Source organism: Mus caroli, unplaced genomic scaffold, assembly GCF_978045245.1.
Source record: "Mus caroli unplaced genomic scaffold, Mus_caroli_1 scaffold_17, whole genome shotgun sequence".
Lineage (NCBI taxonomy): Eukaryota > Metazoa > Chordata > Mammalia > Rodentia > Muridae > Mus > Mus caroli.
This window is the reverse complement of record NW_028227272.1, coordinates 17045218-17106689: the sequence shown is the minus strand read 5'-3', so window position 1 is coordinate 17106689 and position 61472 is coordinate 17045218. Positions and strand designations below refer to the sequence as shown.

The following is a 61472-nucleotide window of genomic DNA, read 5'->3' as shown; positions in this document are numbered from 1 at the left end:
CTGAGCATAAAAGGCAGAACAGACAGCAGAAAGGTGCCCGATTTGTTACTGGGAGCAAAGGGAAGAAGAGAAGGCACAGGACAGCAGGAATGTTCTCTCTGTTCAGTGGGATGGCTTTCCTGGCGGGCTCCTTCCTGCTCCTGAACCTTGCCACCTTGTGCTGGAGAAGGAGCCACCTTCCTCCTGGCCCATTCCCTTTCCCCCTCCTTGGGAATTTATGGCAACTAAACTTTCAGCTACACCCAAACATGCTGTTCCAGGTATGGAGCGGGGGGGTCTCAGCATGGTTCCCTAAAGGGATAGACAGAAGTCTATCCTCCCAGCCTAAGAAGCTTGGAAGTTGAAGCAAGAATTGGGCCCATAGGTTGGAACGGGGAGGTTCTGGCCTTGTCACTTGCCAGCTCAGAAGCTTTAAGCCTCAGTTACCGCACCTGCCAAATGCAGGGGCATATAGGGCTTGTAAAAATAGAGTATAACGACTGGGTGGGAAGTGGACTGGAAGAATGGGGGCAGGGGTTCAGGTAATACATAAGAATCCCATTCAAGAAACTGTGGCTGTTTATATCACACACCCGTAGAATATACCCGTTCCCAGGACTGATGGGGTGTGAATGCTCAGCCCCTATTTCCTGTAAATGCCCATGAACTCTGTACCCTGGGCTGGATTCAAGGAGTTGGTAGGTACTCTGAAGACGTATACCAAAAGTTGAGTGTTGGACTTGGGAAGGAAGGTATTCATACCCAGAGGGTGATCACAGCAGATGGGGATAAGGATCTATTCATGTAGAGCTATGGGATACCTGGTGTCTCCACAGCTGGCTCAGACTCACGGCAGTGTGTTTACCGTGTGGCTGGGCTCTACACCCATAGTGGTGCTGAGTGGATTCCGAGCAGTGAAGGAAGCCCTGGTCTCCAACTCAGAACAGTTCTCTGGGAGGCCGCTCACCCCATTCTTCCGAGACTTATTTGGAGAAAAAGGTGAGTCTGCTCTTGCTATGAGGGAGGGAAGGTGGCTGGCTGTACATCGGTATACTCAAGAGGTCAAGGATTGTTAAGAACTGTGAACAGACAGAGCTAAACCAGGAAGACATTCTCAAACCCCACGTGAGGGGAGATGTTAAAAAAGACCAGCATAAGCCAGGCATGGTGGCGCATGCCTTTAATCCTAGCACTTGGGAGGCAGAGGCAGAGGCAGAGGCAGGTGGATTTCTGAGTTCGAGGCCAGCCTGGTCTACAGAGTGAGTTCCAGGACAGCCAGGGCTACACAGAGAAACCCTGTCTCAAAAACCAAAAAAAAAAAAAAAAAACAAAAAACAAAAAACAAAAAACAACAACAACAAAAAAAAAACATCATAAAAGCCCAAATCAGCCCCTCCCTGGCATCCTGGCCTTGAATGAATCAGCTTCATATTCCAACTCCCAGTGCACTCATCCACTCATCGTTAGATGGAGAACTGCTTCACTTCCTGGGGCGTACCTCAGAGGGCCCATGTCTGTGCCAGCTCAGAAGGGCCTTGTCCTTCCTGTCCTTCTTTTAGGCCCCTTTGTCTCCTCCATTCCTGTGGGGACTTGATGCAGAATCAGACTGGAGTATAAGGACAGGCATCTGTGAGCCCACCCTAAGGACTCACTGACCACCACCCCACAATGGCCTCTTCTCTTAGGCAGAGCAGCAGTTCAGAGCAGGTGGGGAAGGTTATTGGGGGTCTGCTCTCTAGGTCTGGTGCAGTTACCCAAGGAGCGGGGGCAGGTGCTCATCCTCTCTATCCTTGGACTCAGGTGTTATCTGCAGCAATGGGCTTACGTGGCGACAACAGAGACGCTTCTGCCTGACCACTCTTCGAGAGCTGGGCCTTGGCAAGCAGGCGTTAGAGGTGCAGCTGCAGCACGAGGCAGCAGAGCTGGCTAAGGTGTTTCGCCAGGAAGAGGGTGAGAGGAAGTGGGCCAGGGCAAGCCTGCCTATCCCTGTGCTCCTCCACGCCCATGCACATCCCTTCAGAGAAGTATACATTGTGTGTGTGTGTGTGTGTGTGTGTGTGTGTACCACTGAAGCCTAGTAACAGTAGCAGTGGTTTTGGCTAGGAGTTTCCCCAAGGTGAGTAGATACAGACCTAAAAATGCCTAAGTAAGTGGAAGCCTCAAGGCCTCCTCTATAGTTCTGCATGTGTTCACAGTCAACACCTAGGGCTTTTTACATTTCTTGCCTCGTGCACAGGTTTCTTTCCCTTCTGGACTTGCATAGGCCCCAAGCCTTCCTTTCCCATGGGGAGCCAGTACTCATCCTTTTAGACCTAAAATTCCAGTCTTAAGGTGTTCTCCCCAATCCCAGGCTTCTTAGCTCTTCCCAGCAACGACATGCCTGCACCACATTGTGTCTAACCAGCCTTCCATGCTTCTCACAGCATCTTTCATAGAACATGGCTCACAGGAGGTGTTGGGAAGCACCTGATGGGGGCTTGACTGAGGAGTGGTGGTGTCTGAACCTGGATGAATCCTCATACTTGGCCCTCCCCTCTCCTCACAGGGAGAGCCTTCGATCCTCAGATCCCTATCATCCGATCCACAACGAGAGTTATTGGGACCCTGGTGTTTGGCCATCACTTCCTCTCTGAGGAGCCCATCTTCCTGGAACTAATTCAAGCCATCAACCTTGGCCTAGCTTTTGCCAGCACTATATGGCGCCGGGTAATTGGCTCTTGGGGAGGCTGGTGTGTAGGCCATGGGACTACCTGGATCCAACTCAGACAGGAGCCTCCATCAGGGTCTGGCTGGAATGGTAAAAAGGCAGGAGTTGTGGCTGGGTCTGACTCTGGATTTCTTAGGCTCACATTTCTGTCTATAATGGGCTCTCCACACAAAAGGCAGCCCTGAGTTTCCTAAATCAGATGCCCAGTCTATTTTGGAGCCCCTGGTACAGTGCTCAGCTGTCATGCTCAGGCCTGGTGCCGGAGTAAGCTCTGAGAGGGCCATTCTCTCCACAGCTGTATGACATGTTTCCCTGGGCCCTCCGCCACCTCTCAGGACCCCATCAGAAGATATTTCAGTACCATGAGGCTGTAAGGGGCTTCATCAGTCATGAAATCATCAGGCACAAGCTCAGAACAGCTGAGGCCCCCAAGGATTTCATCAACTGCTACCTGTCACAAATCACCAAGGTTAGTCTGGGGCACTCATTTCTCAGCCATGAGCCACTTCGCATGTTTGCCTCATTCTGCAAACTTTTGGGCACCTTGAAACCTGGACTAAGAAAGGGTCTTTCCAGGCCAGAGCTAGATGGTAGCCTACAGATGGTAGGCTAGAAGAGGGTATAGATGCAGAGGGTAGAGTTCCATAGCCATCCCCCTATTGACGCCAATCTATCCTGGGTCTCAGGCCCTCCTCTATGGGCCTCACACTCAAGAAAGCTCTGATCCTACAAGTCTTGAGACAAATCAGACCTTAGGAAGATACCAGGTCTGTGCTACAAGAAACCCATAGAGGGCTGGAGAGATGGCTCAGCGGTTAAGAGCACTGACTGCTCTTCTAGAGGTCCTAAGTTTGATTCCCAGCAACCACATGGTGGCTCACAACCCCTTGTAATGAGATATGGTGCCCTATTCTGGTGTGTCTGAAGACAATAAATATTAAAAAGAAGAAGAAAGAAACCGTTAGAGCCAGAGCTGTTCCTTCCCTCACCTTCACCAGGCCATCGATGACCCTGTCTCTACATTCAATGAGGAGAACCTGATCCAAGTGGTGATCGACCTCTTTCTGGGAGGCACAGATACCACGGCCACCACACTGCACTGGGCACTCATATACCTGGTCCATCACAGAGCCATCCAAGGTAGGGAATGCTCAGTTATACTTCTCCTATGCCTAACTTCTCTAGTCTGTTAGTCCCAAGTTCTATGGGCACGGGGGAGGACCTGTTGTCATCTCTGTGGCTCAGGGATCAGTGGCAGATTTGAGTCAGACAGGAGGGATTTCAGCTCCCAGCCTGTGACTTGCTACATGACCTTAGGAAATCATTCTACCTCTCAGAACTGGTGGCCGGGGAGGCGTGGCTTCACTCATTCACTAATGACTCCCCACCTACTAAGTGCCAGGCCCTGGGGTAATGATAAGATCACAGTTGTGGGGAACAAAAGTACCTGGAGTTCTCAAAGGAACAAACTGGCTGCAACCAGCTCTGTGAGGGCAAAAGTACCTTCTCTGTAGAGCCTTCATTTTCTCAGATGTCAGATGAAGACAGTAGACCCTAGGTTGTGAGGCTCACATCCAGGTCTTTTCCCTTCTCATAACGTCTCTCTCCAGGAGTGAACCTTACACAGAAGCAAATTTTCTCTCCTGTGATACTGTTGGTGGTGGGGTGGAGGTATGACCTAGGGCTGTGACTGTAGGGGCTGCAGTGAGGAGGGGTGGTGTGGGGAGGCGGGGCCACAGCTATCTCCCAGGGCCTCACTGAGCTGTCTGCAGAGCGTGTGCAGCAGGAGCTGGATGAGATGCTGGGAGCTGCACAGACCATCTGCTATGAGGACCGAGAGCGACTGCCCTACACCCGTGCTGTCCTCCACGAGGTGCAGCGCCTTAGCAGCGTTGTGGCTGTGGGTGCTGTACGCCAGTGTGTGACTTCCACTTGGATGCATGGTTATTATGTGCCCAAGGTAAGTCGTTTGAAATAGACCCAGGCAGACCCAGCACCTGCAGAAAGCACTCTTCCCAGCACAGGCACTTGCTACCGATTCTGTCAACCTGACAGCTGTCATTCATTCAGTCAGTCACCTGTGACATTTGGGGCAGTGGCTATGACAGAATACAGCCATTGATTGATAACCTTAAAGATTCCTGTGCTTGAGAGGTATTTTAAGAAACTTCTTATTGTCCACACATATTTCATGTAGTTCTACCATGTGCAGGGCCCTAGGTTTAATACCCAACAATACACAAGTAAACCAACAAATACAAGCTAGGCTAGTAGTACATCCCACAACTCAGAAAGTAGAGGCAGGAGCATCAGTTCAAGGTCATTTTCAGCCACATAGTCAAGGCCAGGCAAGATTATATGAGATCCTATCTCAAAAATCAAAACTAGGGGCTGGAGAGATGGTTCAGTAGTAAAGAGCACTTGATCTTCACTGAAGGAAAGTCAAGGCAGCAGGAGCTGGAGAGAACTGGTACATTTTATCTACAGTCAGGAGAGTGGTAGAGCACAAGTAATTGAAGCATGTAACCCGTTCATGCAGGTTAGTGCCCAGTCTGCTTTCTCTAGTCTTACCCAGGCCAAGGAAATGATGCTAACCTTATCTATCATAGGCCTTACCACCTCAATTAATATAATCAAAATAATCCCCACTGCCAAGCCCAAGGCCCATCTCCCAGGTGAGCCTAGATTTTGTTAAGTCAATACCATTTTAGCAACTGAGGGACAGTGACAGCAATGGACTCACCACAATGGATCCCCTTCAAGCTGTCTCTGCTCAGGTATTCTATGCGTTGGTGAAACTCAAGCTACCATTTCCTGAGGACAGGCTAGAATAGAGTCCCCAGGAGTCAGATGGTTCTGTAATCTGGGGCAAAGGCATGTTTAGCTTTTATGAATGAATATGGGGTGTCCTGAATCTGCACTGCAAACTAAAATCAGTCTGTGCTTCCTAAGGCACCAGATGTCATTGGAATGGGACGCATGAACAACTATAGCCTCTTTGCAAATGTCTCTTTATCTGAAGGGGATTATTAAGAATTATTGAGCTGGCTCAGAGAGAGAACTTAGTTGTTAAAGGATAAGGCTCACACTCAAAATAACAAGAATTGATTTGGCTGAGGTATGGCTTAGTGGTAGAATACAGCTTTCAACATGTAAGTGAAGCCCTGGGTTTATCCCCAACACCACAAAAAGTGGCAGGAGGAGCTGTCACAATTGCATGTGGCTATTAATCTCAGGCCAAGACCCAGGGAAATTCTCTGCACTGTCATGGGAAAATGTGTAGCTTGCTCAGGCACTAGAAGAAACATGGACTTTCCCAACACCTCTATGTAAAGCTCTGTGACCAGATCTGGGTGTCTTATGGGTCCAAGTGGCTGCAGCTTCAGCCCAGGTGGTGTAGCACCCTCAACAATGGCACACACCTACTAGAAGCCTTATCCCTAGCTGCTAACAGTGTTTCTCTTTAGCCCCGGGTCAACATGGAAAAGAGCAGTTTATTTGGGGTGAAGCCTTTGGCCCTTCCTGGTCCTATTTGCTCAGTGTGACTTTCTTTTCTGTCACTCATTCACTTCACTTGTGAGACAGAGTGGATGCTAGGGTTAGAACTATAGGGTAGGTAAGGGTTAGGAGTAGGGCTATGGTTACTGGGATGGTGAGGGCATAGTTCATGGTCTCTTTTCCCCACTATTAACCAGTCATGTGTCCATCTCTGGCTTTACATTTTCTGCCTTTCCAAAGCTTGATCTTTCTATCTCCATTCTTCCCTTCCCCCATCGTGGGCTGCCTTGATTCTAGAGGTATGAAACTCAACTCCTTAATGGGTGTGAGCGTGGAGGGAGGGCCTTTGAGGATCTCCCTGGGTCCTGGGCACTCCTGTCACTGCCACCCACATACTGGAGTTGCTTTAGCCCCAGGCCAAGGCTGGGTACTGGGCAGTCTGAGCCTCTTCAAACTACTTCAGCTCTTCTCTGCAGGGAACCATCATCTTGCCCAATCTGGCCTCCGTGCTGTATGACCCTGAGTGCTGGGAGACCCCTCATCAATTCAACCCTGGCCACTTCCTAGACAAGGATGGAAACTTTGTGGCCAATGAGGCCTTCCTGCCCTTCTCTGCAGGTATCAGGAACAGTGCTGGACCCTGGAATGGTATATGCAGGAGGATTATTGGGACAGACACAGTCCCCTGTTTTCCTTTGACCTTTCCCTCTGCTTCCAGGGCATCGGGTGTGTCCTGGGGAGCAGCTTGCCCGAATGGAGCTCTTCCTGATGTTTGCCACCCTCCTCAGGACCTTTCAGTTTCAACTACCAGAAGGGAGCCAGGGCCTCAGGCTGGAATATGTCTTTGGTGGTACACTGCAACCTCAGCCCCAGAAGATTTGCGCAGTGCTTCGCCAGAGCAGCCTCAGCCCTAGGGAGCCCTAGGCCTGCCACTGCAACACAGGAGGCTTCCATCTGTCAGCCCTCAAAATCAGGAACTAGGAAGAAGTAGATTTCTCCTAGCTCAGCTGCCCCAGTTCTCACACTAGCTCAGATGGTAATCCTGGAAAATGGACATAGCAAGATCTTGCAACAGTAACTAACTGGGTGTGAACAGGTTTTTTCTTAGAGTAGGACAATTATGCTTTGGCAGAGGAGGATTTTATAACATTTGATAAAGTTTGACTTTGAATCAGTTCACATGGTTCATTTGCGGGGAAATCAAATGTCACAATGTAGTAGCCAAGTAAATTAAAGGGAAGTGCTTTCCCATAATACTATAAACAGTAGTGCATGCAAATGCTGGGGACTGGTAACTGGTGGGGCTGGGGTGGGGGTGGGGTTGGAGGTGGGAGTGAGGGTGGGAGAAGGTGCACACCATTTTCTGTCCCCTCCCTGCCATCTTCAGACCAGAAGGAAGAAGTATCTAAATCTGTTATCTAGATAACTGTTGCCATAACATTTTCCATCAAGAACCCTGGCTCGACTTCCTCTAAAATAGTTGTAATGCTTTGAAATATTGTGTCTCCAAAAACATCTTATTAAAAAGAGAAATTTTTTGTATTAAGTGGAAATTAATATAAAAATGAGAAGCCACCACATACCTGCTAAATTCCTAAAAATCAAACTCTGGCACTCCTAAGAACTGGTTGCACAGAACCAAGAGCTTTCACACACCCCTGGTGACTGCTAGAGCATTCTCACATCATTGGTGACTGCTAGAGCGCTTACTTTTGCTGGTGACTATATCATCACCACAAATGGTAAAATGGTGGAAAAATTTTGGCCGTTTTTTGTAAAATTAGGTGTTGCACCACAACCCCAGCCATCTTAGCATTTTCTTCCAGAGAAACTGAATATATGCTTGGATGAATGTGAATTGTTTGATTCAGTTTTTATGCTACTTTTTGAAAGAGTAAAACAGATAAGTAATTTTTTTAAAATGAAAGATAAGTGGTTGCCAAGGTTTAGGAATAGGGCTATTAGAAAATTCATGAGTGGAGGCTGGAAAGATAAATCAGTGGTTAAAGACTTCTTACTGTGTGACAGGAAAGCCAGTGCAGCGTCTGCTCCATCTTGGTTTGTTTGTTTTGCTGAGGCCATTTGAGATTTAACTAGAATTTGGTCTCTTTGATAGAGAATTCCATGGAAAATTACCAAACTACATTCTAGGAACCTCGAGAACAAGATGCCCTAGCTTATCTTAGTTTCTGATAAAACTGCTTGCATGTGAAGAACCCTCTCCAGCTAACTGCTTATCTTAGCTTCTGTTAAACTGCTGTTTCTGCAAATTATCCTGATGTGGTTTTTGCCTTCAGACACTCATGCTGTGGACACTTGGAGCCACACCTGTCTGTGTCTCTGAGTACCCAAGTGTATTCCTAGCCAGCTGGAATAAAGATTTTCAATGGTCTCTCATCTGCGTCTGAGTGGTCACCTCTGGTCGACTCTCCGTAACAAATGCTTTTCCCAGAGAACTTAGGTTTAATTCCCAGAACTCACACCGTGGCTCAAAACCATCAGTAACTCTAGTTCCAGGGACTCTGATATCCTTTTCCCTTGGGCACCATGGTACACATGCACACATACAGGCAAAACAATACACATAAAATAAAAACATAAAAATAGTTTTTAAATGAGGGATCTTTCTAGGGCTATTGAAATTTCTTTCCTTTTTTGTTTTTTTTGTTTTGTTTGTTTTTTTAAGATTTATTTATTTATATATGTAAGTACACTGTAGCTGTCTTCAGACACTCCAGAAGAGGGCATCAGATTTCATTATGGATGGTTGTGAGCCACCATGTGACTGCTGGGATTTGAACTCGGGACCTTCGGAAGAGCGGTCGGCGCTCTTAACCGCTGAGGCAACTCGCCAGCCCCGTGATTGAAATTTCTTATTGACTGTGGTGATGGATGTATAACTGTATATATTTGACAAGACTCATACACACACACACACACACACACACACACACACACACACACACACAGAGTCTTCTCTCTCCCCATATATGTGATATATATACATACATACACACATACAATAAATAAGAAATAAAAGAGAAATAAGAAATCTAAAAGATTTCCATTGACATAAAGTGCTGTGTTTGGGCTAGAGAGATAGATGGCTCAGTGGTTAAGAGCACTGACTGCACTTCCAGAGGTCCTGAGTTCAATTCCCAGGAACCACATGGTTGCTCACAACCATCTGTAATGAGGTCCGATGCCCTCTTCTAGTTGTCTGAAGACAACTACATTGTACTCATATATATAAAATAAATCTTAAAAAAATAATAAAAAATAAAAATAAAGTGCTGTGGTCAGCACCACTATGATGCTGTGCCTACTTTTCAGAAACCATCAGGTTAGCGTTCTGGGCTATTGATCTGCTTTCCTAGGAGGGGCTGGGGGAGTCATAGGACCCTCCAGTCTCTGGACACTCCTCCCAGCAGTCTGGATTGGCAAGCCTTTTTGGCTTCTACAATTTCTCCTGAGAAACCTGTGATTTTGAAGGGGCTCCCTTTATCGGTGACTGTCACTTTCCCATCCTGTATATTTAGGGTTTTAGCTAAAGCATGGCCTGGGAGAGGCTTCACAGTCTCATGTTCACCGTCCACATGGATGGCTGTAACTCCCCTAGATTGGAAAAGCTTTCCGCTATGCTTTTTAAATATTTTCTATTCTTTTTAGTATGGAAATTTTCCCATTTTGTAGGTTTTGCCTCTTTGCAGCATCTCATCTCTCTGTGATGTTGTGTTCTTACGTTCTTACCTGTTTATCTTTGTTATTGAATGCTACCATCCCTTACCTTGCCTTCAAACCCTGATATTCTGCCCTTCTCTTGATATATTCTATTGGTGGAGTTTTGTGAAGAGTCTTTTATTTGATGTATTAAAATTTCCATTTCTAATAATTCAATCTGTTTTTCTTCAGTATTCCCTCTTTAAAAAGTTCTTTATTTATTGATAACTTCATACATGTGAACAGTGTATCTTAATTCTGCCCATCCCTAACTCCTACCTCCCACTCTCCCCAGAAGGCTCCTAAAACATCCCTTCTTACCCACCTGTCTTCTCCCTTTTTCCATGGTTTGGTTTGTTTTTGTAATCCACTGAGCCCACTTAGTGCTGCCTGTTGGAATGTTGGCCAATGTTGTGGATATAATCTGTGGCAGTAATCTTAGCTGAGGTTGAGATGTCACATCTTTTTAAATTCAGACTCCATTTAAGAGAACCTGACCTAAGTTTGAACTCAGGTAGACTAACAGGCTGGTACCTAGCATTAGTTTCCAGGTTGCCCCCCAACAGAACCTGAGCCTAGCTCTGGTCTCTAGGCTAATTAATCCCCAACACGAGCAGAGTTTCCAGATTACACCTCCAACAAGACCAGTGTCTCCAGGTTATTCCCCCAACAAACCTGCACCTCCCAGGTTACAAGCCCACCCTTCGCCTAACAACCACCAATGCAGAGGGAAACAGAAGTTAAGTCTGTGATGTGACTCCCAGCACCAGCCAATTATGTTAAAGGGCACAGCAGCTTTCCAGTTAGATGCTTGCACACATATTCCCTGTTTGCTGTTTACTGCAAAGCCTTGCCCCATAGACATTTGGGATTCCACACCACCAAAACCATCCTGTGTGACAGCAGTGCGTTGGGGGTGGGGAGTGGGGAGCAAGCTAGCTCGAAAAGAATAAAGACCCTGCTGTGAGTTGCATCAGATTGGCTCCTGTCTGTTTTGGGGGGATCACTAACATTTCCCTGGCACAACAAGGTGAATCCATGACTGTACCATCCATGACATGCTCAGGAGGCGGCATTTATGAGCATTCCTCTCCATCTCTGTCTCCTGTATTCCTCCCGTTCCCACCTTGTACAGTGTTCTCTGGGCTCTGGGTGGCAGACAAAGCTGTCCAAGCACCCAGCAGTCACTATGCTCAGGGCTTTGACTGTCCACTGCAGTAACAAGCTTCTCTGGCCAAGGCTGAGGGCTGTACCAATCTGTGGTTAGCAGTTTAATATTTAGAAGGCATGTCCATTTAGATAACTTGTCTATTTAGCAAGATGGCAGAAGTAGGTTCCCATCAGGGCCAATGACCTTGCAGCCACGACATTAGATCATGTTTGTGGTACAAGGCATGTATTTCCTCCAATAGAGCAGGCCTCAAATCTAATGTGAAAGTCATTGGCTTTCCTCATAAACTCCCTATCACTATCGGCCCAGTACTCATCCTGAGTAACAGCTTAGATGACCTTCCTTCCCCAGTGACCTGCATTGCATTTGCTGGCATTATGAAAGACAGCCAGCAGGAAAGAAGTCCCCAGGTCACTTCCAGCTTGATTTTTCTGTCCTGCAACCAAAATCTGTCTCCATCATAGAATCTTACTATATAGTTATGGTGGGAAACCAAGAACAATGGCAATAGGCTATACTGTTTGTGGTGCAGGGCTCCTACCCAATAACTCAAAGGATGTAAACACACACAGCACTGGGATGTTCACTTAATACCTTATGTCTTTTGGGGGTACCTGTGTTCAAGCTCTTTTTTAAATTATATTTTTTAAATTAGTTTCCAAAATAGTGGGTTTCTATAACGTTTTGAGCTGCTATTTTGTGGTGGTTTATTTATTTATTTATTTTTTGTGACAGTCTTATTATATAGACCATCTAGCTTCAAAGTTTCAGAGATCTGTTTGCCTCTATTTCTCAAGTATTGGGATTAAAAACATGCACTACCATGCCTGGTTTGGTGTGTGTGTGTGTGTGTGTGTGTGTGTGTGTTCAGGAACCAGAGGAGGGCGTGAGTCATTTGGAGCTAGAATTTCAGGAAGTTGTGAGTTACCCAACATGAGTGTTGGGAATTAAACTGGGGACTTCTGGAAATGAAATCTTCTTAATCCACAAGTTGTTTCTCCAGTCTCCATTAAAAACAAAACAAAACAAAGCAAAACAAAAAAAAAAACCCTTAATTAAGAAAAAAAGCCAAATAAATAAATAAATAAAAGAGAAAGAAAAAAGAAAGAAAGAAAGAAAGAAAGAAAGAAAGAAAGAAAGAAAGAAAGAAAGAAAAAAAGCCTTTACTCCCAGTACTTGGGAGGCAGAGGCAGGTTCTCTGTGAGATTAAGGCCAGCCTGCTCTATAGAGTGAGTTCTAGGACAGCCTGGGCTACACAAGCAAAGCCTTGTCTCAAGAAACAAACAAACAAACAAACAAACAAACCCCCAAACCTAAAAGAAAAAAACCACAAAACACTGGTAGCACTTCATGAATGAGAAGAAAAAGAAAGAAAGCAAGCAAGTGGCTGGACTAGGATGATAGAGCAAAACTAAAGGAGGGAAAGTAAATAGGAGGGCAACGGGGACAAGGTGGGTAGTGATGTCATGGCTAAAGGTAGAATGGAGGGAGGGAGGTGAAGCAATGCAGCCAATAGCCTAAAACAAGCCAAGTTCTGCAGACTCTGCACAGACCCTGAGAATCAGGCCGCCAGCCTGTGATGTCTGGCGAACCCATAAGATGAAAAATCAAAACAGAAAGAAGGGGTCGGAGGATGAGATAGAGACGCTACAAGAACGGAGCAGGTCGGAGTTGGCCTGCTAAAATAAAGGAGTGGGGAGTGAGAAGGGGGTGGAGATATATATGATGGACACAGGCTGGCCCAGGCTGGTTCTGGTTTCAGTTGGCTCAGTCCATCCATCTTTATGTTGACCCATTTGGCCTACACTGACTTTGAGAACATGGACAATAAGAAACAATTGTGTATTTAATCTGTGAATGAAAACATAGAGCCACACAAAGTGGGTATCCCTTAACAACCAAACTCCTCTGCATCCCATATCTAGAAGCTACAAACAAGAACTGGGGTCCCTTAAGCATCTCCACTGGTGCTGCTACCCACGGTTCTGCAGTGTGTTCTGACTCTTTTTGAATAAGGGTCGCTCCCCATGTTCTATATTCTGTACAGGCCGTTCTTCAGTCTCAAAGCCTGGAAACACTCAGCCCAGACCTTTACCACCAGTAACAGAAGAGTTTCTAAGGGACCCCCACCCCCACCCATCCTCCTTTTCCCTCTTGAAATAAATGAGATGATAGAGTAGTCCTGGAGGTGCTTCTGGTAGACTCCAATCTAATAATATAAACCAAGGGCCATAAAGTTGCAGAGGGAGTTAAAAAGTCTCTTTTACTATAAATGAGGCTTGTTGTGAGTTCTAGAAAATTGCGGATTTATAGTTAGGAAAGGAAACATGCCATGCTTAGGCATTACACATGATTCCCTGCTACTGTAACATTCTTATTTGAAACATCCCTGTAGAAAGGGAACATTGTTCTCAAAGCAAATGTTAATTGTGCTGGGATACTTGACTCTCAGTTGTCTAGAGATCAACCAGACTCAGGTGTAGGAGACCCTTCTCCCTTCCCTTGCTTCTTCAACTTTCTTGTGCGTGGTCTTTCTATCCTGGCTCCAGGTAACCAGCAGGAGAACTGAAACACTCGGGGCTCTATCTTTGGCTATCAAACTTCAGTAATGCATCCTAAGAACATGGAACTACCCCAGAAATCTCATGCTGGAAGAAAAAAGCCTGAATTTCTTGGGGCAGCCAGTAACTACAGAAAGATTTGCAACTTGTCAAGGGGGCAGACCTGGAGAAGGAAGCTGGATCAGGGGTCGGGGGTGACGGGTGAAGGGTGATTGGTGAGGGGACACAATTTCCTTATACTGCACACTTCTTGCCGTCTATTTAAACCTTATCTTTATGCTAGACCTGGAAGATGAACGTGGGGAGTCACTGAATCTCATCCTCCCAGTGTGGTCCCATTGAATATATCTTTTTTTTTTTTTAATTTATTTATTATATGTAAGTACACTGTAGCTGTCCTCAGACACTCCAGAAGAGAGAGTCAGATCTCGTTATGGATGGTTGTGAGCCTCCATGTGGTTGCTGGGATTTGAACTCCTGACCTTCGGAAGAGCAGTCGGGTGCTCTTACACAGTGAGCCATCTCACCAGCCCTTGAATATATCTTTTTCTGCCTTTCACAGACAGATGTCCAAGCCTAGCGAGTTAAGGTTGCCACTGTACAGGGCCATTTTCCTTTTCTGAGACTATGAAGCACAGTGAAACGGTGTCTTGTGGTTAAATGTGATAACCCGAGGGTGTCTGATAACTCAAAGCCTCAAGTTTTCCCCAGTCACTCTCACCAGAAACTTCCAAGCTGGCGCTGGTCTGAGAAGAGGAAGACCGGAACTGATTCGGCCTCCAGGTGGCGCTCTAGGCCGCTCCTCCGCGCTGTGTGGCTTTTTTTTTTTTTTTTTTTTTCCTTCTTCGCCCCGGAAGTGATTTCCAGGCCGGGGTTAGTGAGGTCGGGCCATGGTGGGGCAGAGGTTGGGAAGATGGCGTTGCAAGGTTGGGTACAGCGAGGCTGGCGCTGCGGTCCGGCGTGGGCGCCTCCCTTGGGTGGCGGCTACCGGGAGCTCTCTGCGACCCAGGCCCCGCGGCTGCTTGGACGCAGGTAATGGCCGCCGCTTCCAGCTTCCCGGGTTTCCCTTGAGCTGGGGTCGTGCGCATCCTAGGGGGGAGGTAGCCGTGTGGGGCTCCGGCTTTCCATTGTTTACGAGGTCTTTGCTAAAGCTGCCTCCTCCCCGCCGAGCTTTTCCTTGGTCCTCCTTTCCCTACTGGCTCTGGGTGCCGAGCCGCGAGAGGTGTCTGGCTGAGCCCGGCCCGGTTCTCCGGACCGGCGGTGTCCTTCCTAGTAGTTCCGAGGGACGTGATGGAAGGGGGAACTTCTGAGCGTTAATCGCATGTCCGGCTCATATTCTTGAAAGGGCTGTACTGCTGTAGGAAGCACGTGGCCTTTCCGGCCGGATCTTACATGAAGTGTAATAGAAGAGAAATTCCATTAACAGTTGAATTAATACTGACGTTGAAACTTAGTCCGAAGATGTCAACTTTGCAACTTCTACCTAATTGATGGTACCATACACAGCAAGGGGTCTGAGGGCTTTATAAACGTGTGAGCTAGCCAGAGATGATAAGATTGAACGTGGCGAAGGCACCACCTGATTTTAAAATTCACCCGAGGTGGGCACAGGTCTGTAATCTCATCTCTCAGTAGTCTGAGTCAGGAGGATGGCGAGTTGGAGCCAAGCTGGGAAAGACTGAATTATAAATAAATAAATAAATAGCACCTGGACTATATGTAGATTAATTTCCCAGGTGCCACCCAAAATCAGAATTTTGGAAAGTGGCAAAAGCGGAAAAACCTGCTTCCCAAGTGAAGCTTATTAACATCTGTGGAAAAGTTGCATACGGTATAGCTTACTGGCTAACGTTTAAAATCAGGCATTGATTTTAAACAGCTTGGTGTGGTCAGACTTGCTTGTAAGCAGGGTTAGGAGTTCAAGGCTAGTCTGGGCAGCAGAAGACTGAAAAAAGAAAGAAAGAAAGAAAAAAGTCTTAAACAGGTGGAACTGGAGAGGTTCCTTGGGGGTAACAAGATTTCTGTGATTCTGTTGATTTGCTGTAATAGTTTCGGGGAAAAGGCAGCAAAAGAAGTGGACACTTCATCTATGAGGAACCTCTGCGAACAGCTCGTTGGTAGGGTGCTTGTCTCTAGTAACAGCACAAAACTTGTCAACACAGTTTAGCCTACCTATCATGGTGACTCAGGCTAGAAATCCCAGCACTTGGGATCTGGATTAGGAGTAGGAGCCAGACTGTCAGGCCATCATGGATTACTTGAGGTCCTGTCTAACCCTCCCCTCAATACATGTGGTATTAAAGATTTATATGGAAACTTTGAAACGGACATTCTTAATCTTGTGGTTATGGGAGAAGATGGCATTAGATGAGAATGTGGGTGAGCCTGACGTGGCTTTGCTCTTGTCTCCACATGTATGAACTTAAGGGAATGGGAGTTACTTTCTTTGTAATCATTAGTCTGTTTTGAGCCGCTGTGGGTCTAAATTAGCATGAAGAATGAGCCAGGCCTTGTGGCTCTAAAGAGGTCCCAACATTTGCATTTTGTAAACACTTTATTTGGTGATACAAAGGCTTTTACAAACACAAAGTCCCAAGGCACCTGCCAGCCCAAACGCGTTTCTCCCTTTACAGGAGTTGTAAGATTTTATGATATGGTTAAGTTTAGGCCGCTGCACTCCTGTCCTTCAGGATTCTTGTCTAGCAAGAGAAATCATTAGTACTGGGTTACAAGTTTAGTTCTGTATAGTGAATGCCTTCTGATGGTGATCATTTGGTTTAGTTCAGTGTGAACTCATCACTTTATTTATTAGACCTACTTTGGCTACTTTAAACTCTTCCTGGGCTTCGTGAGCTCTTAGCTCAGCACTCAAGATTCTCTGCTCTTACAGAGGACCTGGGTTTGATGCCCAGTTTCCACATGGTTGCTTACAACTGTCTGGAACCCAGTTCCAGGGGCTAAAGCACTCTTAAGGCCTCTGCTAGCACCAGGCACACATGTAGTGCACAAACATACATATAGGCAAAACCTCCATATACACAAAATTAAACACTCTTGGGGCTGGAGACACGGCTCAGTGGTTAAGAGCACTTAGTATTCTTCTAGAGGACCTAGGTTCAATACCTAGCACTGAAATGATGGTTCACAATTGCCTGTAATTCCAGGCCTAGAAATCTGTTACCCTCTTTGGGCCTCCAAGGCATCAGACACATGAGTTGCACAGACATACATGTAGACAAAGCATCCATACATATAAGGAATTGAATTTAAAAAAAGAATAAAGCTTTAAAAAAGAAAAAAATTACTTAGGAATGCATTTGGCTATAAAACTGATGACTAGATAAGTGGGAATTATTTTTTTCTAAGATGTTTTGAGGGAAGAAGTGACTGCTGTCTTTGTACTCTACTCCAAAATGCCAGGGTTTAAGTGTAAACTCCTTGACCTTTATCTTGGCTTTAAAGATAACTGTTTTAGCTTTAGATATTACATCCTAGTCAAGCCAGAAAGATAGAGGTGTGTGTGTGTCTGAGTGAGACGGGGTAGGGGAGTGGGGTTGGGGGTGGGTGGGGAGGGGGTGGTGGAGAGGCAGGCCAGTGATATGAGATATTACCATACAGAAGGCTAGAAAACAAGGATATTTCTTTCCTAGCCACTAAGAAAAAGTAGACAAGGGGAAAGGATTAATAGCATTTGGGATTGACTGTTCAATGGTGTTTGCTTCTCAGACTGCTGATGTCATTGAAGGGAGTTCAGCACTATTTACTGTTTGCCTTGACATTGATTGAATAAGTGGATAATCTTCTGAAACTAAGTTGTTAAATGTAATCCAGACATGAAGGAAGGGATTAGATTAGAAAGGGAAGCTTTTTTGTTTATTTATTTTGAGACAGGGACTTACCAAGGTCAGTCTAACCTCTAACTTGATAGTGTCCTGCTTCTTTCCTTCTCTTAAGGGCTGGGGTGTATGCTACCATATCTGGTTTGTGCTGAGCTGGGATTGAGCCCAGGGCTGCCTGCATTTAGTCCAGTGTTCTACTGACTTAAATCTCAATTCCCTCACCTTATTTTTCTCTCTTTTTCTTCTTTTTTGAGACCGAACCTTCCCGTGTAGCCTGGGCTCACTATTTTAGCCTCCTGTTTAGGGTGTAATGAGAATATCACAAGGGGAAAGTGTACTTCAAGAACTTGCATGGATTGAGTTTTCTTGGAGTGCATGTCTACTACTAAGGAGTTCAGGAACAGAAGGATCAGAGTGAAGGGTCAGATTGACGAGTGGAACACTCAGACTCAGCTGGGATGGGGGCTGTGATCCACACTGCCAAATGATTTGAGAAGGCCAAGCTGTAAGGACTCAAACAAGAAGATCCCTTTTGAAGACTTCCTTAAAACAGTGAAATCCATCACTTACAACTATCAATACTTACATCATACTTACATCACTTACAACTATCAATACTTACATCATACTTACATCACTTACAACTATCAATACTTGTCAAAGGAAATAGTTAGAGTTGCAAGGACAACACATTTAAATGTTTCTTTTGGAATCTGGTCAAAATTCAGACAAAACAAGGTTATTTTATTGTTACTGAAGCTGTCAGTGCATGGGTGCAATAGGTAGAAGGAGAGACCTCCACAGTGTGGAATGTTGGTTTGAGGGCACACACAATAAATAGAAACAAAAAGAAACATTTTACTATTTATGTAGTCTTTTTCCCTGTGGAGAATCAAGGTATCTTTTTCTGATTGATACAAAGTAATAAATAGCCCATGGTGCACTCTCTGGACTACTGTAGTTTGGGTCGCATTCTTCCCAGGAAGGTTAAGGATACCTTCTTGAGATTAGGAGTCTTGGCTCTTGTTGGAGTGTTAGGAAATCACGTGACATGGTGATGACTCTGGCCAAGTGCAGGTTCCTAGGGACTCTTGTGTAGAAGAAGATGCAGTGTTTCTAATCAGATGCTTACCTACCCTCCACAGGTTTAACTTGTTTGTTCAGCAAAAATGTGGATTTAGAAAAGCACCCAGGAAGGTTGAACCTCGAAGATCAGACACAGGGTCCAGTGGAGAAGCATATAAGAGAAGTGCCTTGATCCCGCCTCTGGAAGAAACAGTCTTTTACCCTTCCCCCTATCCTATAAGAACTCTCATGAAGCCCTTTTTCTTCACCATTGGGGTAAGAGCTCAGGCCACTGCTATTTCCGTAGCTTGTTGCTAGCACTGCAGTCAAGTAATGCCGGGGGCAGGTTCTGGTGGTGGAAGGAGAGGGTGGGGCTCAGTGGGACTTGGAAGCTGGCTGTATGAGTTCAGATTAAAGAATAAATTGAATAATTGCTTTCAGAATTTGGCTCCATTGCTTCAGTTCTGAGGACGGTGTTTATGGGCTTCCTTTTTCATAGAGTATTTCAAGTGGTACCAAATTGGTATTTTTTGTTTTCTCTGGAGATTTGTTGCTGGAAACAGGCCTCTGAATGCTTAATGTTATTATAAAGCAACACAGTAGGTTTTACCATGCTAGGTGAAATCTTATCTGAGAAATGTATTTCCCTTTCAAATTACTTAAATATTTTCTCTAGTTCACAGGCTGTGCATTTGGCTCAGCTGCTATTTGGCAGTATGAATCACTGAAATCCAGGGTCCAGAGTTACTTTGATGGCATAAAAGCTGACTGGTTGGATAGCATACGGCCACAAAAGGAGGGAAACCTCAGAAAGGAGGTAAGAAGAAACCCTGCTTCCTTTATTCTAGCTAACCACAAAAGTCTAATTAATTAGAAAATAGTCTTTTTTATTTATTTGTAAACTTTTATTATTATGTATGTGGAGTGAGCACCATCACATTCACATGGAGGTCAGAGAATGTTTTTATTGTAAATGCAGAGTCTCATTCTGCAGTCCTGACTGGCCTGGAACTCAGAGATCCACCCACCTCTGCCTCTCAAGTGCTGTAAATAAAGGCATTGCCACCATGCCCAGCTGAAGAGCAGATTGTTATAGTGGGTTCTGGGGGTCCACTAGCTTACATAGCAAGTGTCTCACTGAGGTCTAGCCTTACTTAGTGGCAGCATTCCATCCATAGATGTGAGGTTGATGACATTCTCCTTTTGTGTCCTGGAGGCACGATGGGCGTTTACAATGCATGTATGGACACCATGAGAGGTTTGTCCTTCTGCCCACATGTGTCAGACTCACCGTAGTGAGTTGTTATAAAGGTTTGGGGCCCTTTCCTAGCTCTATTAGAGGAGCCAGTGTTCACTTTCTTCACCTTGCTGAGTTAGTTTAGAATAGGATCACAGGGATTAAAAGATGTGTGTGTGTGTGTGTGTATGTGTGTGTATGTGTGTGTATGTGTGTGTGTGTATGTGTGTGTGTGTATGGTTATGCACACTTGTGGACCTTATAGACAGCCATTAAATGGACTTTAGAAGGTTGCCCAGTGAAGTGACACAGGGTTTATGAACTGGTAAATTCCTATTGCATTATATTCTAACTGTTCAGGGATACAGTGTGAGAAAGAGATGCAAATTCATAGTTGCATTTACTTTGTATAAAAACTGGCCTCCTTTTCTCTTAACTGAGTTTTTTTGTTTTTTTTTAAGATTTATTTATTTATTTATTATATGTAAGTACACTGTAGCTGTCTTGAGGGCATCAGATTTCATTATGCATGGTTGTGAGCCACCATGTGGTTGCTGAGATTTGAACTCAGGACCTTTGGAAGAGCAGTTGGCACTCTTAACCACTGAGCCATCTCTCCAGCCCAACTGAGTTCTTAAAAACATTCTACACACACAATGTTTTCACCTATTCATACATACTGAGTACTGAGGCCATGGGTTAACATACAAATTATTTTTTTTCAGTGTGTGTGGTTGTTTTGCCTGCACGTGTATCTGTGCACGGTATATATGTGGTGCCCTCAGAAGCCAAAAAAAGGTGTTGGATTATCTGGAACTTGAGTTGCAGATGATTATGACCCACTCTGTAGATGCTGGGAGTTGAAACCTGGTCCTTGGAAAGAGCAGTGCTTCTAAATGCTGAGCCATCTCTCCAACTCCCAAAAGATTTCTTTTTATTTATGTGTGATGTCACATATTTGGTGCCTGAGGAGGCTTGAGGGGAGGGCATTGCCCCTTCTGGAGCTGGAGTTACAGAGGGTTGTGAGCACAACTGACATGAATGCTGGGAACTGGATGCAAGTCCAGCAAGTTACTTTACTGCTGAGCCGTGTCTCAGTCTTTAAAATGCTGAAAGGGTTATAAGTGATTTTATATAAAACTTTAATCCAAAAGTAGATTTCTTTTAGTAATAGTTAAGTAAATGGTAGGTTATGGTATTTAAAATCTATGTCCATTAAAGAAAATCAAGCAATTATGAGTATAGTATGGAAGATGATGTCCTAGCCTGACATGGTGGCATGGGCCTTTGTCCCTGCTACTTGGAGATTTCTGAGTCCAGGAATTTGAGGAAAGCCTTAGCAACAGCAAGCTCTTAGTTAATATTTAAAAAAAAGCAGGTTCTTAGAAACCAATTTGTACCTCTGTACATACAGCGCTGAGAACTCACAGTGACAGTTGCAGAAGTGGGATCTCATACTACTAATGTGTCATTACTTGTTAGTCTTGAATGCCTTTCCAAGTGAAAGCCAGGTTCCATTTCATAATTGAAATTGTTTTTGAGACCTTGACTTTGTGGTGTGGACAAGGATGACCTTTAACTTGTAATCCTCCTGCCTCCACTTCCCGAGAGTTGGGCTTACAGGTGTGAACTAGCACACTGGTTTCCTTGTGTTGGATGGAACCTGGGATTGTGTGTGTCGGGCACATCAGCAGCCCTAGATGAGTTTTTACTTTTAACCATCTTAAGCATGGGAGACTTGAGGCGGAGAAGTAGAGAGGACAGTCTAATGAAGCCCATTATTGTGCACCCTGAGCAGTTCCAGGTCTATTTTTCATATCTCTTCTCTGCCCTTACGAGATTATTGCAAACAAGCCATAGACATGTCTGATCCCTAAATATTTCAAAGTGCATTCTGAAAATGTAAGATCTGGACCGAGTAATATTACTGCATTTAAAACATGGCTGCAGGGGGCTGGTGAGATGGCTCAGTGGTTAAGAGCGCCGACTGCTCTTACAAAGGTCCCAAGTTCAAATCCCAGCAACCACATGGTGGCTCACAACCATCCATAACAAAATCTGATGCCCTCTTCTGGAGTGTCTGAAGACAGCTACAGTGTACTTACATATAATAAATAAATGAATCTTTTAAAAAAAAAAAAAGGTAGAAGCTTTTCATTTTAAAAAAAATAAAAAAATAAAAAATAAAAATAAAACATGGCTGCAGGCACAGTGGCAGAGGCAGGTGATCTGTGAGTTTCAGGGCAGCTAGGGCTCTACAGTGATCCTCCTCTCCCCTTACCTCCCCGCCCCCACTCCCGCCCCCCAAAAAAAGAAAGGGAAGAAGAAGGAAAAGGTGGCAATTTTAGTGAAAAGTATAATTAGAAGCTTATTTTTGAAGATTTATTTTATGTGTATGAATGCCTTGTCTGCCTGTATGTGTATATATCGTATGCATGCCTGACACGCACAGAAGTCAGAATAGGTCACTGGATCCCCTTGAACCCGAGTTGCAGATGGTTGTGAGCCACCACGTGAGTTGTGAGAATTGAACCCAGGTACTCTGTAAGAGCAGCCGGCGTTGCTGACCACTAAGCACCTTCCCAGCGCCTTCTCTGTTTTGAGATGAGTTTTGCCATGTTGCTCAGGTCTTCCACCAGCTCCTAGGCCCAAGCATTTCTCTTGCCTTTGCCTCTTGAATGACTAGGACTTCAGCATGCCTGGCACTCTAGTTGTAAATGTTTCCTGGGTTTTTTGTTTGTTTGTTTGTTTGTTTGTTTGTTTTAAGATATGTATCTTCGTGTTAAGGTATATATCTTGTGGGTATGTGTATGAGCACACATGAGAATATGAGTGTATGCGCACATGCACGCGTGGGTGGCAGAGGACAGAAGTAGGTGTTAGATCGCTTGGAACGTGTTATAAAGGTCTTGGGATCTGAACTCTAGGTTTCATAGTTGTGAAGCAAGTGCTCTCAGCCCCTGAGCCATCTCTCCAGCTCCCTTGTTAGAATCTTTTATTATTATTTTTAAATTAAATTTTGTTTTGTTTTAGATAGGGTCCCTCTGTGTAGTCCAGGTTGTCCTGCAACTTGCTATGTAGACCACATTGACCTGAAACTCTGAGATCTTCTTGGGTCTGCTTCCTTCATGCTGGGATTAAAGCCTTGTGCTACCACACCCTGTTCTTAGAATTTTAAACTCAATATGACTACCACTTGGTACCTGCTACATCTTGTAGTGTGACAATTGTGCTTCACTGTTGGTCTCATGACAATACTGCTAGCTATCCTTTATTATCTCATTCTGACAGAATCTGGAACAAGTGTCTGAGCGATGGTTCTGTGGAGAGTGTCTGAGTATGAAGCATGCCTTTTAGCAATAGAGGCGCCAGTGCAGACCTAAGCGTGTCTATGTGAGTGCTGCTCAGAGCCCCAGCTGTCTGAGGACAGCAGGCAGTATACCCTTGACCCCAATCATTACATCTTTGCAGTTTCATGCCTTTCAGCACATTCTATCATTCAGTTCTCACTTTCATGGTGAGCAGGATGTTCTCCTACTGCGTGTGGCTTTGGCCTTTTTCAGTGTTTAGTTCCTTGTCCCTGTGGTTCCTCGTTTATATGCACGCTCATCACTAGGAAATTCAGCCTTTTCAGTAGAAGTGATGTCAAACTGAAAATTATGTGTGAACCAGAAGGGAGATAATGACAATTAGATGCAGTTAGTTACTGAGCAAGGACAGTAAACTTTCTAAAATTAATAAAAGATCATGGTGCTCAGGGGACACGAAATTAACATTGTTAAGAAGTTTCCAGCTCCTCAGATTAAAACTCAGAAACAAGTGCTGTGCTGTGGCAGATGGCATCATAGTGGCCAATAAATTTGGGTTGATAGGTTCTTGGTCACAGCCACGATTACTTTAAAGAATTCTGAAGATTATATGCAAGAAAGGTATTTTGTTTAGTAGATAATTCTTTTTTATATAGATAATTCTTATTATTAAATAGTTTCAGTCCTTAAAAAAAAAAAGACAAGCTTTCCCCCTGAGTCTGAACTATGTCACATAGAGTCATATGCAATTTTCCTTCTGTTTTAGATTAACAAGTGGTGGAATAGCCTAAGTGATGGCCAGCGGACTGTGACAGGTTTGTGTTAGCTTACACGTTTTAGCCATTCAAGGGAAGAGAAATCAAACCAAAAGGTACAGTATGTCACAGGCAATGGCTTTCATACCGTGCTTACTGGTGGCTTAGAAGACAGGGAATCTTTGTACCTACATGCCTACACGATAGTATAAAATAGTGTGGAACTGGGCACAATGGCTCACATCTATAATAGGAGCCCGAAGAGTTTAAGGCCAGTCTGTGTTATAGCGAGGCAAAGCAAAGGTCTGCGAAGACAACAAAAGAGTGTGGCATAAATATTTCAAGATGTCCTGGATCAGTTTTCGAGTTTGCATAGAACACATTATTGACCAAATAAATAGTTCATGGGTCATTGATATTTATCCCATTTAAGAAGATGAAGGAATGCTGGAATACAGTTTAGTTTGATAGAGTACTTGCCTAGCAAGGCCCTGGGTTCAACAGAAGCACTGCACAGACTTGGCAAAGTGTCATGTATATACCTGTAATTCTAGCACTTCGGAGGTGGAGGCAGCTAGATCAGAAGTTTAGTGGTACATGACAAGTTTGAAGCCAGCCTGGAATATAGAAAACTAAACAAGCCAAAGGAGACATTGCTCAAGTGTGCGCCAGGGTCTCTGTACTTTCCACGCTGGGTACAGGGCATTTGTCTCTATTTTGTAGATGAGGAGACTCCTCTAGAGAAAGAACTTTTCTCTCCGCTTTTATTGTTTGAAAATTTTATTCATGTGTATAATGTGTGAAAAGAACCTTTTGAAGTCAAACGGTAGTAGAATAGAAGTGAGTTTTAACCCAAGTCCACGTTACTGCCTAGCAAACCATGTTCAGAAGGTTCCCTTAAATGTGAATGTGAGTCAAGTAGTCCATGCCACCGTGGTGATTTTACTTTGTTCTTTTTTTTTCTCCCCCAATTTGAGGGACAAAGAGACAGAATCTATAGCCCAGGCCATCCCGGAACAGATCTGCTTGCCCCTGCCTCCTGAGGGCTGGGACTGAAGGTGTGCAAAGACAGATCTGAGTTCTCAAAGCAACAGTTTCATAGTATTTGATGGATTTGGAAGCTCTGTAAGGTGACATAAATAGTAAACATGATTTCTAGAGAGCAGCTAGATGCTGCTTACTCTCAAACAGGGCAGACTTACTTACTGGTATACTGTTTCCTTTAACTCCCTTGGTAGATAAAGGGTGGGATTTTTTTTTTTCCCCATTTGGACCGCTTTTCCTAAATGTAGGCTTAACTTTTTCTTACATTTTAGAACCGGATGTCGTCTCCAAGCTTAGGATTGACATTGCTTTCCTTAGAAATGCTTTTGTTCTCCTGAATTCATTGCCAATTTTTAATAACGCCTACTTACTGCCTTGACGGCAAATGTGAGCACTAATTAACACTCACAGTTCTACTTTTTCATGTTTTTTATTTTATCTTTACACTTTCTCAGCATGAGGATTACAGATGTGTACTGTCACATCTGGTTTTTTATGTGGGTGTTGGTGATCTGAATTCAGTCCTTTGCTGCATGAGCAGTTTACAATTAAGCAATCCCCTCAGCCCCCTTAAATGAGTCATTTGTCATGAAGAATATTGTAGTATAGAAAGCAATTATAACATACTCAGCACAACCTGAGTATAAAGCACTCTGAATGACGTAACGGGATGGTCACCAGATAAGTGGAGTAGCTACATGATTTTGGAAAAACTGAGGAAGTGGTCTTTGAGCTGTCTGCTATCACCTGACACTTACGAGTGTTTCTAGCTTTACAACATTTGGAATGTAAATTAGTTAACTTTGTACCCAGAATTTAAAAATACATATATTTATTTTATGTGTATCTTGAGTGTATGTGTAAGCACCATGTGTGCAAGAGCTCTTGTATGTCAGTCAGAAGAGGACAGTTACAGGCAGTTATGAGCCACCATGTGAGTGCCAGGAACCAAACCCAGAGCTTATAGATTTACTTTCTTTCCTGGGATTATTAATGTTCTGATGGGTATATGTGTGGTATTTATTTTCATTTTTGTGTTTTTAAAGAACTTGACAAATTCTGGCCTAGAGATTTTTTTTTTTTTTTTTTTTTTTGGTTTTTCGAGACAGGGTTTCTCTGTGTAGCCCTGGATGTCCTGGAACTCACTCTGTAGACCAGGCTGTCCTCGAACTCAGAAATCCGCCTGCCTCTGCCTCCCAAGTGCTGGGATTAAAGACGTGCGCCACCACGCCCGGCTCTGGCCTAGAGATTTTTAAGCTGTCTGAGACCTTTGGCTTGTGTTACTGACACACGGGAGCAGAAGCATAGAAGCACTGGTACGCTCAAGGTTTATGACTGAACGCAGGCTCTTGGGTTGGCAGGATGTCAGATAAGGCAAGTCTAGACAGTGAGTTGTTTGCAAAGTATTTGCCTTCTGAGTTCAGAGAAGTTTCTCTGTGCTGCTTTAATCCTAGATGTAGACAGGAGCAGATGGCGAGGAAGCTGCACTGTGTCCCATGTCTAGAGGTAGAGAGTCTGTGTTGGAGAAGGACTCGTCTCAGGCTGTTCTTGAAAAGCCACTTTTTAAGGGTAGAGTAGAAAGAGAGCTCCTTTTACATGTTTTCTTTGCTTTGGAATGTATCGTTGTTGTTGTTACTGTTATTATTTTAAATAGGGTCTTATGATGCAGCATAGGCTGCCTGGAACTTGTAGCTGTTGTCCTGCACCTGACTCCCAAGAGCTAGGATTGTGTGTGAAATACCATACCTCTTTGGAAGTTTTCTTGCTCTTATTCAGAAATATTTCCCTAGACTTCAAGTTGCTTAGGGAAAAAAGTGTGTGCATATATGTATATGTATGTATGTATGTATGTATGTGTATACATATACATATATGTATGTGTGTGTGTACACACACACACACAAATATGGGGGCGAGACAGAGGTTGACGTCAAACCTCTTGCTCAGTTGCTCTCCACCTGAAGACAGGTTCTCTCACTGGAGATCACTATCCTGTCTTCTGTCTCCATCTGAGGGGTCCACGAGGCATCATAGGTGCGCACTACTTTCTTATGCTCTTTTCTTTTAAACATGATTCTAAGGCTCTGACTCGGGTCCTCATGCTTGTGCTTTACTAGATAGCAAGCGCTTTACTGACCGAGCCATCTCTGAGCCCAGGAAAAAGGTATTATGTATCCTTTTGGTGTTTGTGAGGTAATGGAGAAGCCTAAAGCAGCTTTCTTCCATTAGACTTGACCCTGCCGCTTTCTCATTCTGCTCTTGGGGGCCCTAAACTAGCCCCAAGGAGAGTATTGCTCCTGGCTCTCCAGGGAGCCTGACAGACTTTCCCAGGTGCTGTTGTTTGAGTGTGAAATATCACTCATGGGCTTCTGTGTTTGTCCCAAGCAGGTGGTGCTGCTCTTTAGGGAGGCTATGGAACCTTTAGGAGGAGCCTTGATGGAGGAAGTCATCACTTGGGGGGGGGCTTTGCCTCCCTGTTTTGGGTTTGTCCACTAGTGTTTTTCTATGTTCTCGTCTTAGTTTAACACTTTTTTCCAATCTCAGTTGTGCGGTGGAAGACAGGTTTCTCTGGGTTTCCTCTTGAGTCCTCTATCACTTTGCCACTATGTGAGATCAGTGACTCCTGAACCTGCCACCTTGCTGACCCTGAGTTCAATCATTTGGCTGCTGTAGACATGCATATTTAGCACTAACTGGATTGTTAGAGTGGAGTTAGTTGGAGGCTCCTTCAGGTAGGATGTACTGGGTAGATAAGATCACCCCCAAAATGGGATCCTGTGCTTAGCTGTTGAAGTGGATTGTAAATCTTAAGTATACGGAAAAAAGCAAAATAGATTAAAGGTCTCTAAATCAGTTCATGCCTTTTTTGTTTTGTTTTTCAAGATAGGGTTTCTCTTTGTAGAACAGGCTGGCCTGAAACCCAAGAGATCCAACTACTTCTGCCTTCCAAGTTCTGGGATTAAATAAGGTTTAGTCCATGTATCTTTAATTCACTATTTAGAAGTATAAAATTTAGTGGTCCCCTAAGTTTATGGATCCATCGGATCCTAAAATAGGAAGACCCACTCTGACTGTGTGCATCACCATCTTGTGAGCTCAGGTCCTGAACTGAAAAAAAAAAAGGGAAGAAGGCAAGCAAGCTGAGTCTAGAACCCATCACTTTATGCTTCTGCTTGTGGGTGCTATGTGACCAGCCACCTCACTGCCACCATGTCTTCCCTGCCATGATAGACTCAAACTTGGAGTCACAATAAACCCAACCTCCCTTACGTTGCTTTTTGACTAGTTTTCTTGTCACATCTTGGTTTTGATATCAAGAGTAGAACTGGTTGTTTGAAATGAATTGAAAAATGTTCTTTGGGGTGGGGCAGAGTTTTGAGAAGAGGATCTTCAAAGATATTTTATTGTTTTGCTTTGTCTTCTTTGAGACAAAGTTTCATGTTCTCAAGGCTGGCCTACAATTCACTCTGTTTATTAGGATGAGCTTGTGTCCCCGATCCTCCTGCCTCTATTTCTGAGTTGGTATTATCAAACAATAATTATGGATCTGATTATTTACTGAGAAGAGTAAACTGTTCAGAAGGAGGAAAATACTGATCTGGGTGACGAAAGTTCCTGAGCTGGGGAGGTGAGTGAGTGTGTAAAGATGCTAGCAGTGGCACACGCCTTTAATCCCAGTACTCGGAGGCAGAGGCAGGTGGATTTCTGAGTTCGAGGCCAGCCTGGTCTACAAAGTGAGTTCCAGGACAGCCAGGGCTATACAGAGAAACCCTGTCTCGAAAAACCAAAAAAAAAAAAAAAAAAAAAAAGATGCTAGCCTCAGTACAGTGGTGTGGCACACACCTTTAATCCCAGCACTCAGGCAGAGGCAGACAGGTATACAGAGCAAGTTCCAGGACAGCCAGGGCTGTTACACAGAGGAACCCTGTCTCAAAACACCAAAATAGAAAGATGCTAGCCTCCCAATCCTTAGTTCAATCCCAGAAACCATGGGAAAAACTGGCAAATGGCTGGATGCAGTAGCACTCCCATAGCAAGATGGGAGGTGGAGACAGGACAATTGCCTGAAGCTTGCAGGCCAGCCAGCCTGGAGCACACAATCCAACAGCAATAGCAAGGAAGGCAAGAATGACTCCGACAGTTGTATATGTGGCACCATAAATAACAAACCTTTAAAAAGAAAGCCGCCTCTTAGAAGAGAGTGCAGCTGTCCACACATCCTCCGACTTCCTGCTAGGTGGCAGTTTGGACACAATGCTATGCTAGCACTGCTTTCCCCATCTTCTGTCCCTTACCAAATACGTAGTGCGTTCATGTAACTGGCAGGAGAAGGTCAGGTGGACTTGACTTTCGTGCCTCTTATTTCCGTGTCCTTCAATTCTGTTTTGTAGGCATCATAGCTGCAAATGCCCTCGTCTTCTGCTTGTGGAGAGTGCCGTCCCTGCATCGAACCATGATCAGATACTTTACATCCAACCCAGCATCCAGTAAGTCTCCGTTGTGGGAACAAATAATGTGAAAAGTGGGCTTTGCCTTAGTTAGAGTGTACAGAAGTGAGTTGTTTGTCGGGAATTACGAGCAGAGTACAAAGGTGAAGCCTGCAAGGACAAGAACCTCGTCTCCCTCTGTTGCAATTCCCAGATGCCTGAAAGGCACTTTACACATACATAGTAGAGGTTTTTCTTTTTTAACAAATTAAGGTCTGGGCGGGGCGTGGTGATGTAACCTTTTCTTAGTACTTGGGAAACAGTGTGAGGCCAGCCTGGTCTACATAGAGCATTCCAGGACAGATGGGGCCAGCCTGGTCTACATAGAGCATTCCTGGACAGATGACTCAGCAAGTAAGAACATTGGCTGCTTTTCCAGAGGACCCAGATTTATTCCCAACAGCACATGGTGCTTCATAACTGCCTATAACCTTAGTTCCAGGTTATCCATTACCCGCTTTGGCCTCCTTGGGTACCAGGCAAACTCAGACATACAAGCAGGCAAGCAAAGCACCCAGTAAATTAAAAAAATTTTTTTAAGTTAAGGTCTATAATCTATAATCACTGCAAGCCTATTTTTTGAGGAGAGTATTACATGTAATTTTGTGTCTATAATTGAAATAATTAGCTAGTTACTAAGTAGAAACATTTGTTAAGGTAGTTTTTTATCCTTTGAAATACGCTCTGGTAAGCCATCTTATTTAAGCTTTAACCAACCTTTTGGATTCTTATGTTCGATTTAATAACAATAATCAGACAAGTTTAAAACAAAGCGTAATGGTCGTGTGTTGTATGTTTACCAGGTACTTTCTTCTCTTGTAGAGGTCCTCTGTTCTCCAATGTTGCTGTCAACGTTCAGTCATTTCTCCTTATTCCACATGGCAGCAAATATGTATGTTTTGTGGAGCTTCTCATCTAGCATCGTGAACATTCTGGGTCAGGAGCAGTTTGTGGCGGTGTATCTGTCTGCAGGTAATAAATAGCTTTCCCCTGAGGATGGAGGAAGTATAGGACCCAGTTCCCTGCAGAAGGGATGAGGGTTGATCGTAGTAGAAGTCTGTGCAGAGCTGTACACATCACATCCTCAGGATGAACTTGTTTATCAAGTTGTGTGTAGAGAAGAGCATCACAGATCAGTGGACTCTGTTCCTTCTCAGTTTCTTCTCTGATAGATTCCCACTCATTACTTGAGTATGCTTTGTTATAATTTAGTAAAGGAGAGATTCCGGAATAGAGTACTGTTTAAACAACATTTTAATCTCACTGGACCTTGGTTTTTTTAGTTCAGACAAATCATCTTATAGATTGATGGTTTCCAGACTTCCAGCTATCTTAGCCATCTGGCTCATTTCCCCAGTGTGCTTAGTTGATAGAAAGCTGGAGATGAGCTGTTAGAGTGAGTGCTAAAGATACAGCTCCATGGTGTGAAGCCCTTACCTAGCACACAAAAAATTTTGGGTTGAATCCCTGCCACCAAAAAACTAGTTCTAATGATATGGAAGCCAACAGGACCTAATGGGCCCCTGATGTCTGCAGTTAGCCCAGATTGTTGCGAGGTAGCTGATAAATGTGGGTACTGGCTGCTGTGATTAGGAGAATGGTAACTCAAGGTAAAGTGAATACCCAGAGTCACTCAGTGTAACGAGGGTGGGGTCTTGGAGAGGGCACAGCATCCAGGATATTGCACTGTAAATCAGCTGAAGGGCTAGCAGGGCTTAGTTCATGCTGATACCCTTAGATTGATCCCAGTGTAACCTTACACTATTGCTAAGCATAGCCTGTAAGCTGAATGAAAATTCAGGAGGCTGAGACGGGAGGTTAGCAAGCCTGAGGTACAAAGTAAGACGCTATCTAAAGAAGAGAAGCAAACCAGGTACTGTTAAACTGTGGAGTGGAGACTAAAATACAGAAACTCGGGTCTGGGGTACAGTACAATAGAAAAGGGCTGGCCTAGTGTACAGAAGGCCTTAGGCTCAATCCCTAGTACATCTAAAAGGGGAAAAAAAGCTTTTTATACTTAAATTGTTGAAATGTGGCTTATTTCATAGGTGTTATTTCCAATTTTGTCAGTTATGTGTGTAAAGTTGCCACAGGAAGATATGGACCTTCACTTGGTGCAGTAAGTACTTCTAATGTAAATAGTTTCTGATTTAATGTTCAATTTCATTGTGATTGATTATGCTTATAAGGAAGTTTCAAATGAATACAGATTCCATATACTTTCACCCTGTTGTCCGTGTCTTATAGAGTCAGTGCAACAGTAAACTTACACATTTGTAACGCTGAAAACTTTAGACGTTTTATTTTAGGATTGTTGCTGTGCACGCATGTGTAGGTGCTCCATGGTGCGTGTGTGCGTGTGTGTGTGTATGTATAGAGCTGAGTATAACCTGGTGTGACTGGTTCTTTCTTTATATTTTGTTTTGTTGTTTGTCCCTTTGAGACATGGTCTGACTATATATCCCTGGCTGGCCTGGAACTCACAGAGAGAGAGAGATCTGTCTGCCTCTGCCTCTGTAAAGGTGTGTGCCACCACCACCTGGCAAGATGCTTGCCCTGAAATCTTGAGATGTATCCATATTGCTGTGTATACCAATCATTTATTCCAATATGGGTGTTGTGGCTCCTGTAATCCTAGCTACTCAGAAAATACAGTGAGAAGACTGAATTTGAGGCAAGGCTGAGCTACTTAGTGAGACTTCATCTCAAAATAAAGAAATAAAAAGTATTTCTCTTGTGAGCGTTAAGTCCAATCTATGGACTTAACTATTCAGTAAATGATGCACACTTGAGTTGTCTGTTATTTTAAAAAAGCAAAAACAGATTGTGGTAGACATGTTGATACGTGCCTTTAATACCAGTACAAGGGAGGCAGAGGAAGTAGATCTTTGTGGATTCTAGGCCAGCCTGGTGTACATAGTGAGTTCCAGGTCAGTGCGGGCTACATCTACTTAGTGAGACCCAGTCCCAAACAATGGAACAAACCAACAAGTGCTGTGGACATTGTGTGTACGGCCCTTGCTGTGGACTCATGCTTTCATTTCTCAGAGTTGAATGGCCAGACCATATGGTGCTTATGGCACTGTTTAAGAACCTATAGACTGGCAGGGGCACATCGACAGGAGTATTCTGTACTTTCGTGCCAGAAGAGTATGAGAGCCCCAGTCTCCATGTTCTAGAGTAGCTGGCATTTTTGTTTTTTCAATAGCTGGTCATGTTAATGATTTTGTGCTTGTTCTCATGCATCATCTTTGAAGTATATTTTGCTCATTAGCATTTTAATTGAATTTGTTAACACATTTTTGATATATTCTGGGTACAAGCGCTTTGTCAGGGTGTTGTTTGAGAGATGTAGCTACCTTGAACTCTTCATCCTATTTCCTCTACCTCTATTATAGACATGTGCCACCTTGCTTGGCTTTTATCTGAATTTTTTTCTTTCTTTTTTCTTTTATCTTAATTTTGATCTGTAAAATACGTGTGCACTTGGGCCCACATCTGCCATGGTGTGTGCACGTGGACGACTTTGGAGTTGGTTCTCTTTTCTACGTTGGGTTCTGGGGACTAGATTAGGTCATTAGACTTTTAATGGGAAGTGCTTCCACAGGCTGAGACCTTGTCATCCTCAAGAATAGCTCTCTTGTATTGTGGCTCTTTTGGGTGTTGTGTTTGTAAGTACTTCAACATGTTCTTTCTAGAAACACAAATATCTTTACATACCCTATAGCACCATTCAGCGTAGTTTATAGTTCATATTTCAATTATGCAAGTTGTCCCAGTAATGTTCCCTTGAAGCTCAAGAAGCAAATCAGTTGTTGTGGTATTTTTTTGACTTTTAAAAGCTGCCACATTCCCATAGATTATCTTTGATTTTCACGCCACCAGTGGTTTTGAACCAAACAGGAGAGTTATTATGGTTTTTGGGTTGTTTGTTGTTGTTTTGTTTGTTTGTTTTTCTTAAGATTCAGTCAGTTGGTCTGTCTTGAGTGGGAGTGTTAGATGGTGTCCTCAGTGCTAGGATTACAGGTACATGGTGTCTGTGTGTCCTTTTTTTTGTGGTGAATATGTCAACTCTTGTCCAACTTTTATACTATGTTTCTCTTTTAAAATTAGCATATAATGTGTGAGAAGATGTTTTTAGACTATGAAAACTGCATGTTCATTAACCCTCTGCCATGCACTCTGTTGGGATCTGTTATCTTGGTTATTCTAGCTTGTTGGGTTTTCCTGTGATGCTTGTTGCAGGGGTAATGTATATCACAGCAGTGTCTTCCCTAACCATGCCTCCCTCTTCACAGCTCAGATCAGCACTGGTGGCACTGTTGGCTCTAGACCATAAGTGGGTTTTTACCATGCTGGCTTTTTTCTGTGCTGAGACATTACACTGCAGACTCCTTCAATTTGTCACAATGGCCATCTTTCCTGACCTGATACTTGAAATGAGTGTAGAGTGTCTCCTTGTCCTTTATTCCTTTAATAGACAGCTTTGTCTCCGCTGTGAACTTCCTCAGAAGACAATAGTGCGAGGCTTGCATGCTGTTTTCACCTTGCTCTCTGCACTGCACCTGCGTTCTTTGTGGTCCTCTGCCAAGCTGTGCAGCTCACTTCCTGTCTCCTATTCTGCTTGGCTGGAGTCTGACCTGAGCTGGATATAGCTATGCCCTGAGCCTGGGATTTCTTGTGCTACCTTGGCACACAACATCTTTGCTTCTGATCTCGGAGTTGCTTGTTTTTACTTAGATGTCTCTCCTGTGTCATACTATAAGCTCCAGGAAGGTGGGAACTGTTTCTGCACCCCTAGTATATAATACCATGCCTGCCTGCTATGTTAGAATTCAAATATTTGAATGAATGTGTATCATGAGAGTTAACGCCAGATAGGACATATGATTGAGGTTTTGATATATTTTCAGATAATTTCAGATAAATTAAAAATTTGATTAGCTTGAGAGGGTTTTTTTTGGTATATTCCAGAAAAAATATCTCACAGCTATTATAAATTTAAATAGGAAGAAAAAAGCTGTTCCATAGTTTTTTTGAACTGGTTAGGGAGCTGGTAGAAACAGTCCTCCTTCTTCCTTCCTTCCTTCCTTCCTTTTTATTATGATTTTTATTTTATGTGTGTTGATGTTTTGCCTCCTTGTATGTTTGTGTAAGGATGTCCCTTTCCCTGGAACTGGAGTTGCAGATAGCTGAAGCTGCCATGTGGGTGCTGGGAACTGAACCTGGGTCCTCTGGAAGAGCAGGCAGTACTCAGCATGTTTAACTAGACACTCATATACTCATTATGATATATTTTATTTTTTTGTAGCGAGAGCTTAGTCTGTTTCCAGGGAGTATTTGCAGTATTATGTGACAGCCTGGGTCCCTTTCTCTGATACTGTGCACATTCGCAGTGCAAAGTTTTGAAGATTTATGCTCCTCTCCAGCTGTGGAGTGCATCAGGTGCTCAGAGCCTAGGCAGCCCTCCTCATGCTTTGTGCCGTCCTGGTCACTGTGTTTATTCCCCTGCAGTCGGGAGCAATCATGACTGTGCTTGCAGCTGTCTGCACCAAGATCCCGGAGGGGAGGCTCGCTATCATCTTCCTCCCCGTCTTCACCTTCACAGCGGGCAATGTGAGTATCCGGCTGAAGTTCATACATGACTGAAATATTGCCCTTAAATTGGAAGTAGAGGATTGAAATTGTACCATTTCTGTTTTTTCTTCCTGGCTTCTAGGCCTTAAAAGCCATCATTGCCATGGATACAGCTGGGATGATCCTGGGATGGAAATTTTTTGATCATGCAGCCCATCTTGGGGGAGCTCTCTTTGGAATGTAAGTTTGAGTGTAACCGGTTGCCGAACTGTTTACCCTGCCCACTGCCCCGCCAGTCCCATCTGACTGGTGGTGTTCTTAGCTGGTGGAGCCATTTCTCTCCTGGGACTGCGTGTGTGGGAGAACACAGTAGGTCTGGATAGAGACTGTTGTAGGACCATGTTCCAGACCGATGCTTACTGGGTATCTGTTGCATGCAAGTACCAGGATAGGTACCTTAGGTTCCTGTTTGATGATAGAAACTGAGTCTTGGGAATGACGATGGCTCTGATGTAGTAGAACAAAAATTTAAATATGAACCTACAGCTTCTTTTTGCAGCATACTAAATGCACTTCTGTTGTGCTTCAGGAAATTGGTTTTTGCCCAAATTTAAATAGAATAGAAGGTGGTTCTGCAGTGTGCCCTAGGTGGAGCCGAGTGCTGCTGTGTTCCCATGAGTAAAGACTAGCTTGTGCATGCTCTAACTCTTGCTATGCAGCACATTATAAGCAGTCAGAGACACTGGGCCTAGAAAAGTAGTTGTGCTTTGTGAATTCTAAATCTGTTTGTGCTCACCACGTATTCTCGGAGCATTTGTCTATGTAGCTCCTTCCTGACCTCTATTCTCGTGCCTCTGCTTCCTGAGTGTTAGGGTTGCAGATGTGCATCACTGTGTCCAGCTCTCATGAGCAGACTTATCTGTATTCAGGAATTAAAATTCTAGCATAAGTCAAGCCCTTTTAAAGATGTACATTTGTATATTGTTGTAGTGTTAAAGCATTATACTGCTCTTTTGGTACCAATGTAAGGTAGAACACTTTTCACGGTGTATGTCTTTGTACCACATTCATTACCAGCGGCCACAGGAGGGCATCAGATCCCCTGGAACTGGAGTTTCATATTATTGTGGGGTTGTTTCATATTGGTGTGGGTATTGATGCTAAGAACGGAACCCTGGTGTCCTTAAAGAGCACCACGTACTCTTAGTCTCCTGAGCCACCTCCAGCCCCTTAAATCTTTCATACCCTTTGTTTGTTTGTTTTTGAGATATGGCTGGCCTAGATCTCAGTATGTAGACCAGGCTAGCCTCAAACTCACAGACATTCACCTGCTCCTGCTCCCGCTTTCCGCCTCTGCTGGGGTTAAAATCATGGTCATCATGCTATTCTCTTAATATTAAAATTAGGTGTCTAGGAAGAGATGAGGTCAGTCAGTGTGGCGTCTGTCTCTGGGAACGTGACGGCTGTTTGGGAAGTGAGTATGAAAATGAAGATCTCAGAGTAGGCGCTTTCCTAGGCGGCCATTCTCACCATCCCAAGACTCCAGGAGCCCGTGCTCTTTCCCTGGAGGAGCTGGCTGGAGAGGCCCTAAATTAACTGCACAGCCTTGCTGTGTTGGTTAAGTCACATGCTTCCAGTCGGCAGTGCCACTCAGCACTGGGGGGCGTCCCTGCATGCTTCGTTGAGTGCAGCAGTTAGAGCACAGGAATCTCAGGTTTGCGTTCCGCTCATAATTAGGTGATTCCTAGTCAGGCTGTATTGTTAAACCTCTCACCCTCACTGTCCATTCATTGCCGTAGGCAGGTGGAAATAGCAGGAGGTATATACCATTATAGTCCTTGTTAGCAAGTTCCACACCTGACATTTCTTCTTATTTATAGTAAACAAAGAAACAAAAAGTCTGTACCTTGATCAGACTTTGATTGACACATGGAAACTATTAGCATATTGAGCAAATTCTTTTGTTTGTACTTGTTTTTCTCAAGTTAGGTAGATGTGGTTGTTTCTGCCTTTACTCCCAGCTCTTTGGAGGCAGAATTGACATGAGTGTCCAGCCAATGGGCTGGGCTACATTGGGAAAACGTGTTACATAAATAAATAAGTAAACAAGGCAAGGTTAGCTTACAGTGAGTGAAAAAGTTACATTGTAGGGCTGTGAGTGGGTCTTTGGGTAAAGGTATTTTCCACAAAGCCTCACAAACTTAGTTCAATTCCTGGGACCTATGTGATGTCCTCAGATCTCCACACACTGACTGTGGTACTTGTGCCTCCTCCCCAAGACATAAATAAAATGTAAAGAAAAATATTTAACTGTGTAAAGCTGCCTCATAGTTCCAAATGCCCACTCAGGACCAGCTTGCTTTTATTCTTCATATATCACAAGTACCAAAGCTTCATATCAAATTACCTGTTTTATTCAATTGTACGGCGTGACTGTGGCATTTTATTTGAAGTGTCAACTTGGGGCTGGAGAGATGACTCAGCAGTTAAGAGCACTGGTAGCTCTTCCAGGACCCAAGTTTCCAGCCTGCACCAGCATAGCAGCTCACAACTGTCTAGCTCCAGTTACACGGGGGATCCAATGCCCTCTTCTGCTTCCTACTGTCACTGCACACACATGACACACAGACATTCATGTAGGCAAGACACCCATTCACATAAAGCAAACATTCTTTTTAATGAAGAAAAGCAGTTGAAGGATCAGCTTGGTACTATAATGGTGTGAAGTTTGCATGACCTCACAAGTGAGGTCCCATTGTTTGAACATTGGACAAAGAATATTTGTCCAATAATTTGTCCAACAAAGAATATTTGTCTTTCTCCAGATGGTATATCACGTATGGACATGAACTCATTTGGAAGAACAGGGAGCCTCTAGTGAAAATCTGGCACGAAATAAGGACTAATGGCCCCAAGAAAGGAGGTGGCTCTAAGTGAAGCAGAGCTGGCCAGTATGATGGTGCATCTGATCCTTGCTCTTTGGAAAGTCTCAGCATCGGCCACCCCAGTGATTTAAATGTCCTCAGTACATGTCTCCTTAGCAAATTATGGCAAAGTTGTGAAATAAATGTTTATATCTCTAGTTTGTAAACAGTGTTTGTTCCTTCAGAGTTCTGCTGCTCTCTGGTGCTTGTTTTGTTAAATCTGACATTCTTCAAGTCAGGAGGGACCCTTAGAGACCTGATGGGGTTCTGGAGGAGCCTTGCTATTATTCCTGACCTGGCATATGCTTAGCATTGGTTCTGACTTTCCTCTTCAACTGTTGCACAGGAAAAAGTTGAGGGCAGCTTCTCTCTGACATAGTCTGAAGTAACAGCTGCCACACTTCTAAACATTTCCCTAACTGGCTTCTCTGGCAGTGAGCGGCACATCCAGAAACAAGTTTTAGGATTTACTTTCTAGGTCAAAGTTGCAGCTAAGGTAAGAGAAGAGGTGGCTTGGAAGATGGCTCAGCCAGAAGAGTGCCTGCCATGAAGGCACAAGGACGTGAGATTGGTGCCTAGCACCCGCATAACAACCCATGCTAGTCGCACACACCTGCAATCCCAGTGTATGGACCAGGTGGCTGGTGGTGGAGAGATGAATCCCTGGGGCTCATTGGCTGTAAAGATGAGCCAGTTTCAGTGAGAGACCCTGTCTCAAAAGGAATAAGCATAAAATGATAGGGGAGACACTAAGTGCTCTCTCCTCTGGCCTCTGTACATGTATAGGAGTGTCCCTGGGTATGAACACACCACCACACAAAATAAGATGGGGAGCAATTGAAAACACCTGTCTTCTACTTCTGGTCTCCACATGTATGCACATGCATGTACATGTTGTAGGATATTTGCTCACAATACTGAATCTCAAGATTCTGTTGTTTACTGGAAAAACCTGTTTCTAGTTGTGTCAGCTCAGCCCATAACTGTGAGTGTTCGCTGATTCGCCCGCGAATGAGGACACCACACACAATAGGGTTCTTCTGCAGTAAGCTTTATGCGTCTTGAGAGGGAGAGCATAAGCTTCACAACCGGAGACCCCAGGCAGTCCCAGCCCCTCCTTTTTATAGGAATTCTCCCTGCCTCGGACGTAACAAGCCATGATTGGCTCAACACTGATCACCCCATCCCTGAGGCGGAGCTGCCCGGGGCGGGGATTTCTAGCGCAGGCGCAAACTAGGTGTTTACTAGTTGGTGCTGAGGAAATGACTCAGCACCGGAAGATTAGCGGCGCCCCACATCTCCCCCTTTTTTGTCTAATAAAACCAACTGGACACCCAGTATGAGAGGACGGGAACATTGGCCGAATCCTCTTACTCAGAGATGTAAGAACTATGTCCGCAAGCAACGACTAGGCTTGAGTGGGACCCGAAGTTGCTCCGACCTGTCCCTCTGCCATTTTTTCGAGGAGGGGAAGACTAGGGCAGGAAACCCCCACTAGACGGCATATTCCCCAGGTGGGACGGGGGGACCACCTGTGCGATGCATTGCTCTACAATCCTCTAGGGCTGCTGAAGCTCACCCGCTAAGGCGCGGGCAGCCAGCAACCAGTGGTGCAAATCAATTTTGTTTAAGCGCCGCCAACCATACCTGTGCAGATTGCCCCTGCTCCAGGGCAGCAAGCGCCTGGGATATCATGATTTTGTCTCTATTGTTTTTCTTATATAATTTGCAAATTAACCATAAGCTAAGTGCTAGTCCAAAGCAGAGGAGGATTCCGAATAAGCCCACCCCCACCCATTCTTTAAAATAAGAGAAGGCCGATGAAATCCAGGACGCGAAGCCTTCAGTCAGGGAAAAATCAAGTCGCGTGGAGTTGATCTCTACTATAGCCATCCGAAGCTCTTGGAGAGTCTGATCAAATTCCATCGACCAATTATTTCTCAGCTGTAAGGACAAATTCTTAGAAAGGTTTGCAGCACGGGTAAAATTTTTAAATTGTATGGAGGTAATACAGAGGCCTGGCAGTTTCATTTCACATCCCAATTGGGCAATTTGCCAAAGAATGTCTATTTGTTCTTGAACCAAGTCTATACGTTGGTTCACCAATAACAGACCCCCCTGTAATTGGGAGTATGCGAAATGCCCCTTATCCATGGCTACAGTGATTGAGGCCGAGAGTTGGTTGATGGTATCGGCCGTTTGTATTGTCCCGCTCAGAGCTAACGCAGAGGCGGTAACCGAGGCAGTGATCCCCACTGCCGCTAAGGTACCAACTATAACTGCCGATACTCCAAAATCTCTTTTTTCTCTAAACAAGGCCAAAGAGCTGGGCGCCACCACCGGGACCGGAATAAATCGGGGCAAGCGCATTATCAAAGCTAAAGGAAATTTAGTAGCATTCCAGCACATCACATAATAACAGGCATTCTCACTACAATTTAACTGACTAAAATCATGTGAGCTGGTGGAATTACTAACTACCCATAAAAAAGGGGGCCAAACGCATACAGGCACCGGCCCAAAATCCTTAGTCTGTTGGAAGGCCCAGGGGGACTCATCGCCAAATGACTGTGAGCACAATACCCCCTTTCTAATACGTGCTCCTTGCACAAAGCCTATGGGGGTTAAATCTGTGCAACTGCCATTAAGGCCGCACAGCAACCACAAATCAAAAGGGTTGCCGGTGGCCCTGGGGTTATCCAGACCATTGAGTTTTGCAATATGGAATGATCCATTGGCCAGAGGGGGAGAAAAGGTAAAGTGATTCCCAATAGTCCCTGTTCTGCGAGATTGGCAACCGGACCATGGTAAGATTGACAATGTCTCTTCCTTAGTAGAGCAAAAGGGTGCCAATTTGGGTTGTTTAACAAGTTGGATAATGCTTTTAGGCCAAACTGCTATAATTGAAGTTGCATTTGCACACCAGTGGGTTCCATTAGCGGCCCATACATTGGAAATGAGTGTAGAGACCTGTGACAATAACCCAATACAGTAATTTGATGGGTTGCCGCTGATGAAACACAAGCTCCCTTTAAATATAAAGGTTCTATTATCTATTACCCGTTCAGCTTGTGGGTCCCATGGTAAATATGGTAAACCTAAGGTATCTTCGGTCACAAACAAGCGGGGGAATACTTGCGCATCATGTGTCACTGGCATTGGCAGCGGGAACGTCGACATTATTCCCCATCGGAGCTCCTCCCGTTTGGATGTCACTTGCAGGGGCAGGGTGATTCCCAATATCAGCAGGGCGATCTTCATCATCTTGGGGTATTGATCGTGTTAGTCTTTCTGGGACCCAGAATGGATTTTGTTCGTTCTGCGGGAAAACACAAACAGCTCCCCTGGATCTTATTAGAATAGGATCCGGGCCTCTCCATTTGTTGGTTAAGACATCTTTCCATTTTATTAATTCTTTGGGTCTAGTTGGTTCAGAACAATGTCGTTCTGCCGCAGTATGGCCGTGTGCGTCAAGATTTAAAAAATTGAGGGTGAATAGTGCCAATGACACAGACACTTTTGGCGTACGGGGTATAGCTTCATCAGCGCCCCCTTTTTGTTTAACAACATAAGATTTAAGGGTCCGATGTGCTCTCTCAACAATGCCTTGACCTTGTGGGTTATATGGGATACCAGTTAGATGCGTTACTCCCATTTGGCGACAAAAGCTTTGAAATTTTTGTGAAGTATAAGCTGGTCCGTTATCAGTTTTAATAAATTTAGGTTGTCCCCAAGCGCTCCAAGCCTCGAGGCAGTGTTGGATCGCATGTGTTGCCTTTTCTCCCACATGGGGAGATGCAAAAATAATGCCAGAGCAGGTATCAACGGACACATGAAGATATTGTAATTTGCCAAAGGAGGGGACATGTGTGACATCCATTTGCCATATTTGTAAAGGCTGAATGCCGCGGGGGTTGATCCCCACATGAGGGAGGGGCAGAAATTCACAGCAATTTTGGCAGCTAGTGACGATGTCACGAGCTTCTTTCCTAGTCAAGGAGAAGCGACGGCGCAACGTTTCTGCCGTTACATGAAAGCGATTGTGGAATCCTTTTGCAGCTTCCACAGAGGATGACAGGGCTGTGGCTATTAATTTGGTGGCTTTGTCTGCCAAGTCATTACCCAGGGACATGGGGCCAGGTAGGCCTGAATGAGCCCTGATATGAGTGATGAAAACTGGGAATTTTCTTTGAAGCAACACTGATTGTATTTCTTGAAAAATTTGTGCTAAAGTGCTAGAGGGTTTGATTACTCCAGCCACCTCCAGCAAGTTTACTGCATTTACTACATAACTAGAGTCTGACACAATATTGAGGGGTTCAGAGAAGGTTTTTAATACCTCCAGAACCACTAGACACTCTATTACTTGAGGTGATGCTTCTTTATATTGTTTGGAACATATTTTGCCATTGACCACAAAGGCCCCTACACCATTCTTGGAGCCATCGGTATACACCATGAGCCCTTCCTTAATTGGGTTTCTTACCGTTACCTGCGGGAACACAATTGACTGGCTCTGGGCAAAGTGTAGGATCGGGTGTTTGGGATAGTGATTGTCTATGCTTCCAGGGAAAGTTGTAACTAATATAGCCCAGTCATTAGATATGGCGGCCAAGGTCTGAACTTGCACAGAGGTATAAGGCACCACCAAGAGGTGGGGGCTACGCCCGAAATGGGTGATGGCTGCTTTATAGCCTCTGAGTGCAAGCTGAGCTATGGCTTCAGGATACCAATGTATTATTTTTGCTGGGGATACATTTGGGTGAACCCATAGCAGGGGCCCATTCTGCCAAAGAACGGCAGTTGGCAAATGGGCAGTTTGTAAGACACACAGACTAAAGGGTTGTGATTCTTCGATACGGAGCAGCTGCGCTTGTGTCAGGGCCATTTCCACCTTTTGTAGGGCCAGATCAGCAGCTGGAGTCAATGTTCGGGGGGACGTGATGTGCGAATCTCCTTCTAAGATATTGAACAAAGATCTTAATTCCGAAGTGGGGATTTTTAAAAAGGGTCTAAGCCAGTTAATGTCCCCCAACAATTTCTGAAAATCATTTAGGGTATGGAGGTGGTCCCTTCTTATCTCTAATTTTTGAGGTATGATGTTATTTGGTGTCACCATGGTACCCAGGAACTGTCCAGTATTTGAAATTTGGACCTTTTCTACAGCTATTTGAAGTCCCCATTGACTCAAAGTTTTAAGTAAAAGGGGGTAGGCCCTTTGAAGCAGGCCAAGGTCCTTGTGGCACAGAAGGATGTCGTCCATATAATGGAGCATGACTAACGAGGGAAATTGATCCCTTACTGGAGAAAGGGCCTCCTGCACATAAAGTTGGCACATAGTAGGGCTGTTGGACATTCCTTGTGGTAGAACCTTCCATTGGTACCTTTTATCGGGTTCCATATGATTAACAGAGGGTATGGTGAAAGCAAATCTGGGCCTATCTATTGGACATAGAGGTATAGAAAAGAAACAGTCTTTAATATCTATTATAATCAAATTCCAACCCCTGGGCAGGGCGGAGAGCACAGGAAGGCCTCTTTGCACAGGGCCAAACAAATGCATTTGTTCATTAATGGCTCTAAGGTCATGGAGCAACCTCCATTTCCCTGATCTTTTCTTAATAACAAATATGGGAGTATTCCAGGGGGAGGTAGAAGGTTCTATATGATCCAATTTTAGTTGTTCATTTACTAATTGTATTGCGGCCTCCATTTTTTCAGAGGATAGGGGCCATTGAGGGACCCACACCGGGTCCTCTGTTTTCCACGGTATAGGCCGAACCGTCCCCATGGCCCCTAGGAAAAACCCAGTCCTTGTCGGGCTATATTTCCTACTGGTGAAATAGGCTCAATTCCTCCTTGCTCTGACCGTCCTAATCCTTTGCCTGTCCTGTAGCCCATCTTTAGCATCATGTTTTTTGCCTTGTTCAAGCCTTCCCCCAACACAATTTTTTCATTGGACAGGGTTAGGCCCAAATGTTGCATAATGTCTCTCCCCCAAAGGTTTACTGGGAGCGGGAGCACATAAGGTTCAAATTTACCCTTTTGTCCCTCAGGAGCCTTCCAAGTCAAACTCATTGAGCTTATGGCAGGGCATGAATGATATCCCAGGCCTTGTAGAGAGTGGGACGATTTTGTAGTGGGCCAAGCTTTTGGCCACCAGTGCGTGGATATAATACTTTTGTCTGCCCCGGTATCAAGAATACCTTCAAACCTTTTTCCATTTACTTCGAGGCAGAGTTTGGGCCTTTCATTCAGGGATACAACAAGGTAGGCTGAATCAGTTCCTGATGACCCCATCGTTTTGGGACTGGGGCCTGGGGAGCCCTCCCAGAGGGTGTCGGGGAGGAGCAGCAATTGAGCTATCCTATCCCCTGCACTGATGGAAAACACGCCCCTGGGGCTGGAACATAAGACCTGTATTTCGGGGGAATGTAGGTGGTCAACAACCCCAGGATGGACCACTAGGCCCCGTAAGGTGAGTGATCCTCGTCCGAGGATAAGGCCCATGGTCCCAGGGGGCAAAGGTGACATTGGCTCTATAGGTACTGGTTGGATACTCATTTGGGGCATTAGTAGGAGGTCGGAGGCGGCGCGCAGGTCCACCCTTGTGGGTCTTCCTGGGTCGCTTCTTCCGCCATCCCGGAGGTTCTGACAAACCGGTTCCCATATCTTTGAGGGCCCTGGGACCGTGGGCCCAATGACCCGTTTTTTGACACATTGGGAGCAGGAACATTTAATGGAGGCAAAAGCCTTCCCTGTATATCTCGCACTGAGCGACATTGATCTGCTCTATGGTACCCTTTACCACACCTCGTGCAGAGGGTCAAGACCCCCCCTTTCTTTTCTGGGGCTTTGCAATCTCTTTTGAAATGTCCAGGCTTACCACAATTAAAACAGGTCCGTTCACCGGTCTTCTTTTGTGGAGGATGCTTTTGTGCTAACATGATGGCGGCCGCGAGGCCAGTATTGCTAAGTGGACCTCCAAGCTCTCTACACACTCTTAGCCATTCTTGCAACCCTTTTGATTTTCTAGGAGCAATGGCATTCCTGCATTCCTGGGTGGCTTGTTCAAAAATCAGTTGCTCAATAAAGGGTCCTATCCCCTCTGGGTCCCCAAAGATTTTTCCTGCCGCCTCCATCATGCGTGCGACGAAGTCGGCAAAGGGCTCCTGGGGCCCTTGAACAATTTTTGTAAGCTGATTGGTGGTTTCTCCCTTGCGATTAAGTGACTTCCAGGCCCGTATGGCTGTGCTGGAAATCTGGGCGTACGCCCCCCAGTGGTAATTAACTTGATCTGCGGCCCACGGGCCTTGGCCTGTTAAAAGGTCAAATGTCCAATCCCGCTGCTCTTGCGTAAGGGCTATTGCGTTGGCCCTGGCCTGGGACTGGGCTGCCTCATGCCACAAGGCTTTCCATTCTATGTATTGTCCCATAGTAGGCAAGGCGGCTTTAACCACCATTTGCCAATCACTAGGTGTCATGGCAGTTTGTGCCATTCTTTCAAGAATCATAATAGTAAAATTAGCATTGGGACCATATTTTCTTACTGATTCTGCAAGATCTTTTATCTGACTATAGTCTACAGGAGCGTAGATTCTCCCCCCTTCCTGCTCATAAACAGGAAACGCTAATTGTAGCTTGCGGAGGATCTTTTGGGGAAAAAAGGAAGTTGTGGATGACCGGGCCTCATAAGGTGGGGGAGCGGAGGGAATGGCGGCAGCCAACAATCTCCTATCCTTAGAGGAGACACCGGACGCGGGCTTACTTGACTTAGGTCGCCCGCCTTCATCTGGGTGATACCTTTCTCCTTTATATCTAACTGCTTCTTCTTCTAACTCGCCCTCTTCCTCCGAGGTCAGTTTACTGTCCTCGGTTTCGGAAGAATCCGAGGTATCTCTTAGGTGGAGGGCAGCCAGTTCTCGGGTCGGATATAACCCGGGCCTGCTGCTCCCCTTCTCTCCCTTTCTGTTTCTCCCGGGAGGTCCTTTTTCACTTCCCTTTTTTGCCTTTTTTACGGTTTTTGTGCGCACACCCATCCTCTCACTACGCTCGGATTCTGACATACCTTCCTGCATAGCTTCTAAAACCTTTTGCCCTTTCTTTCGCTCCTCTTCACAGGCCTCATCTTCAAGACAACTCTTAACTAGTTTCCATATGGCCTTAACTCCCAACCTGAGGTCTGAACAGGTTTCTAGATCGTTGCCTAGCTTATTCCATGACAGCAGTGTCAGAGATCCTGACACCGCATACCAGGGAGCTACTCGATCAACTTCCTCAACAAAGCGGCGAAGAACTCTATCCCCAAGCTTCAGGTCCCTTCTTTTGAGAAGTTCTTTTAATGAAGTTTGTACTGATTGAGAAGCCCCCATGATACTCTAAAGGAGACTGCAGTTTTATGTCTCCGAGATCGTAAGAACTTCAATTTAACACAACCTTCTATGTTCACAAAAGAAGAGGGCTAGGAACCATACAACCAAGGCCACGAGGACGATAATTAAAGCCTCGGGCAATCCCTCCCACGGCCCGGTTAGTTGAAGGGAATGCGAAAGGGTCAGGTAAAATTCAGGCATACCTTTCCGAGACGTAGTTCCTGCAGTTCTGGACCCTCCCCGTCACCGAGGGATCTCCGACGGTGCTCGCGATGTTCTTCTGTTCTTCGTTTTCCCGGGTTTCGGCACCAGATGTGAGTGTTCGCTGATTCGCCCGCGAATGAGGACACCACACACAATAGGGTTCTTCTGCAGTAAGCTTTATGCGTCTTGAGAGGGAGAGCATAAGCTTCACAACCGGAGACCCCAGGCAGTCCCAGCCCCTCCTTTTTATAGGAATTCTCCCTGCCTCGGACGTAACAAGCCATGATTGGCTCAACACTGATCACCCCATCCCTGAGGCGGAGCTGCCCGGGGCGGGGATTTCTAGCGCAGGCGCAAACTAGGTGTTTACTAGTTGGTGCTGAGGAAATGACTCAGCACCGGAAGATTAGCGGCGCCCCACACATAACACATCTTTAATTCCTTTGGCTGGAACACACACACACATGCCTTTACTACACACCTTTAGTCCTAAACAATGAAGGTAAAGTTAATTTGTCGAAGGAAGCATCCAAGTTTAAAGTGATGTCTAAGTGAATGGCAGAAAAAGTTACAAACCTGAGAAAGATTTGACAGAATAGGATCTGCCCAATTCTCAGAAGAGAGAGGAAAGGGAAGCTACTTGAGAGGCAGGCCAGAGAGAGAGGAAGCAGTTTTACCGGGCCAGTTGTACAGAGACAGGTTGAAGAGAGAGAACAAGCTAGACACAGGTGAAGACAGAACTAGCCAGAGAATGAGCCAGAAGATTAGAACATACTGCCAAAGTTAGTATGAGGCCAAAAGAAGCCAGATTGAATCCGTCTTCTTGGAGAGGAATTTGAACCACAACAGCTGAGTTGAGCCAGCCAGAGTTCAGAAAGAACAAGAAAGGGTGAGCTTATTTGGCAGTAAGTCTCAGGCTATAAACATTCTAGGCCTAGATAATAATTTACAGACGCTAGATGCTTGCAGGAGTTAGGCCTAGGTTAGCAGACAAAGTAAGTCAGAGGCGACAACTACAGGCAAATAAAAGTTATTTTTACATGTGCATGCACATACTCTCATGAACATATACATTTACCCCTCCCCACAAAATGAAAGTAAAGTTAATTTGTCGAAGGAAGCATCCAAGTTTAAAAGTGATGTCTAAGTGAATGGCAGAAAAAGTTACTCCCAAAAACCAAAGGGAGTGACTTGGATAAATACAGATAGAAAATCCTGTTTTATGCTAGGTGTGTGGTCTAATTAAAGCATCATTTGCAGACACAGCTTTCTAGGAATTTCCATTCACATCCCACCACCCAGCCATATGCTCAGAAAAGTGGTGTTTGAGGGGAGAGTTCAGTGTTCTCAGTGTTGTACTTAAATGATGTGCATTTTGGGCTTTATCCCCTGTGCTCTAGCAGACTGCTTGCAGAGTTTTGTCTTCTTTATCTGCCTTCATTACTTGGGGACTCCACCAAACCCCCAGGTGGCTCAGGTTTCCTCCTTTGTACCCTCTCAGTCCCCCTTCCCCGAGTCCATTTCCATTTCCGTGTGTGTGTGTGTGTGTGTGTGTGTGTGTGTGTGTGTGTGTGTGTGTGTGTGTGAGAGAGAGAGAGAGAGAGAGAGAGAGAGAGAGAACACCAATACCTGGAGGCACTTTTTACCTGGGAACCCAGTGGCCAGGTCAGGCCTGGAATCAGGTAGGCAATCTTCGTTCTCCTTGTCTTTCGTTCCAAATCTTCCAGTTTCCATCCTTAGCTGTGGAGCAGACCATTTGCAAGGACTGGTCTTCTCACTCTATCTCTGTTCCCTGGGGACTCTGCCCACCCTTGATTTCAGTCTTCGTCTGGTCTTCCAGTACCATTGCAGTGAAGTGTGGCTTCATTTAAACAGAAGACCCTTGGGGACAGCTCTTCCATCTGTGAACCTGAGGGAGGCATTTTTAGCTCAGCAGTGATAATTGCACTGAGAGATGTTTCCAGGCAGAATCTCTTTGTGCTTTTAAAATTAAGCTATTTTAGAATTGTTTTGGCATGTAGCATTAATATTTGCTTTACAATAACAAAGTTATGGCCGGGCGTGGTGGCGCACGCCTTTTATCCTAGCACCCGGGAGGCAGAGGCAGGAGAATTTCTGAGTTCGAGGCCAGCCTGGTCTACAGAGTGAGTTCCAGGACAGCCAGGGCTATACAGAGAAACCCTGTGAGTTCCAGGACAGTCAGGACTACACAGAGAAACCCTGTCTTGAAAAAAAACCAATAAACAAACAAACAAACAAATAGATAAATAAATAAATAAAATTTAATATTGAATTCCTAGTAAGTAAGAAAAGGATGATTAAAAGGCAACGTGTGAGTGTGTGTGTGCCAGCCTTTTTTTCCTTCAGTGTTGAAGTAAAATTATTTTCATTCTTTATGTCAGCCAACAATTTTTTCTTTTAAAGTATTGTTCATACAATGTGTTATGATTTTCAGCAAACCACAAGCCTATTGCATGTTGCAGTCAGCTTTTCCACCCAGCCAGATCTCTTACATGCTTTTCCAGGGTCTAGCTCAGCAAGTCTCTCTGACTCTCCCATCCATGCCTTCTCCACAACCTCTCTGAGCTAGCCAGGGTCCAGCGTCACATATCCAACTTACTTTGACTTCCCCTGCTTGTATCACAACCAATCTCTAGGTTTCTGTCCAGAACCCAGCCTAACTACCCACAGGTCCCTCCCAAGCCACACCCAACCTTTCTAACCAGTCTGATACACTCCCACAAGCTAGGCGTAAGCCAGGAGGCACATACTGTATACCAGCTCAGCCCCATCTGTTCACATGACTTCATTCCACCCAAGCTCATTGCAAGCTATAGACCCAACCCACACATCATCCTCTCTTCTCCACCAACCTGCTGTGTCCATAGCAGACTTAGAACTAACAAATGAGGTTGACATACCTGGATCTCATCCCTAAAATACAAACAAAATGAAAGATCTTCCCTCCAAAACCTACCAGTAGAAATGTTTGCCAATAATTCCTTAGATTCCTAAGACATATTTAAAAGAATAATCATGAATTCCGTCAAAGAATCCAAGGAGTGCAAAGAAGACAAAAAGCACAATGAAATTAAAGAGCAAGAACTTAGAAGAAACACCTGAGTGATGCTCAAAAGAACACAAAATAAGGCTGAGGAGAGTGATGGAAACAATCCAGGACTTGAGAACAGAGTTTATTTAGTAAGGAGATAGAAACATTGAGGAGAACGGATGCTGACATGAAAACTCAAAACTTTGCAAGAAGAATGAGTCAAGCAGAAGATAAACTGTCAGGATTTGAAGATAAAGGAGAGGATCTAGGTCAGATAAACAAGAACTATGAAAATTTAAAAATGATACACAAGAGGAACAAAAGGGAACTGTGAGATACCAAGAAAAGAAAAACATACCTTCAAATTATGTCGACAAGAATCCCAAATCAATGGCATACACCACATTTTCAACAAGACAACAGAAAACTTCCCCAAGCCGGGCGTGGTGGCGCACGCCTTTAATCCCAGCACTCGGGAGGCAGAGGCAGGCGGATTTCTGAGTTCAAGGCCAGCCTGGTCTACAAAGTGAGTTCCATGTCAGCCAGGGCTATACAGAGAAACCCTGTCTCAAAAAAACGAAACAAAAAAGAAAAAGAAAAGAAAAGTTCCCCAAACTAAGCAAAGATGCACCCATATAGCTACAAAAGAAGCACACACAACCAAATAGGACTTGAAAAGAAACTCCTTGAGGCATGTCAGAGTCAAAACACTAGCATACATAATCGAGGAAGTGTATGGACAGCTACAAGGTAAAAACCAAGTCATATATAAAGGAAAACCCATCACAATAAAAGCCCATTTCTCAGTAGAAACAAAAAGCCAGAGATCTTGGAGGAAAGCATCTCAACTATTACAATACTGTGGTGGCCAGCCTAGATTAAGATATCCAACAAAATGATTCACCATAATTGAAGGAGAAAAAGAACTTCTTAAGATATAAACTGCCCAAATGAATTTGTAGCCACCAATCCAAAAGAAAATACAAGAAGTAAAATTTTGTTCTGAAGAGAGTAAGTATAGCAGAGAAACTGGCAAGATATGTAAACCAGTAATTATTAAAACAACAACAATAACAACAAAGTACTTCTGAAAACAACATGCAGTCAACATTAAAATGACTGTGACTTATACACCCATTTCTATAATCATTTTAAACATTAATGACCTCAGTACTTCAAGACACACGCTGACTGAATGGACCAAGAAAGAAAAGCTGCATGTTGTCTACAAGAAACACAACTTAGGTTTAAAAAAAAGGCACCACCTTCCAGTAAAAGGATGAGTGGAAGTGCTCCAATCCAATTAGACCAGGAAGCAACAAGTATTTCCATTCTAATGCCTGAGAAATAGACTTCAAACTGAAACTAATCAGAAGAGATAAACAGGGACACTTCGTTCACCAAGAAGACATTCCTATCCTAAATACATATGCATCAAACTCTGGCACAAGCTGTGACATAAGTAAGGTATTAGTGCACGTAAAGACACAGGGTAACAGCAATCCATTAATACTAGATAACGTGAATAGCCCACTTTCTCTAATAAGTTGGTCATCTGGACAAAACACCAACAGGGAAACATAAGAATTTAATTGATTTATTACATCAAAAAGGCTTAACATACCTACAGAATATTCCACCCAAACACCAAAGAACATGTATTCTACTCATCAGACCAAGGAACCTTCTCTAAGACAGATCATGTCTTATGGCACAAAACAAATCTGTACAAATTCAAAACGATGGAAATCACTCTTTGCATCCTATCTGACTGTACCACAGTTCAACTTAACATTGACAGCAAACCAATCTGCAGTCAGTGCACAGACTCCTGGAAACTGAAAAACCCAATGACATATGTAAAGACAGACTTAGTGGCTGTGACCATTATCTGACCAGCCATAGAGGTCTTGGTGCCCCACTGTGCACAGGCCAAGATGGAGCCATGGCCCAATCATCTTCTCAATATGGACCATGCTCTGCCTGGTTTAGCAGTTGCTCCAGCAGTGGCTTTCCACTTTCAGTTGCACAGTGTCCCAATAACCTGCATCACATATAGCCTCAAGAGGGTCACCTCAGCCAGCATGCACTGTCTGCCAGGGCCAGCTAGGCCCTCTGAGCCCACTGTGATTTTTGACTCAGGTAGTTACATGAGCAGAACTCAAATTTGGTCCCAGTATGGAAGGGAGACTTCTGTTTTCCTGTAGTCCTCTGTAATCATTATTTAAAACTTACTGCCCATGAGATCTTAAAGGGTTTTAAATCGAGTAGTCTTCGTTTCTCTGGAAGCAGTACACAGGGGTTCAGTTGCTGGTTTGTGAGCCATTACCTTACCCCTCCCATTTTATTGTCATTAGTTTGAAAAGATGTGTTCAATGTTTCTTGAATGTAACTGTTTCCTATTTTAGAAATTCAAACATATTTCTTTAAAACATGAGAACGTTTATTTCTGGGTTTTTACTAGTATTCTGTCTCCATTCCATCTCAACCCATGTCTCAAGTGCTAAGGCTATGAACAGTCCAAGAGAGCACCTCCCCAGTGAATCACTCAACAGCACCTCTTTCCCGAGATCTGCCTCGACTAGACAGAGGCTCAGAAGACCTTCATCTTAAGATCCCTATAACAAAACCTCTTTCTAAACCTTACATAAAATGGTAATTTTGTGTTGCATGAATTTCACTGTTTGAACTCATAGCCACTATCTTAGGGGAACTTTTGTGTTACCATGAACTTCAGCAACCTAACCCCTGAGTAAAACTCACCTGGGGCAATACAGAGAGAGCCTTCATCAAACACATGGACCTGATTTTCCCAAATTAGTGTGGGCTTCGCAAAAGCAGCTAGAGACCATACTATGTGTGTATGGCATTGGACTAAAGTAGGCCACGGGTCTTGACTGTCAGTCACTGTCCTCACCTGTGCAGTGTGTCACACATCTGGATCCAAATGACAGAACTTGCTATGGTTGCAATGAAGTGCTTTCAGGAAAGGGAGAATTAGAGAAAGAAGGCAGCTGCCATTTAGCTCAGCTGCCAAGAGACAGAGTTAGGAATACACAGCTGGCTGGAGCAGAGCGAGCACCAAATAGAGAGGCAGATAGAGAGGTAGGGATATTGCATCTGACACCAGCCAGTCAGAGAAAATGGCACCACCACCCACCCCTTACCTGGAACAAGCTACGTAGGCTCCCTGGATGCATGGTGTGGTATCCAGACAAACACTGACAGCACATAAAGATAGATGACCAGCAGGAAAGGCCTTTCACACTCCTGCAGAGCCTGAATCCCAGAACACTATTCATACAGAAAGTATGAGCCTTAATCTAACAGTGAGAAGACTGTGACTTGCTGAGTAGGTGGGGGCGGGGGTGGGGTTGTAGCCAGGCTAGAGAATTCTAGTGGACTTCCATCCAGGGCACGCTGGCAGCTTGTCTGAATTTCTGAGTGGCGCTTCCTCCTCCTGTCACGATTAATGCACGTGACAGTTGTGTCGGGGCAAATTATCCTTTTGCTTTTGGAAGTGCTTTTCAGTCCCTTATTTTTTCATTATTTCTATGCTTATTAGCTTGACAACTTTACACTTTGTTAACTCTCTGTTTTAACTTGTATCCTGTAAAGGAAATCCTTTACAACACTCCTTTTCCTTCTATGCCTACAAAATGTTTAATCTGCATTTCCACATGTACAACAGACTGGGCTCTGTACCTCTTAGCTCACCCTCCTGTATGTCCTCTCGTCACGCTTTGTAAACCTTCTCACTCTTTCCTGGTCTCCATTCCGACACTGATAACAGCAGCTAAGCAGATTAACCACGAGGTTCCCACTGCCATTGTTTTGTTTTCAGTTCATTAATTTCTGCTTTGATATCTCTCTCTCTCTCTCTCTCCTTTCTCTTTCTTTCTACTTTGTTTTTTCTTCTTTCTTCTTATCTGCTGGCTTTGGTTTGGTGTGTTCTTGTCTTTCACATCATTAAGTCATTTATCTGTGTTCTGTCTGTGCTTTGTGTGTGTTTGAGTGTGTAAGTGTGAGCATGTGTGTGTGTGTGTGTCTACTTAAAGCTATATATATTTCCCTTGTGGGTGGTGTGTTTTCATTTAATTCAACTCCTGATCATTTTACATGTCTTTCTAAATGTCTTCTTTGACTCACATTGTTACACTGAGTGTTGTTCAGGCTTTGTGACTTCCTGCAGTTACTTGCATCACTTGACTGCTAATTTTAAGCTCTGTTTCACTGAGGGAGACAGCATGAACACAGTTATTTCATTTCTTTACTTGTTGACATTTGTTTTGTATTCAAGTATGTGCTGTAGTAATCAGGACAGATTTTGAGTCAAAAGATTTGTAGTTTGGTGGCCTTGGGCATTTTGCCTGGCTATAGGAGGTTGCCTTGGGCATTGGTGGCTATAGGAGGTGGCCTTCGGCATTGGTGGCCTTGGGCATTTTGCCTGGCTATAGGAGGTTGCCCCTTCAGGTTCCAGATCCCTATTGCTAGGAGTCTCAGTTAAGGTCACTTCCCCTTGGCTTCTGGGAGCCTCCCCATCCCAGGTCTATGGCACATCCTTAGAGACACCCCCAATCCTGGCCAGATGCAGATTTCCATTCATTCTTCTGGCCCTCTGGGCCTCTCTCCTGTCTCTCTCCACATCTAATTCTGACACTCCCCCCCATTTCCCTCCTGAGTTTTTCTATCTTCCCCTGTTTCCAGGATTCCAAGAGACAACTGACAGTGAAGGTTATAGGGTCAAGCAGTCCTAAGGGTTAAAAAGGCCAGTTGACTAACAATTGAGGATCCTTTAAAGGGCCATGCATACAAAATAAACCACACCACACTCCATAGTATCCTCTCCATATTACAATGCAAATAGTCCAACTCTATATGTCATCATTGTTACTTTATGACATATTTTCATCTTAATCCTTCAAAAGTCCAAACCAAAGGTTATCTTGAAACTCAGGGACACCTCTTAATTTTAGCCCCCTTTAAAATCAATAGACAAATCTAATGCATCAAACAGGCAATGTCACAGAATACCGTTCCAAAAGTGAGCACTGGAGACATAGGGAGGAAATACTGACCTAATGCAAGACCAGACCCCAGCTGGGAAAGCAGGAAATCCAGACATGTCCCATGTCTGAGACTTCAGTTTCATTGGGCTACAGTGGTTCCACCCTTCATCTTTTCTTCCCGAAACATGACCCCCACCCCCACCCCTTGACTCCACTCCCTGTATGTAGCTCTCCTTGCCAGATGTCACATGGCTCTAGTATCTGAACTGAGATCTCTACTGCAACCTAGGTTTCACGTTTACAACTTCATGCTATGCCTTCTCAGGACCTTCACACAGGACTCCCCTGCCACACATGCTCTAACACCAGCTGTCTGAAACATCATGGGAAGATATCCTACTGTTGCATCCTTCATACTTCTAAATTCAACATGGCCTTTTTGCCATTGCCATGGCCTGCTGCCTGATTGGGGTGGGCTCAAAGCCCTTGAACCTCAGCAGCGGTGGTGGCTGTTTGGGCTCTTGCCTTTGCAGCAACTTCCCTATTGCTCCATGCCAATCAGGAGGTGTAGGAAGCCAACTCTAAGATGGCGCCGGTTTCCAGTGTGCCGTTGTCATAAACAACACCACTGCGCAGGCGTAAACCCGAGTCTGGCACCAACCCCTCCCGAGCTGGTACATGCTAATTAGGTGACAGCGGTTCAACCTATCCCAGGAGGACACGAAGCCTTTCCCTGTGCTGGGGTGCATATAAGCAGACCTCCCTGGGTTCCCTGGGTCCCTGTAGCAGCATCGAGGCGTTCCTGCAATAAAGGCTGTTGAGAAGAATCCGACCGTGTTGTGTCTTCCTTGCCAGCTGAGGTGGGCGCAACAAGGAGGCCTCTCCTGTTTAGTAGGGGTGGGGTGGAAGGGCCTGATTCTCCACAGTAACCACTGAAGCTTGGCAAGTAAACTCCCTGCCACATTTTTCTCTTATACTGTATATAGTCTATATCCTCTTCTGTGTTTGCTTTGTCGTTGCGGACCTCCATAGGCATTATTAAAAATCATGCTACAGATCCACTGTTATTCTGTCTTTCAAATTTCCTCCACCAAAAAAAAGTAGTGCACTGATTTTAATTTAGCCTCAGGCAAGATGCTGTTGCAGGGTAACGGTGGGGAGGAACATACCTGGCTATTGCCAGCTAACTGTGGGGGTGCAGTCTAGCCAGAATATTAGGGGCTCAGGTCATTGTCTATGTGACTGTTGGTCACAGGATTATGGAGTTGAGGACTCGTGGTGTCAGGCACCTGTGTCTGGGAATGTGGCTCACTGTTCCGTCCCTTGTAGTTTTCTACTGGGTCTCTGGAGTAAGCCTCGTTTGATCAGAACACAGACTACCTTTCGAGGTCCCACAATTTCTTTGTTTCATTTTTAGTGTAATTTTATAAAGAAAGTTTCATTATGCCAAAGAATTTTAAATATTTTATATTAAATTATATATGAATATATCTTGTTCAAATTATGATATACTGTAATACCTTTAGTGAAACATTTAAAGCAATATTTTAGGGTATGCTACTATTTTCTTATATCCTAAATTAACTACATATGGTGTATAACAATTTTCCTGCTTTCTTTCCCCTTAATAGAACTTCATTCAGTAAAATTTTCTGTTTTAAAAGAACGTGCCTCTGTCCAGTTTTTCAGAGCAAAAGTTCAGAGCGCAAAGTTAATGCCTCTTTCAAGTCCTAGGCAACATCAACAGTCTCTAACTAATCACATGACAGCTTATAACTTATCCATGTGCATAGATCCAAATGTACCAGAGATATGCAAGTCAAAATGACCCTGAGATTCCACCTTACACCAATCAGAATGGCTAAGATCAAAGACTCAAGTGATAGCACATGCTGGCATGGTTGTAGAGAAAGAGGGACACTCCACCATTGCTGGTGGGATTGCAAACTGGTACAACCACTCTGAAAAACAATCTGGCTGTTCCTCAGAAAATTAGAAATAGTTCTACCTGAAGACCCAGCTATAGTACTCTTGGGCATATACCCAAAAGACACTCCACTGTACCACAAGGAACATGTGCTGCCCCATGTTCATGCTTTATTTGTAATAGCCAGAAGCTGGAAACAACCCAGATATCCCTCAACTGAAAAATGGATACAGAAAATATGGTTCATTTACACAATGGTATACTATTTGGCTATTAAAAATGGTATACAGCATGACTTTTGCAGGCAAATAGATGGAACTAGAAGATATCATCCTGAGCGAGGTAACTCAGACCCAAAAGGACACGCATGGTATGTACTCACTGATAAGTGGATATTAGCTAAAGAGTACAGAATACCTTGGATACAACCTACAGACAGGTGTGTAACAAGCAGAGAGGCCCAAGTAAGAAGGCTTCAATCCCACCTAGAAGGGGAAGGAAATAATCATGAAAGGCAGAGGGAGGGAGGAACCTATGTAGGAGAAAAGAAAGGGAGGGGAAAAGGGGAACAGGTTCAGATATGGGGGGAGGGACAGGAAAGAAGCCCAGAGGGCCAAGAGAATGAATGGAAATAAGCAGCCTCGGGAGGTGGGAGGTGGGGGTGGGGAAACCATCTAGAAAATAGCAGAGACCCAAGAGGTGAGAGACTCTCAGGACTCACTTGAGGTGACCTTAACCAAAATGCCCCAACATAGGGAGAGGGAACTCGAAGAGTCCACCTCCAGTATAGACAGGGTCTCAAAGTGGAGGGACAGGGTTACTAGCTCACAGTCAAAATTTCTGACCCAGAACTGTTCCAGTATAAAAGAACTGCAGGGACAAAAATGGAGAAGAGACTAAAGGAAGGGTGGTCCAACTTGGGATCCATTTCATGGGGCAGGGGCATGATGATGTGCATACAGATGGTTTCCTGGCATGGCTGTCCTCTGAGAGGCCTTACCAGCAGCTGACTGAGACAGAGCAGATACTTACACCCAATCACTGGACTAAAGTCAGGGACCTGTAAGGTTGAATTATGGGATAGATTGAAGAAGCTGAAAGGGAGAGCAACCCCATAGGAAGACCAGCAGTCTCAACTAATCCAGACCCCAGAGAGCTCCCAGAGACTGAGCCACCAACCAGCAGCATACATGGGCCCCTGGCACATATATAGCAGAGGTCTGCATGGTCTGGCCACAGTGGGAGAGGATGCACTTAATCCTCGAGAGACTTGAGGCCCCAAGGGAGGAGGAGGCCTGGTGGGAGGGGGAGCACCCTCTCAGAGGCAATAGGGAGGAGGAATGGGATGAGAAACTGTGGGAGGGGGGACTGAGGGGGAAGATGACTCGAATGTAAATAAATAAAATATCTTGGAAAAATACTATTCAGGTACTAAAAACAAGGACATCATGAATTTTGTAGGTAAATGGATAGAACTCAAAAATATCATCCCGGGTGAGGTAAGCCAGACTCAAAAGGACATACATGGTAGGTATTCACTGATGAGTGATATTAGCTAAAAACTGCAGAATACCCATGACACAACCCACAGACCCTAAGAAGTTTAACAAGAAGGAAGGTGCAAGTGAGAAGGCTTCAATCCCACTTAGAAGGGGGAACAAAATAATCATGGGAGGCAGAGGGAGTGAGGGACCTGGGTGAAAAGGGGGAGAGGGGAAAGGGAGGCAGGATCAGGGATGGGGGAGACAGGAGAGAAGCCCAGAGGGCCAGGAGAATAAATAGAAATATGAAGCAATGGGGGTTGGGATGGGGAAAACCTTTACAAAGTCCCAGAGAGCTGGGATGTGAGAGGCTCCTAGGACTCAATGGGGATGACCTTAGCCAAAATGCCTAACAGTGGGGAGAGGGAACCAGAACAGATCACCTCTAGTAAATAGTCAGGGCCCTCAGTGGAGGGATGGCATCACCAGCCTACCTTCAAAATTTTTGACCCAGAATTGTTCCCACCTAAAAGAAATACAGGGAGGAGAGACTGAAGGAAAGGCCATCCAGTGACTAGGCCAAGTTGGGATCCATCCCATGGGCTGGCACTAAAGCCTGACACTGTTACTGATGCTAGTTGTGCTTGCAGACAGAAGCCTAGCATGGCTGTCCTCTGAGAGACTCTACCAGCAACTGACTGAGACAGATAAAGACACTAACAGACAACCATTGGATTGAGGTCGGGGACCCCTGTAGAAAAGTTAGAGGAAGGATTGAAGCAGCTGAAGGGGATCGAAACACCATAGAAAGACCAACAGTGCCAACTAACCTGGACCCCTGGGAGCTCCCAGAGAGCCACCAACCAAAGAGCATACATGGGCTGGTCTTGTCGGGCATAGTGAGAGAGGATGTGCCTAAACCTGTTAAAACTTGATGATCCAGGGAAGGAGGATGTTGGGGGTGAGGTGAGGGTGGGTGGGTGGGTGGATAAGGGGGTGGGTAGGTTTGAATGGTGGGGCAAAGGGGATGGGGTAGGGGGTGAAGAATTCTTAGAAGAGGAACCTGGAAGAGGTACAACATTTGAAACATAAATAAAACAATTTTTTTAAAAAAAGTGATCACACAGTGACCATATAGTGCTCTGAGCCTCCAAGTGCGATTTCCTAGAACTGCCAACTTGTGGCCAATCCTTTGTCCACTCTGATGTTGTATGTGCTATTCCTGTAGTACACTTGTACAGACCTTTGAGCACTCCTGAAATGGAGACACTGTCTGCGAAGGCGGCATGTTTTTTCCTGGAGGAAGTCTTCCACTAGGGCAGGCTCTGAGCTTTCATCGCATTGCCCACTCTCACTTTTTACCTCTGCTCTGCTTCCTGCTCCTATCTGCAGCCACGTTCCCCTGCCAGGATAGGCTCTTACGCCTCTGGAACAGAAACCAGAACAAACAGTTCGTGGTGTTATCTCATCAACAAAAAGTACCTAATAGGCAAGTAGGTACCAGGGAGCAGAATTTACTCTTAAGAACCTGATTGTTGTTTGTTTGTTTTTTTCAGGAAAATGTGTAACGTTTTAGATTTAAAACCCCCAAAGCAACAGAGTGCTGTAAGTTGAACTTAAATTTAGAGACATGCAGGATGCAAGAGCGAGCCCTTGTGAATTCTTTCCATGATGTTTCAGACAGCCGATGCCTAAGTGTGTGTGGCAGGGGAGTCCCTGTGTGAAGAGCTTGAGGGGCGAGGGCCTACGATAGAGAGGGCAGTGCATGAAATTGTGAAAGTGAAACCTGGGTTACAGTAGAGATCGCAGTTGAAGATATTAGAGCCATGTGACATTTTTCAGATAAGATGGTGTATTATTCCCAAGCTTACATGGTGAATCCACAGCAGGACAGACTGCGGTTCCTGGGGCTTCCCAACACTGGAGGGTGGGGGAGGGTGGGGGGAGGGTGACTTTAGTTTTCTTCTGGCTTTAGTATGAGGCATAAATGGTAGAACAAAATATATACAGAGCCCAGAACCTGTATGTCTCCAGCCATACAGTAAGAGTACTTCCCCCACTGTATATATAATTATAATTATTACATATATACATAAAAGTATAAGTTATTAGAATGTTTAACTCTTTTTTTTTTTTTTTTTTTTCGAGACAGGGTTTCTCTGTATAGCTCTGGCTGTCCTGGAACTCACTTTGTAGACCAGGCTGACCTCGAACTCAGAAATCCGCCTGCCTCTGCCTCCCGAGTGCTGGGATTAAAGGCGTGTGCCACCACGCCCGGCTTAGAATGTTTAACTCAATACCATATACTACTCAACTATATTTACCTGTTTGGTAACATCCACTTGTGTGTGTTGTTGTATGCACAATGGCTCTTTATGCTCACTGCTTATGTTTAGTGCTCCCAAATATAAGAATATCCTTTTATATAACTACTGCTTGGCTGTAAATGTAACATTGGTTTGTGTGTTGGTGTTTGTCTTATATAAATCTCTCTCTCTCTCTCTCTCTGTGTGTGTGTGTGTGTGTGTGTGTGTGTGTGTGTGTGTGTGTGTGTTGGGGAAGGTCAGAAGACACCAGAGTTGATTCTCTCTTTGTAGCAGAGTGTTTCCCTGGAATTTTAACTCAGGTCCTCAGGCTTGGGAAAAGCAGTTTTACTGGATGAGGCATAGTCAGCAACCTGCTATATTTTGAATGTCTCCGGTCTTTAGAATGATACCCATTATACTGAAAAACTTATTGCCTTAGGCTATATGAAAGAAAGGAAAACCATAATTGATTCTCATGCTTACAAATGCTTGTCTTTGTAATTTTCTTAAGTAAAGTTTGGTTTCATGGTATAGTAATAAATGGGTGAATAACCATTAAATTACTGTTAACCAGTAACATTTCTTCTTTTTCTTTTCAGCCGTTCACTGTAATGACAATACATTTGGACACAGTGAATGATATTATCAAAAAGTTACAGCTGTTGCTAGGGGTACCTGTGAGTGACTCAAAATATCCTTTTTTCTTAAAAATCAACTTTTCTCTATGTGCCCCATTCATAATTAACATCTGTAGGAACATCACCGTCAGGTGCCACCTGATTGTTCTGCGCATCTTCCTTTCTTATGCTAATTTATTTTATTTTATTTTATTTTAAAAAGATTTATTTATTTATTTATACACTGTAGCTGTCTTCAGACACACCAGAAGAGGGCATCAGATCTCATTACGGGTGGTTGTGAGCCACCATGTGGTTGCTGGGATTTGAACTTTGGACCTTCGGAAGAGCAGTCGGGTGCTCTTACCCACTGAGCCATCTCACCAACCCGCTAATTTATTTTTGAGGATTAAACCTCAATAATAAGCTTAATCCATGTTTGATGTGCAGTTTCAGTTATAACACTTGATGAGAACCATATGCCCTAAATTCTTTTACTGAACATCCAACTAAGGATGCTCAAATTAACTGGGAAAGCATGGGATGATGCTTCAAAGAGATCATTGTTGTTAACCATTTAATATTCACTCACTCACTTGTTTGTGTGTGTTCCTGTTCATGCACGTGTGTGT

The 61472-nt window shown here is 44.5% G+C and overlaps 3 protein-coding genes across 5 annotated transcripts; 2 read left to right on the top strand and 1 right to left on the bottom strand.

Annotated features, from left to right (window-relative positions):
* The first annotated feature begins 2981 nt into the window (after positions 1 to 2981).
* LOC110311128 (cytochrome P450 2J2-like) lies at positions 2982 to 7108 on the top strand. Its single transcript, XM_021184358.2, has 5 exons — positions 2982 to 3155; positions 3685 to 3826; positions 4459 to 4646; positions 6661 to 6802; positions 6903 to 7108. The coding sequence occupies exons 1-5, from the start codon at positions 2991 to 2993 to the stop codon at positions 7106 to 7108; spliced, it is 843 nt and encodes a 280-aa protein (XP_021040017.1). The 5' UTR covers positions 2982 to 2990.
* Positions 7109 to 14486: 7378 nt separating this feature from the next.
* On the top strand, positions 14487 to 38039 carry Parl (presenilin associated rhomboid like). 2 transcript variants are annotated; one of them, XM_021184734.3, is made up of 10 exons: positions 14487 to 14668; positions 18621 to 18816; positions 19217 to 19357; positions 23852 to 23900; positions 29276 to 29371; positions 30194 to 30343; positions 31420 to 31490; positions 34886 to 34987; positions 35091 to 35188; positions 37774 to 38039. In XM_021184734.3, exons 1-10 carry the CDS (start codon positions 14550 to 14552, stop codon positions 37883 to 37885), a joined length of 1134 nt encoding a protein of 377 aa, XP_021040393.1. In that variant the 5' UTR covers positions 14487 to 14549; the 3' UTR covers positions 37886 to 38039. The 2 variants fall into 2 exon arrangements, with proteins under 2 accessions (XP_021040393.1, XP_085688182.1); XM_085832056.1 differs by lacking the exons at positions 14487 to 14668; positions 18621 to 18816; positions 19217 to 19357; positions 23852 to 23900 and adding an exon at positions 23935 to 23956.
* Positions 38040 to 39353: 1314 nt separating this feature from the next.
* Positions 39354 to 52784, bottom strand: LOC147000598 (uncharacterized). Of its 2 annotated transcripts, XM_085832241.1 has the most exons (4): positions 52668 to 52784; positions 48095 to 48357; positions 46448 to 46633; positions 39354 to 41191 (listed from the first exon to the last, which is right to left on the bottom strand). In XM_085832241.1, exon 4 carries the CDS (start codon positions 41134 to 41136, stop codon positions 39490 to 39492), a length of 1647 nt encoding a protein of 548 aa, XP_085688367.1. In that variant the 5' UTR covers positions 41137 to 41191; positions 46448 to 46633; positions 48095 to 48357; positions 52668 to 52784; the 3' UTR covers positions 39354 to 39489. The 2 variants fall into 2 exon arrangements, with proteins under 2 accessions (XP_085688367.1, XP_085688368.1); XM_085832242.1 differs by lacking the exons at positions 48095 to 48357; positions 52668 to 52784 and having other exon boundaries at positions 46448 to 46792.
* Between the last annotated feature and the right edge of the window lie 8688 nt (positions 52785 to 61472).

What these genes read in the sequence shown, in the direction of transcription:
- Parl (XM_021184734.3), top strand. Translation starts at nt 14,550, where the DNA reads ATGGCGTTGCAAGGTTGGGTACAGCGAGGCTGGCGCTGCGGTCCGGCG. An exon ending in CCGCGGCTGCTTGGACGCAG is followed by an intron (nt 14,669 to 18,620) that starts GTAATGGCCGCC and finishes TACCCTCCACAG; the next exon opens with GTTTAACTTGTTTGTTCAGC. An exon ending in GGCGGTGTATCTGTCTGCAG is followed by an intron (nt 30,344 to 31,419) that starts GTAATAAATAGC and finishes CTTATTTCATAG; the next exon opens with GTGTTATTTCCAATTTTGTC.
- LOC110311128 (XM_021184358.2), top strand. Translation starts at nt 2,991, where the DNA reads ATGTTTCCCTGGGCCCTCCGCCACCTCTCAGGACCCCATCAGAAGATA. An exon ending in ACCTGTCACAAATCACCAAG is followed by an intron (nt 3,156 to 3,684) that starts GTTAGTCTGGGG and finishes CACCTTCACCAG; the next exon opens with GCCATCGATGACCCTGTCTC. An exon ending in ATGGTTATTATGTGCCCAAG is followed by an intron (nt 4,647 to 6,660) that starts GTAAGTCGTTTG and finishes TCTTCTCTGCAG; the next exon opens with GGAACCATCATCTTGCCCAA.
- LOC147000598 (XM_085832241.1), bottom strand. Translation starts at nt 41,136, where the DNA reads ATGATGAAGATCGCCCTGCTGATATTGGGAATCACCCTGCCCCTGCAA.